This window comes from Gallinula chloropus (assembly GCF_964237585.1).
Source record: "Gallinula chloropus genome assembly, chromosome: 2".
NCBI lineage: Eukaryota > Metazoa > Chordata > Aves > Gruiformes > Rallidae > Gallinula > Gallinula chloropus.
In genome coordinates this window covers 130,100,501-130,172,589 of record NC_140086.1, presented here as the reverse complement: position 1 = coordinate 130,172,589, position 72,089 = coordinate 130,100,501, and the positions used below count along the sequence as shown (strand labels likewise).

The following is a 72,089-nucleotide window of genomic DNA, read 5'->3' as shown; positions in this document are numbered from 1 at the left end:
CACCAGAGAAAATTGATGCCAGATAACTGTTATGAAAGAAAAAAGCGATTCTTTCAGAAGGCAGCTACTCTGCTCTCTACGGACTCATCAGAGAAGGCCTGTCGCTGGAGGCTTAGCTCTGCATAGCATGTTGCTCTTGTTTTCTGGTTGTGTAACGGATGTGACTGCTGTCATCTGAATTGTTTACAGCATGAAACATATTCCTCTCTGTGCTCAGGTCTCTAGAGCCATCCTCCATGGGTGATGTACTTCTTGTCCAGTATATGTCATCATGAAAGATGAGGGATGAGTCACTTCCCTTGTGGGCAGCGCTGACTAACCGCCCCTCCCTCTTTCGAGAGCCCTGAGGTGGTGAAGCTACCCCACCTACCCCACTGCCAGTTGGGCACATGGGGAATCATTGCCTCAAATTGGCTCTCTGCTGACTATGTGATGTAAAAATGGTTTATTAAGTCATGTGATTATAAAGGAGGAAGGCTGTGGGAGTATTCAGTTTTCTACTGGTTTCCCAAAACTGTGTAGCTTCTGAAATGTAAAGCAGAGGAGATTCATACACAGGTTTTCAAAATTTGGCTTATAAGAGTTATTAGGATTAAGCTATAAAAGCTAGTACTTAAAGGCAGAAGTAATTAAATTCATGTATGCATAATTTCTGTGTACATGTCTTAAAGCAAGAGGCTTCTATGTAACTTTGTTAACGGCACTGTGTAGTAGACAGAATTAGGGCTGGACTTTTCTTTGTGTCTTGTCAAAGTTCTGGGAATAACATGAAATGCTTCATTCTGAAGTGTAGCTGAATCTAATCTACGTGACTGCCTTAAAGAAAAAGTACAGAGAGACTGTAGTCCAGATCAGACTCCTACCTTTGCAATAAAAATTCCCTTAAAACTGCATTTGAAACTCTGCAGTGGACCTACAATTGGGACAAAAAAACAATGTCATGGATATAAGTGTTGTACTGTTCTTTCCAGCTCCCGAGTCAGCCATGGTCTGGACCACAGGCAAATCTGGGACCCCTTCCCAAAACTTTGAGATGTGCTGGCTATCAAAATAACATGTTTTAAAATGGAAATACTCTAGTTCTGAGTAAATTTTTTTGTAATTATGGATCCAGAATCAAATTTTGGATTGAGGAAGAAACTAATATAGTGGTTTGTGTCTGTAGCTGGGATGCAGGAAAGCCAAATTTAAGGCCAGGACAGCCAAACAGGTTCTACAGAACAGTTTCAGTTGTTACTCCTGCATTTCTGCAAAGAATTGATGCTTCAAGAAGGGAATAACTGTGTGCCATTTGTGTGACTATTAGGGATACTGGGTTTAAATACTGAGGACAATGACCAAAGTAATAGTTTTCATCTTCCTGTCTCTTAGTACTTTGTAAGTAGCACTTGGATTTCAGGCTGGTCACTATCTTTACGTTTTGATCTTGAGAAACAGTGGTTATGAATAGGGGCAGGGATAGAAGCACAACTCTCCTGCCGAGAAAGAAATCTCTCCCTGCTCCTAACCCATGACAAAACTCCCATCCGCTTCAAAGGTGAAGGATTTCAAGCACAACAACCTGAATGGGTCTGAAATCCACTGCTGGGCAGTTTGGAAAGGTCGAGATTTGTTTTAAAGACTAGTAAGGGGGGGTGGGTGGAGAGAGTAATTCATGACTAGCATGAAGAAAAGAGAAGAGGAAGTTGACAACTAAGTTCACAGTTCGTTGCTAAATCTGTGTTTCTTCAGGAAGCTGACTTTTGTGAAAGCAAATGCAGTGGTTCCACTGGCTTATGTAGTTCTGATTAAAATGCGAATGAGATTGGTTCTCCTTGGGTTTGATGTTCCAGAAAGAAATATCTAAGATTTGGTTGTCACAAACAGTATCTTTAACGCTATTGTGGCCATTTGCTTAGCTAGTGTATTCTGCAGGGAGAAGGCAAAACTTCCCAGCAGTAGCACCTGACAAAGTTTTTAACTTAAACATCTCATAACTTCCCATCTTTATGTTTAAAAAAAAAACAAGAAAAGCTTTCAGCAAGTAGTGCTTAGAAATTTATTTTTAAATTAAGAACCTTTCCTTTATGAAAGGTTTTAAAATAAATGAGAAACGAAAGTGTAGAAATTTTGGCATTAATTTAGTGCTTGCTCAGTATGTGCGTAAGGAGTTTCATTTATAGCCTTGATATTTAAATGTAGTCTCTAAACTCCATTGACATTTCATCCCTGACTTCAGTGTTCAACAACAGAAAAATAACCCCCCAAAATGTCAGTTTTGCTCCTTTCTGCCATGCTGGAGCAAACCCAAACCCTATCAGGTTTATCAAGTGCTGGATGTTTAAGGGGTTTATGATTTAAGGGAGCATAACTTCCTTCATAAAACCACAAATGAGCTCATTAAATTAGTCTGCCTCATGAGGCTCTAGGGAGCACGTAAGCAGCGTAAAGCATGATGCCCTGTTCATGGACGATAAGGGAACTGATCTGAATGAGACCTCTTGGGAAGGGTTTTGTGGGGGGTGGGGAAGCACAGGGGAGGAGAAAGGCTGCCATGGGAGTAGAGCTCTGTGGCCTTGAAGCAGCTGGTGGTGCTCAGGTGGCAAGCTTGGATGGAGTGTGAGCTTCAAAGTGCTGGAGAAACTGTTTGTTACTCTATCAAGTGTCTAATAAATTAGATCTCAGGAGAGAGGTGGTGGTGTGAACAGATAAACAGCAGCCCTGTGATGCTCCTCCTACTTTCTCTAGCTTGTATTTTTCCCGCTCAGTTACACATCAATTGAGTAATCTTTGCAAAGTAACAGGTATGCTGAGACTGCCCTTGTCCTCTTCATGTTTTCACTGTCAAAACAAGCAGAACTGAACCCTAAAAGCAAACCTCAGATTTGTGCAAGAGCAGACTTGCATCATTATTTTGCTTATTGCTTCCCTTCCTGCCTATTTCTGTTATTTTTCAGGCTTTTTGTTTGTAAATTGCTTTGGCCCAGAGAGGATAAAATAGGATGTGGCACGGATGCGGTGGCACACCTTTAACTGTGTGTGCTAGGCCCTAAACCTGAGTTCATAGCAAGGACTCCTACTCCCTGAGTTCTGTAACTCAGAGGTTGCTCATAGATTTTGATGTTTCACAATAAAATGCTTTGAGCCTTACATGGGCCTGAAGTGACTGAACTCTGTGCACTGATGATGACATTCCTCCAAGAGGCTTACTTGGGATGCTGGTGTGAAGTTTTAATTAATCTGTCTATGTCTCAGATCTGATTCAGTAACAGTACTTTGATTTGAGCACATACTTAATTTTAAGTGTTATGACAAATAGTAATATAATTAAGTTCCTGTGTGCTGTCACAACTGGAACTCTTTACTGATGTAGTTTAAGAAACAACATGGAGAGAAATTAGGGAATGTTTATGTAGTGAAAGAGGAAGGATTTAAAATAAATGTGTGAACTGGAACCAGATTCGTAAATCAGTGTTATTCATTTGCATCACAGGAAAAAGAGCCCTGTCTTTTCAGAGTGTTACAGGTGCCTGTTTCTAGGAAATAATTTTTAATATGAGTTTATAGCCTGCAGATAAATTGATTTTAAATTTCATGTATTAGTAGCTATTAAACCATGGAAAGTAGGGTTTGTGTTCATAATAGGGTTTGGTTTTCCTCTTAAGAAAATACTGGGTATAGGGAATATAGAAATATGCCCAGGCCCTTCTCCACTTGCTCACACTCTGTTTCTATTTTCTGAGAGAAGGAAGAGAGATAGTAAGTGGTGTAAACTTCTGAGTTTCTTGAAGCTGCTCAGTATTCGTTTTCATCTGTCCGAGAAGTAATACTGCCCCGAACCATGACTTCTGTCTGTGGTGCTCTTTGACTGAGGCTCCAGCACTAATTTACGTCAATAGAAAAAGAACATATAAAGCTGACTTTGATTTAGATAGTCATGAGTTTGAGAAGCATGGCTTGGGTTAGCTTGGTCTTCTCGGATTTAAAGAAGCAGTTTGCAGTATGCAAGGAATAGCCAAGGTACTGTCATTACTGATTTGTCCTATTACTTCTCCCACTTTGTCTTGAGGTGTTAACACCCATTCTAAGCGATAAGGAAACCATACAACCCACCCAGGTTGTGTTTCCCAAGACGTGGAGCATCCTGTGGAAATCATAAAACACAAATTCTGAAAGGACTGGTGTCAAGAGGAACTCAGCTTGCCATCCCCACAGTTGCAGCAGACTGACTTGCATCAAATGAATGCTGAAAATAAGTAAGGAAGGACTGTTGTGTGACCTGTGCAACACAGGAGAAAAATAATAAAGGCAAAACCATAGAAGTTCCTTTAGGTGGCTTTTAGTCTCAGATGTTATCTGGTAGTAAATTGCATTAACGAGAAAGCAATTAAGCACTTCGTGTTCCAAATATTATATTTTTATTACTCCATTTTCCTCAACAGTACAATGCATGTTAAAGTATTTTCTGTGCAATAAATGTGTATTAAATGCTGTAATTGCTCTGTCATTTGAAACCATGGATTTCCAGGAATTTATATTTTGGGCTTATTAATTTCAAAGGCAAGACTTAAACTACCTGTAGAGTTACCAGAATCTTGAGTCTCATGAAGCTGTGCCTCCAGCGCACAAAATAGGGTTATTCTGTTGAATTAGCCTTTCAGTGTATTTCCTATGGATTGCACCTCCATGTTGCCTTGAGTGTTTAATGCAAACTGAAATCTTCCCATAAAAAGGCATCTTGTTGTTTTCAATTAGATCAGTACTAATCTCAAAGATGGCAACAAAAAGGAGCGTGGCAGCAATTATTGGGATGTGCATCTATTGCCCGTAGAAACTGCAAAAATATGAGCTATGTCCTAGAGAACTCACAGCTTAAGTAAACCAAGGCTTGATTTTAGCTTAGGACTGTGTACAGAAGTGATTGATAATTGGTTTTTGGAGAAGCAAAGATTTGTAAGCTGGTCAATAACGTGGGAAATCACCACACAATAATAGAGGTTGTAGTCAGGATCAGCTCCTTGCTGTACATCTTGGCAGTGATGAACCAGGGGGAATAGTGCAAGTAAGTATGGAGCTTAAACTGGGACAGAACAGAAGAATTAGTTTAAAGGAAAGGACTGAGGGGGAGAAATAGAGGGTGAAGGGGAGAATGTAAACTTTAATGTTCTTTTAATGTTTTATTAAAATGCTTTGCTGTGTATTGTTAGATCCGCTTTTTGTAAATGCTGGCAAAGTGTAAGAAAAATATTAAATAAAGTGTACTTTATTGATGTTAACTATCAGCATTCAAATACCAAACTACCACGAAACTTACTTATTAGAAAATTAAAGAGTAAAATGCAGACTTTTCACATCTGGAATAATTGTAAGGAACATTCAAAGGATCTGCTGCCAATAACTTCAGAGAGGGTGTTTGGCCATGGTTTTGATTAGCAAATACATCTGGGAGTGTGATCTGTGTCTTCAGAAACGGCCTTTTTTTATCTCTCTCTTCAGGATTTTTTTTCCTTATGATTTTCCTTTGATCAGAGAGAAATTCTGAATTTCAGTGCTGTTCATCCTTAAAAGCAAAGGGGAGTGAAGAGCTCTGTACTGTCATGGTACAGTTCTTGCTTTCAAATTCAGGGGCTTTCTTTTATATTTTGCAGACAAGATCCTAATTCCAGCAGAATGCTACAGGCCACGGAATTAGGTCAGTCATTAGGTCGTCATGTCAGGCTCCTGACACTGAATAGGTATTCTGCAGAACCTCTTCTGCATGGCCTTCATCCAGAACCCCAAACTGAGCTGAGCATCTGGAAAGCAAGAAAATACAGTATTTTATATATAAATAAGCAAGTAAGTGGTTTCTGATGTTATTCAAAACATCAAGGAGAACTTTCCTTTGGTTTGCCTTTCCCACACTCTGAAAAATGAGACACCAAAGAGTTTTTGTTGTCATCGTTGTTGCTGTTTTAGTGTTGTGAATAGCTTGGAACGGTTTCCTAAATAACCAGGCAGTGTGTAAGCTGCCAAAGAGAAAGAGTTAAAGAGTAGAGGATGGTGAACATCGCTGATGAAGGGCTAAGTAGCAGTCAGGAATTCTGTTGGGTTTTTTTTTTTTCTAGATTTCTTTTCATGTCATTTCTCAAACTGCAGAAAATGAACTTGAGAAGAAAGTTTGTATTAGTGACATTTGAAACTGCTACTGTTGTTTCATGGTAATAAACATAGCTTCTTACAAGTGAAACAGCTCTTTTGAGTTCAAGAAAGATATGCAAGGTTATTTTCTTTCTAGATATGAAACATTATTGGGAGCTGTTTAATCCTCTGCTTCTTCCGTGTTTGTTATTAGTGGTGTTATGATGTCAGGTAAGTCGGTGTTATGAAGTTCATTCCCTGCTGAAAGCTTCTGGAGCCTTCCCATGGGTTTCAGCTGGCACGGATCAACCTTTGTCTGCTGATACACTTGAGGTGTATTTATTCTTTAAATCTCTGAGTGCAATTGTATGTTGCCTGAGTTCTTTCTAGTCTTTTGACAGGTGACTGCAGTCTTTAATTGTATGCTTTCTCCTTTGGTAAATTCTAGCTTCAACGTCCTGTTGTTCAAAAAATAATTAAGATCACAAAACCCAAGAAAGTGGCTGTTATCCTGCTTCTCAGGACATTTTCAAGGAAGTGGAAGGTGTTACAGGTAGAGTGAATGGAATGTGTGGTTTTTTTCTGTGTTTATATGGGTGTATGTTACAGAATAATCTACAATTTGTCTTGATACAACAATCTAAGTCATGATGGTGAGATATGCCAGGTCTGCAGGAGCATGCACATGTTAAGTCAAGCACCCTTGTGTGCTGAGCTGGCTCATTATTTGTGGGGCTTTTCAAACCTTTTGTGGATACTTTTCCTGTTGTAAAAATAGGCAAGAGAAACAACAGTAGCAAAATCAATTAGTATGTGCGGAATTTTTAGCTTTGTTTTGATTCTTTAGCAGCAGCAAATCTGCAGATAGATAAATTCTACCCCTAAAAGAAATTAAATAAGGCATTTAGCAATAAAGACATATTTTGCTAATATACTACTTTGTATATAAAATTAAACTTTAATGGAATAGAATAAAATCCCAGCTTCTGCTGTAATGTTAGTCAATTTAGGAGACACCAGCTCTCCAAACAGCTTACACTCACAAGTGTTGCCTTTCCTATTTTACTCATGGTTAAATACCACTGTTAAAATTTTGAAATAAAACCTTAAAGTATTCGTACATTTGCTTTATTTATTATCTCAGCATTAAAATTCTGATTTCTTGATGGGGGAACAATAATTTTATATTATTGAATTGAAATATATTGAAGCAGTTTTTCTGTCCATATGTGACTAGATGAAAGGATTGAAACTTCTGTAGTTCACCGTGTGCCTTTCCTTAGCTAGTGGTCTACAGTGTCAGAGTGCAAAAATTTTCAGGTCTCTTACAAACTTTTGAGGTCAGCAATGTGTTGAGTACCTACTAGGCAAAGGAAAGACAATATTCACCAGGATCCTGCTAGCTGCAGAGGCAGGCATTGCACTACAACTTTCACTGTAATGAAAGATTTAAGCAGTAAAAGAATAGACTTTATCTATGTCAAAGAAAGACCAAACCTAACTGCTGGCATAAATCCTTCCTGTCATCCCAGCCCAGAGCATGCCTGTTGTGCCTTGTGCTGTGAAGGGCAAAATAGCATAAGCTTCTGCAGCCTGTGAAAAGATGTAATTCATCAGTGTTTGCAGAACAACCAGCTTGAAGCGAATGTGGAGTCCTCCTCCCCTTTAGCAGAAAGCACCAAGCCATTGAACATAATGCCAGAAGGTGCAGAGGAGCCCACGGCCCTTTCTAGAATGTCAAGATGCAGTTGTGTTTGGTGCCAGGTTAGGAGTATTCACTGATTGTTGTTTGGCCTCTTGTGATCAGATCTCACCTGTCCAACATCCTCCCTCTTCTGACTATTTTTCTTTCTTTCCAAGGTAGAATTTCACATTTCCATAATGTGGGAATCTACAGTGATTCCTGCTTCTCTTCTCTCTGGTTGGCAGCAGTGAGAGGAGCATCAGGCTGATTATAGAGAGCTGGTAAGCATCCTTAACTACCAGAAGTGGAATGGGAAACATCCCAGCCACTTGCAGAACCTCTGTGCGGTTTCATAGGCAATCTTTGGCTGTAACATGCCACTAAAGCCTACATATCTATCTCTTTTTAAAAAGTACAAGATAACTCTGCATTTGTAAATGAGACCAGGTTAATTTGGAAATCTATCCTGTCTTAAACTATAGCATTGTTCACTTTTATATTTTTCAGCACTTGTAGAAGCCCAAGATACTGATCTTTCTCTGAGACCACTGGAAAAATATGTTCAGAGGTTTTTTGGAGGTGGTATTCCCAAAGATCTGTAATCTAATCCCAATTTTCTCTCACATCATCTGCCTATACGAAGCTACTCTGGGTTCTTCAGCATGCCTGAACAAATAGTAGTTCTGCTGCAGGAATTTTGCAATCCGTTTGTTGATCAGACAGTTTCAGATAAGGATAGTAAACCACACAAGTACCTAATAAATAAATGTTAGTTGATACACAGTACATCAATAACAAAGATATCGATTTAATCTGCTACCTAATAAACACCATAATTACATTATAGATACATTCAACCAGTCCTAGATTCTTAAATTTGAAGTTGAACTGAATAATTAATCAGCTGTACCACACACCTAGTGTGTATTTAAAAATTAAATATGTTTCTTGTCTAGTAAGGAAAACTATTCCTCAGGATCCATATAATCTTTTCAGGTTGAGTTGTTACTCGTTTTTCTCTCCTTTTGGAATAAGTTTGCTACCTCTTTTCTTATCATGTTTATTGGTAGCTATTTCCTTCTGTGGATTGCAAAATGCTGGTCCGAGCTATGCATATCAACAAAACAAGGGGTTTGCAAACAAGCTGTGAATGAGTGGCCTTGATGCATGTTCTGTCCTCCTGTCACCACACAGCTTTCTCCATGCTCCCACTGAAACCTGCTGTTTTGGCAGGAGTATGAGAACTTCTGCATGTTGGCAAGTAAAGGCATTCTGTAGGGTTCACTCTTCTGGAGGCACCTCTGTGATCAAGAAGCAGGAGAATTCCCTTCAAAGCTGATCTATTGTACCTTCTAAATGGCCACCACAATTCTCCCTCACAAACAGCATGCAGCCAGCCTGCCTGACGTGGACAAATACGCAGCTTCCAAGGTGTCCTGTGACCAGGGAGTCAGAGAAGAGACCAGAGTGTCTTCTTGAGCAACAAAACTCCTAGGTTATGGTTACAGAAGTAGGAGGAAGCTTTGGAAAGGCTGTCACTGAACAGGAGATCGCTGAGGGCACCTGGAAGAGTAAATCTGCTTTAACATACTTACAAGAGTATTGAAGTGATGAGTGAGTGCAGAGTACTTCATTTATTTCCAGGGGAAAAAGCTGTGGTGGGAACATCTGAGCACTGGAGGAATCATCCCTGGCAGGGTGAGAACTGGATGCTCAGATTTGTGCTTAGATTTGCTTGTAAAGGGAACATTATCTGAAGAAGTAAATGCTTCCCATGTCACACAGCACTACGCTGTCAGATCTCCCATTTGTTTTTATTTGGTTGTATATCTGTTATATATCACAAGGCCCCATTCGCCACTTCGGCTTTGTACCACCTCCTTCCTCACATGTTTAAGCTGGTCATTAGCAGTCTAATTTGTAAAGTTTTTACTGAAATCAATCTGAATGCCTGGCAAATTGTTACTTTCTGTTAGAAGGCAAGTGCTGGTGAAGGACAGAGCCTGTGCATTCTGACCTCAGCCCAAAACAGTGGGTTTTAAAGTGGTGCCAAAAGATTTGGATGGTGCCATATGTAATTCTTAGTTTGCAACTCTGAGAGAAAGAGAGGGCAAGAATTACCTTAGAGGGGTGCAAATGTGAACTAGAAGAATAAAGTGGGGAGCAGAGAAGAAGTATGACCAGGAAAAGGTTTTTATTTCCCCCACTACTCCCCTGCCAACCTACTTGCAAGTTATACCAGTTTGGGTTAAACAGATGAGGTAAGAACAGCAAAAACCAATCTACAGTCCCATCCCCATTCCTTTTACCTCCCCAAAATCTTATTACATGCAGAAAGCATTATCCATGGATCCTGGTTCTCTTTCAGGTTATTCATGAGACTGTCCAGAATTGTACATGGGCGTTTCTGTGTCCTCAGCTTGATTTTTGGATCTGAAGGAAGCCTCCTCTTCTAATTTACGGAATGAAAAAAGCTATCAGGGCTTGTGCTGGCACTTCTGTATGTATTGGCACACCTGTGCTACACAAGGATTAGTGCCCAAAGACTATGGAGGTGTTATGGCAAGCAGGTGAATATGTTTCTGATGCCATTTTTACAGGGCTGAGGGGGGGGGTGGAACAACTTCTGCCCTGTTATTTCCTGAATGCTTGCTGTGCAGAAGACAATACATAAGGGCCAGTCTAACTGGTGGGATTTGTAACAGGTTTAATGTACTTTCATAACGCCTCAAAAGTGGGAGTTGTATTGCGAGATAACTGAAAAAACAGAATATAGATAACCATGAGAAAAGATAATACGTATGATTTTTTGTGTTCATATGTAAAGCAGAAAGTAACTTTATGACTGATGTAGTGACTGCATTTAAAAATGTTCCTTTAAAGTTTCTTTTTATTTATTTAGACCAGGTTGTATCTTTCACCAGAAAATCTTTTCAAAGCAGTGTGTGAAGATAGCTGCATTTATCTTAAAAAGCTTTAAGTAAACAGATTGCAGAGTTACTTTGCTTGGGGCAACAAATTTAAACCATAGGATTTCAGATCTGAGATGCTGTTTTCCAACAGCTTACTGAAGGTTGAAGTGTTAATTATCATCCATGTTTCTGAATAAATACAGTATCTGACAAATATGGAGTATTCTCAGTCATACAGACAGTAGGACTTGGGTTTCTAATAGCTAGAATGTACTGGAATTTCGGAGTGTTGAGTGCATTGCATGCATTATGAGGAGCTACTAGTAGTAGCAGTAAGAAAAATGACAAACGTGTTTCCTGAATCTGGCCCTTCTCAGGGTTATGAAAGTTGCTTGAATAAAGGGCTACTTTTCACCTGTGGCCCCTGGCTGGGATTTCCTCCTGAGCAGGGCACCCGCATCTAGGTTTTTTTCCAAAGAAAAAATGTTATAGCTAGAAAAAAATGTGGAGCCTTAGGCTAGTCCTTGGATGAGATGGAATACTCTCCTTTTAAATCTGTGCCAACAAGCAAGAATCAGAGGTCAGGAAAGGAGTGTAGAATATTTTTATAATATTGTGGCTAGGCTAGTTGTGTAGAGTGGGAGCAGTTACAGCTTCTGGTTCCTGCTCTGGGGCCTTTTTTTATGCTTTTGTGAGCCTGGAAGCAGTTGCAGTAGGAGTCTTGATTGACTGTCGATTAGGGTTCTGTACTGGGAAGTGGGACATTCCATTTTGGGATCTGAACTGGAAAATTATGGACTTTGGCTCTGCAATTATTTAGATAGTGTGCCTCTCCATCCCACCCCTTTAAAATACTATGAGAGAGTAAGAGATCCAGTGTTACAGTGACTGCCAAAGAAATCTCTGATAGGGGTTTGGAGTGAATTCATTGGCTCTTGGCTGCCTGTCGACAGACAGACAGGTCAGGGTGCTCTGGCTGGGGAACAATATCCTATGCCAGCAGCTTTGCAAGCGTGGCTGCTTGCACCTGTCAGGACCATCATGTACAGCCACAGCATGTGAACTGACTCTTGCTGACAGCTTTGTTTCTCGACAACTAGATGGTCCCACAGAGACCCCAGCCCTGTGCAAGCAGGTTCCTGCAGGGTGAGGTGGCAGCTAAGTCTTTGTAGGTCATGTCAGAAGGCCTAGAGGTCTGCAGTCCACCAAGAGTCTTCCTGGGGAACCTGTGATTGGTTTCCTCCTGAAGAGGTGTCACACGTTTCTAAGCACACAAGGAACCAGTTGCTTTCATCCCTCTGGGGCATAAAACAATTACTTCGTTTGAGTGAAATCAAAGACCGTAGAAATTAATTTGGCACATGTTACAAAGGAGGTTAAAGTGGGTTCAATTTCACTCCTCTGAGAAAGATTTATGTTTAATATTCATAGCAACATGTTGTGTTACAATAATAAATCATGTGTTTCTACATGAAAATACGTGTTTAGTAGTGCTTGCTCTTTTTTATCTAGGCTTTTTTTTTAAAAGCTTAATCTGATAAAATTAAAACGGAATTAAATTTGTACAGTCAGTGGGACAATTCCTTTCCACTTGTGTTTTAATCCCAGAAGTGATTTAACCAGGATAAAGCCTTCTTGGAATTACCTGTTACTCTTCCACTTTATTCCATATCAATTATTAAAGATGCCAAAGACTTTAACTTCTTATTCTAGCAGAAGGTGAAATGAGGCAAAAAAAAATCTTAAATATCAGGTTTGATTCTTAATTTTGCAGATGCATACCATTAATTAATTTTTATTAATTTTTATTCATCTGATCTAGAAATTTTTTGTTAACACGTTGGAATTTCAAAAGCTGGAAAATTTTAAATAATCAGGTCTGCAAAGTGAATGAAGAGTTTCTGGAAAGCTGTGAAGTTTTCAGAAAGTGAGCACATGACCCTTCGGATTACAATAATGTAGTAATATCTCACCCTGCACATAAGCATTTGTGCAGTTATTTCTATGCTTGCTTCAAAGTATCTGTGAACTTAGAGGTTGTGAAACTGGGAATTTTATAGTTTTATAGGAACATGAGACAGGCTTCCAACGCAGCTGTGTTCTTCTGTCTGTACCACTTCTTCTTAAACAATGAATGAATTTTATAAAGAAAAGATTTCTGGATGCTTTCTCCCGATTAGATGACTAAATCATTTAGAAGTGCCACACCTGGTAAAGTATTCACATAGCTCTCACCAAAGTATTTGAGTGAATAATTTTACATGAATAAAATAAATTTGGATAAATCTCCCACCAACATTGCCCCAAATTGAAAAAATAATAATAAAATGAAGTTATTTACTGATGTACAATATACAGAACTGACAGTTCTGTAAGCTTTTTTCCTGAGCATTAGGATGTAATTTGTATATAGTTCTGCTGTAAATAATAAATCAGTTGATTCTACTTGAAAAATAGAGAGGGATTTTAAAATAGTGGTATATAGCAATGTGTTACAATAATAGAGAAAATAATTCCTAACAACTATGTTCATTAACAGTCCCATTACTGTGTGTAAGGTATATCTAATAAACTAGAAAGATTTCTGTTACAGAAAGAAGTCTATTACTGTTCTTTTCATAGATGTTATTTTTTTCTTTTCGTTTTGTTGTCATTTCCAAGATTTTGGCATTAAGGCATAGCTGTAAGTACCTGTAAACTTGGAAATCCTGAAGGATTTAATCCACTTTTAAGATAAATTCAAATGAAAAAGTACCCTATCATGTTATGTAGTTGTTTTTGCTGACTGGTGGCCTGCTCTGTCTGGCAGATCAGAAGCCGGATTGTGAAGCGAGGAGGCTGGTGAAGGCAGGTGTGTGCCCTGGCCAGCACCAGGTGCAGATTTAGTGGGTGCCCTGGGATGACTCTCATCTTTGCCCACCTCATCCAAAAGCGGGATTCAGTCACCCCCAAATAATCTACATTAAAACCATACTTTCTCTAATTTGTTTGCTGACTGAGCTTAGTTTAAATAAAATTCTGATTTTTTTGTTTGTTACACACACACGTGTGTATATATATATATATGCATATAAATTTTTTTTTTTTACATTTACATCTGCCCATTCCTCCCTCCACAAATCCTCAGGTCAGCTGATTTCCCTGGCTGTGTCCCTGCCATTTATTTCCCTGTGCTCCTGACACTTCTATACCCACAAGCTGCACTGGGTTTGCAGGCGCTGCAGAGGTGGGTTCAGTGTCCCGGTGGATCTAAGCTTTGATGGCCTTTGGGACCTCAGACCTGCAGTGTGGTATTTTTGGGAGCACAGCAAGGGGAGAGAGAGAATGCACTACACGTGCAAGGAATGCGTATTTTGGGCATGGTAGTATTTTAACAGGTAAATTTTCTGAAAGAGATCCAAATCTTGAAGTTGTTGTTATTATTAAAATAATATGTATTAATAGTAATGTAATTGTTAGCAGAATATAGAAATTTATTGTTCTGTTAGATGTGGTAGGAAATATTCTCTATGTGTATACATTTTTTTCTTGCAAATATGTGGTTTAATCTAAGTAATTAAAAACCCATAGGAATGGTTGTAAAAGAGATTTGAACTAAATGAGTGGCATGAGTTTAATTCATGCAGAAGCCTTGCAAAGATGTTAACATCTTTGGGCTAAAATCCTGTCACTGCTTTAAAATCCACAGCAAAGCTTCCCATGTCTGAAGGTCAGGACTCGCTATACTGTACTTCTGCATTTCATCACTCCTGATAAAGTCTATTGTAGTTCCACTAAATTCCTGCTAATCCCTGTACAAAGCTACAAAGCAACCTCAGAAATGTGAAGTGAGTAGCAGTAGAGACCTACTGCTGGTTTGTTTTTCCTTTTCCTTCTGAGGCAGCAGGATGCTCTGAAGCATTCTTGTCTGCAGGAGATGTGGTTTCAAGACACCCTTTCACAGGTCTTTATGTAGTTTGTCTGGTTTTGCCTTTACCTCAATGAAGGATTCCCTGAATACTCAATACATAAATGTAAACAATGGTGAGCCACCTGAAGGCGGTTTTAAGCTACTAGGTGAAGTACAGCAATTATATATTTGGCCAGACATAGGTTGTGAGATGGTTTAAGCTGATCCATTTTTGAGGCAGTGAGTGTTTCTTAGTGAGTTGATTGACACACGGCAAAGGCAGCCTTTGTATCACTCTTCTGAGCGATCATTCCGTATTGTAAGGTTGTTGACTTTCCAGCTTATTGCAAGCAAGGCATAGTCAATGACTATTAGTTTTCAAGCCTGAGCCACTCTTACTCATATGTGTGTTCTTAGTGTTGAGAGAAGTGCAAGTGGAACACAAAACACTAATTACTCTGCTGGTTTTATTGTCATCGCTAAATTATTTTTTCCCCAGGTTCTTAAGAAATTATTTGACTTTGGGGTTTAGAATACTAATCATGAGCTTTATCAAACAATAGCTGTCATCCTAAAGCTAACTTGTTTGTCAGAAGCTTCAAGGTTCGTGCTGTGCAGTGTGTGATGTATGAACAGTGTCCAGATATTTCCATGAGCAAGTTTTGCGTGCTTCTGAGTAGGCCAGGTGCAGTATGTGCATGGTTAACACGTGGATGTGGTTACCCCAAGTCCAGAACAGAGCAATGCTCTGGTTTGTGGTGTGATGTCAGGGTCTGACCCTGAAGAACATCAAAGGATGCTTAGCTTTCAGGGCAGAGATACGGGCTTCTCAGACTGATTGTCTTAAGGAGATTAGTTTTTGTGTTACACGTAGATATTTTAATTGCGGATCACAGCCAGTCACAGAACTAAATAGGAATTTCTTTATTGGCTGTGAAGAAGTGCATGTAGTTTGCCATGTCTGGGGCATCTATGTGTGGTTTTCTACAATGTTGTTCCCGTTTGGTTGGGTTTTAAACACATTAGTTGGGTGGAGGATGTTGGAAAGGAAGAAGAGTCTTAAATAAGCAAGTTAATTTTATATGCCTTTCCAAAGAACCTGGACTTTATTTAACTGTCCCGCTTGGCTACTGGTACTTCTATTTTATTTTTGCCAAGTGGCAAAAGTTGCAGCAGGGAAAAAGTTTTGTCCAAGTTGTAAAGAATTTGTTCTCAGAGATAATCAATGTTTAACATATTTAACAAAGGAGCAAGCATAGCTTTACTTGTACATGCTACTGTTCGCATTGCTATCCGGACAGAGCAGAAGATGCTGGAGCTCCCTTTAGACACAGTGTGAACTTGTGGCAATATGCACCTGTATTTTCTGTACTGGTGTCTTTTTTTCCAAAAGCTCTCTTCGGTGAACATGTTTAATTACCTTGAATATGAGGAAAATGCAGTCACGTTATAGAAAATAACTCTTCTTCTGTTGCCTAATACATGTGGGTTCTTAAGATAATCTAATTAAATGTAACAATGATGCTGTTTTCTTATGAGTTGACTTCAAGTGTTTGAGTAGCTCAAGTTTGATGCTCACAGTGTCCTAATTAATGATTTTATGCAGAGGTAATTTCAGCTTGTAAAAACTTGTCAAGAAATTTTTTTGTTTAATGGGAAGGTTAACAGGATGAAATAGCATAAATGTAAGGAATAATATTGCTTGGCATAGATGGCTATCCCTCTTATCAAACTTTCTAAACAAAAGTGTCACTGCTACACACACGTATTGATCTTACCCTGTTACATGTGCATATAGATCTTACACTGTCATTTAAAAGTAATCCGTATTGCTAAGCAAAGGCTTCACTTGTTAGTTCAGTTTCTGTTAAAAACCAAACCAAAACAACAAAAAACCCCAAACCAAAACCCCAAAAGCATTACTGTTAGATAGCATTGATCATTGCTTAGAAGTTAAAATCAGAATCATTAAGGTTGGAAAAGACCTCCAAGATCATCTAGTCCAACTGTCCCCTTACCACCTATATTACTAACTAAACCACATCCCTAAGTACCTCATCCAACCTTTCCTTAAACACCCCAAGGGACAGTGAGTCCATCACCTCCCTGGGCTACTTATTCCAATGCCTAACCACTCTGAGAAATTTCTCCTAATTTCTAACCTGAACCTGGTGCAACTTGCAGCCTTTCCCTCTCATCCTATTGCTACTTATCTGCAAGAAGAGTCTGACCCCCAGCTCACCACAGCTTCCTCTTAGGCAGTTGTAGAGAGCAATAAGGTCTCCCCTGAGCCTCTTCTCCAGGTTAAACAGTCCCAGTTCCCTCAGCTGCTCCTCATAAGACCTGTGCTCCAGACCCTTCACCAACTTCACTGCTCTTCTCTGGATGTGCTCCAGGGCCTTGATGTCTTGCAGTGAGGGGCCCAAAACTAAACACAGTACTTCAGTTGAGACCTCACCCCTGCTGAGCACAGGGGGATGATCACCTCCCTGGTCCTGCTGTCCACACTATTCCTGATACAAGCCAGGGTGCCAATTGGCCTTGGCCACCTGGGCATTCTGCTGGCTCATGTTCAGGTGAGTGTCAACCAACACCCCCAGATCCTTTTCCTCTGTGCTGCTTTCCAGCCACCCTGCTTCAAGCCTGTAGCGTTGCCTGGGGTTGCAAAACCTGAACCTGAAATGCAAAAATCTCAGAAGCTTGTTCTGTGACAGAAGTGAGCTACTGAGTTTAGCACAGCCAGATGCTGCCCATTAGCTTTTCTTCCATTGGAAAGGTCTGCATTTTATGCTTTTCTTTCTTTTCACATTAGCAGAGTCTGAAGATGATTGTACTGGATTTAAAGGCAAAACCCCAGATCTTGCCTGACATCTTAACTCAGTTCCTTGTGGAGGATTTCATGACTGCTCAGATTTAGAATCGATGTTCAAGGTCAGTACCCATACACGTGAAACTGTATTAATTTAGTACTAGAAAAAGTTTTGTGTCCCCCGCCTTCTCATTAGCAGGGAAATATGAAGAACTGAAAAGTCCTTGACTTCTTGGCAGTAACTAAAAACATCAATGTATTAGCAGCACTGCTCTCACCCCAACTCCCAAACACCATTAAACCAGCTGTTAGGAAGAAAATTAACTCTATTCTGGCTGAAACCAGGGCACTAAGTGATGTAATGATATTAAAAATGAGGTATGTAAGAGGTTCAAATGGGTGATTGTCCTGAATGGCAGAAGGAGAAATTTCACATTTTAATCACCTTCCAGTGGAGTATTGTGCCCAGGTATAAGCATTACACTTCAGGAAAGATGATTTATTAAAGATTATTCAGGCTAAAGAAAAAGACAGAGAACAGACATAAATCTTCAAATACAGTAAAGACTTCTGCATACAAGAAGGAAATTGTCTCTTCTCTACATCCAGAACATAATGAACCTAATTTTGCATGCAGAAGGTTCAAGTCCAATGACCAGGAAAACCACTTTATACCAAGTGTTATGAATGCTAGAATAGATTGCTAGAGGAGGTGACAAGTTCTTATTGGAAAGTCTTTCAGGGAGGGCTAGAAAACCATCTCTGGGAAATGGCATAGGTATAGAAGACCTCATCCTGGGGCCAGGAACACAGGCTAATTGCTCTTGCAGTCTCTTAGACATACTTTTATTCTATGTCGTTGTACGCACCACATGCAAACTGTATCAAAGTATTGTGGCAAGTGTAAGGCAGCAATAATTAACACTTAACAACAAAATTTGAATAAATATGTCTTCCTTAGGTTGTCACTTATTGCATTCTTAGCAGTTAAATGAACATCTTGCATTTAATGCTGGAGTTTGTTGTTTCTCTCCAAATTTATTTCCTCTCTTAATTCAGATAGTACATACAGCATTATATCTACTCACTCAAAAGGCAGATGACTTAAATCATAGCAAGAACAATGGAAGATGTCCCCAAAGAAGTAACTTATGCTTTTTTTTTATTTTTTTACAGCAGAAGGCTTCCCCCCAAAAAATAATGCAATTAAGACTTCCAATTTGCGTGAGATGCTGGAGGAAGAGGGTAGGGACTTATAGGAGATAATGTATCTGGAAAAATGGGAGAAACCACACAGGTTAGAAAAGTGCAGGATAGAATTTAGAAAGTATCTAGAGAGTGGTGTATGTGCCTGGACCTCAAAATCCTACTTCCATACTTTTGATGATCTAAGGTGACCAGTCGTTCTTTAGCATTCTAAAATTCATCTGTTTAGCACAATTTAAGAGCGTATTTGGAAATATGTGGTTTGCTTATCAGCACATGGCACATACCAACAGTATAGCTCGGTACAGTCCCAACACTTGTACTTCAGAAACATTATGGATGAGATTTCAAGTACAGAGAAGAGTATTAGAGATCAAGAACTCCAATGCTTACTTTGCTGTTTGGTTTTGGGTTTCTTTATTTTCTTCCTTCTCCTTAATTATTTTCTTGTAATGTTTTTAACTACCTTCAGAAGCTTTCTGAAAAAAACCAAAACAACCTTCATCATGGAGATATTTAGACCAAATGACAATATTTTATTGGAAATGTTTTATGAAGAACTGGATAACTGCAGGCCTATCCACGATAAACACATTAAAAAGGTATGCTGCAATGCAAAAATAAAAGATCATGTGCTTATTGGTGCATAATGGCTTAATTTCTGTTATAATAAGCAGAAAAAGGGGAATGAAATAATTAAGAAAAATATGCCAGTTACTTCAGGAAACCAAGAACTGAAGGAACATGCCTGTACATTTTTCTCATCTCTGCCTCACTCATAAGTGTTCGTAGTCACTGCTCCAGTGTAAAGACTGTTAACTTTGTATAAGGCATTGCTAATAACGGAACAAGTGTGATCTGCATAACATGGTCTCTTCCTCAAGTAATTGTGACAGCCATGTTGTGCATATGTACAGTTAAAATTTTCTGGTATCCTATAGCAACTTCTTGTTTCTGCATTGAAATGCCCTTGGTAGTATGCTTAGAGTAAATTTTTAATGACTGCAAGAGATTTTGCTTGATGATTGTTTGGAGGAGCCAGTAAATAGCAAACCCAGGTATTTCTCTGCTTCAGGACAGCACTGACATATCTTACTTAAAACAGTATTATTGTTTGGGGGATGACAAGACTTGCAAAGATACTTATGTGGGACCTAGACATCCATGTTATTTGAAAATCACATCCCCATCTCTCCCTCCTGTCCTGACCCTTCAGCAAACATGTTTTTAGGTGGCAGCACAAAGGATGGAAAACTCCTGTAAGAGCATTAGAAACACCTGAATTAAATTATTGAGTAATAATTCCTACTGTTGACCAGTGACACATCTAGTAGAATGCCAGGAGGATGTATTCTCCTTCTTTTTCTGGATTTTTAATTGTTCCCAGTATTCTCGCTTCTTGCATCATGTATTTTTTTCTTCTCTGTTTGAATTTAGTAAAGCTTTGGATAGCTTAAAAACGGCCAGCATCCACAGAACCTCATCTAAAAATGAATAATGTGGTAAAGTAAAACTTCTCACCAGAATTCATGAAAAATTCATTATAAGAGATAAACTGATTAGCAGTGCGGGTTTTTTGTTTGTTTTTTCTTGCAGAGTCTCTAGAAAATCCGGAAGATGCTTTCATTTCTTAGAAGTATGTGGAGATGTTGAAATTCCTTCATCAGAATGAAGATCAGACCTACTGTGAATAGAAAGTTCAGGTGGCTGACATTTGTCAGTTTAATTCAGACCAACCACTGGTTAAGCACAGCCAGGAAAATAGCCTTCTGAGTGGGAATCTTTATCCTGAGGTATGTATGTGTAATTGTAATTAAGATGTTTCTCTTTCATGTTCATAAAATGTCAGTGATACTGATCACTGGGTATGAAAAAATCTTAAAATCTTAATTATTTTATTATCTCTGTTTTCCAGTTGGGAAATCTAGTTGCCCTATAGTTCCTCAGGGGAGAGTTCTTACTTTAAACTGTAAAGTTATTACAGTAGTAAAAAATGTCCCCAGAGAGACATGGAGGGATATAATAATGGCAGTTGGCTCTTACCATGTAAAATGCAGTGGTTCTCTAAGTTATCAAACTTTAAAAGCCCTTAAGCCCTTAAATTGCTGAATATTAATTACAAGATCTCCTGTATACTTTTGTGCACTCCAGTCAGCAAAAAGTTGTTCTAGTGCCTTCGTGTCTGAGATAGAGGACAAAGTAAAAGTCATTGTGTTAAGGCCTCTGAAAAGATAAATGGAAGATAAACTGTTTCTTTACTTCTTCTGGCTGGTGTCTTTATTGAGAAATTCTGCTTTAGCTGTGTATGAAAAAAGGAACAATTTTGCGAAAGCTCACGATAGTGGGGTGTGTTAGAAAAATGTGTTTTCTTTTTGTTTCTTTTTTCTTTTTCTCTCCCCATCCCTTGCAACTTGTGCGTGTGCATGAGTGTGTGTGCGTGGCTCTAGCTCTCCTGCCATGGAAGGGAAATACCACACCTTTGTCTAACAGAATCCCACCCCTAGCTTATGCCTCAGTTTGCAATGCTGGCTGTGGCTGAGCATTAGATACCTTTGGGCACTGCCAGTCTGGATCTTCCAGGTTGTGGATCCAGTCACCTTCCTGTAGCTTACCTTCTGCCCAGCAGCCTCTTTTGTTTTGAGACATTCAAAATCTGCACGGTTTCCCTTTTGGAGTCCATACATCTCCTCCAGACACCTCTTCCACCCAACAAAGTGTGTAATACCACATGTGGGACAGTGGAGTGATTTCATCACATGTGTGTCTTCCCTGCAAGCAGGTATCAGAAACGGAACTTGTGGCTCAGTTGTACAACAGACTAATGCAGACTCTTCTGGAGGCAGAATATTCTCCGATTGAAAAAAAGCTGAGGACTAGCCCTGACCAGCTAAAAGCAGCAGAGGAAATACCGATGTGGCAGGTGACCACCTGCTGGGACTGCATCAAGCAACTGAAAACATCACTGTATGTGGTTTGGAGCAGAGAGCTCAGCAATCAAAAGACAATGCTAGATCAATCCTGGGAATTATGGGCACTTGGATGGAACGTGCCTTCTTTTACAGGGAAGGTCAAAAAGAAGCTCTGTTATAGCTGAGTGACAAAGGAGAAAGACTTGGCTAAAATATATACAAAATGCTGCAAGAAGCTACCTCCCAGATCCATCACCTTGGTAATGTAATGTCCAAGTAAGCTGTATTTTGATGTCATGATATGAGTGTTAAATATTTGGCTATTAGTACTTATTCACTTGTATGTTTTTCTTTAATTATTTCTGTAATTAATTGCACAAACAGCATAAGCTTTTTAAGGCTGATGTTTGAGGACAAATAGGAAAAAGAGAAAAGTTTTGGGCAACATTTGAAAAGAACGTTAGTGCTTTTAAAAGTTGGTAGATTGGGAATGACTGGCAAACTGCAGCCATGATAGTGCTGCTGTCCCATAACTCTGACCAGTGATGTTCCTGTGATTCCCCACAGGTAATTTCTGCAGCTGGATAAATTGTCCAGAAACACTTTCATGCACTAGATACATCGTGAAAGAGTTTTGATTTGAAAGGTGAATATTCCTTCTTTATATGTGTAATTGAAAATATACATCAGATAATTTAATTCACCAGTTTTCTTATAAAGGCTAAATCAAATTGTAATCCCCTTAAATTTGAACTGCTGCATCACTTAACTAGAAGTGATGCGTTGTACAGTGACTGTGTAAAAGAACATTACTAGAATAAGACATGAATGAATAATTAGGGTGGCTTGTTGTGGGGTTTTTTTTGTCTCTGCCCCATTTTGCTAACTTTTTAAGGGACCTGCTCCTGTGTTTACTGCAACAAATATTCATGTCTGTTATAGACATTAATCTTAGTGTTACTATCATATAGTTTAGTTCAGTCTCAGACCTAAATTTATTTTTTTTATTGCCTTTATTTACATGATTGATTGATTGGTTAAAAAGATCAAAATAAAGGTCTCTTTTTAACATTTAGGTAACTATGCAAGGGTTGATACTGCAATGCAGAATAAACATGAGGAATTATTATTACAAATGTGGATATTCCATCAAGGTTGCTGTATTGTAAGATAGTTATCTGTAGTCTTTTCTGTTCAGAGATACGTTTACACTTGCACTAGTTTAGCTACTGTAAATGTAACTCCAAGGAGGTTTAGGAGTCTTGTACATTGACTAAAGAATGGTCAAGGAGGGATGTGATGCAAGAAATATGACAGAATGTGGTTTTGCCGAATACATCAATTGTACAAAATAATATTGGAACAAGGAGGTATACTGAATGATACACATTGATACAGCCATATATTAAAGTACTTTTCAATTGTTGTTTCTATGTTTTTACCTAGGAAACTTCAAAGCTCTTCAAAGCAGATTCCTCCTCCACCTCTTGAAAGATTTATACAGATTATATTGATGACATTGTGGTCGATGTTTTACGTAACACCATACTGCATTGCTTAGACTTCTTTTCGAAGAACACAGAAGAAAGTTTGAATCCAGCTCTCCTTACTCAAGCACAAATAATCCTTAATGGCACAGAGATTCAATTTAAACCTTATCTAGATAAAGAGGCTGGTGATGGTTTTTATGACCTAGTAGATGAACTCCTGGGTAATATTTTCTGAGTGAGTGCCCAGGTGAAAAGGGTAGCAGCACACCTGGGATCAAAACATTACCAGGTACAGCCTCTCCTCCTGTGTTTGGAAATAATGAATGCGATTAATTGTAAGCTGCCAGAAGTTTATTTTTAGTTGCAAACTCATCTACTAGCGTCAGTCTTCAAATCCTGAGCCTCATCTGTTCCCTCAGTTATGCAGTTTGTAGAGACATAGTCCCATCTATTTCCAAAGGCTTAACTCCTGCTTTCACCCACTTTTGCATCCATGAGCAGCAGAATGAAGTTGTCCATTTAACACAAAGCTAATTGAGATTAGCTGAGTATTTATCTCTTAGTTCCTTTGCTGGGAGCTTCCACCTTGGGTGCCATGTTGAAGCCTGTAAACCTGCACAGAGTGGAAGCTTAATCCCTTAGACAAGTAAGGGACCATCTACTAAACTGGTGGTCAGAATTATGTATCAACCATGACAAACCCAGCTTTGATTAACTCACAAGTGCATGTAGTCAGTTTGGGGGTTTTATGTTCATTTAAGGAAATGCAAACTCTAAGTAGGGACAGCTGAATGAATTGGTTTTTTGATTTGTTTTTTTTTTTGTTACTAGATCTCTACAGGAAAAGGGGAATTCCAGTCTTTCATCTCCATGTAAGACCTTTGGGTCTTTTCTGGCATTGCATATGCTCACTTCTTTTAAAGTCAGCATAACATACTCTTGAGTACAGTAGTCTGAAGTGGAAGATTCAGAGATCTTTTTAAAACATCATGGAGAGACTTTGCTAACATTTATACAGTTCTAACATAAGGACAGGTGGTTTAATGCATTAAGAGTTTAATTAACTGGGGTTTATGCAGGTTTTCTTTTTATGGTTCCAATATAGAGCCCTTTGTATGTCTTCTGTGTGCTTTCAGAGGAGAAGTAAACACACCTTTTATACCTGTTTACAATAATTGCTGTCAGGTTTTCTTATATTGAATCTTATATATAGATTTCACTGCCAGGTTTAGGTAAGCTCAGCATACCCTGTGGTTGCACTTTATTGAGTATTCTTGTCATCTTCAGGGTAAATCAAGAGATTGAGATACTGGAAAAAGAAATGTTACTAATGCAGAAATTTGCAGAACTGTTTCAGGTAGCTATTCCAGACAAGAAGAATGTGAAACAATGTCAAAAAGAAGCGTGGTTGCTTGAGACAGTTTGGTATATTAGTGTTTATATCAATGTACGTTTAAAAAAAAAAAGTTAGAATATATTCTGAATGCTGTACGTTTAATTTGATCCTAGAATTTTTCATAATTTCCATTAAAAAAATAAAATCACTAATATTTTAATTTTCCTTTAGTTTTTTATATTAGAGTTGCTATATTTTAGAATACCCAGAGTTAAAACAGAGTTAACCAATTTCAAGATAATCCCAAAGCTAAACAGACATTGTAGATTTGGTTTGAGCTTTCTTAATACCAATAACATTCTTTATTAATTAAATTAATTGAGTAAAAATTCAGAAAGCCAGAAAATCCTACTCCAGAACCAAGTTTTATACCTTAGAAAGCTAGGAGCAAAACTCCAGAACAGTCAGTGCTCAGACCTGTGTGGGAAATCAGCCGTGTACAGTTCTGTGCACAGCAAGTTGTTTTTCACAAAGTAATTGTTTACCTTGCATTTGTGTTGCCAGGAGGGGGTGCAGGGCACCTTCTGCCACAGCTCCCAGGTGCATCTTGATATTGTCAGTCTGGGTGGGGACGTGTTTAACAGCTCAAGGAGGGTATGTACATATACCTATTGGATACTGACCTATTGAAACTCCTTAAATGCTTGGCTTTTGGGCTGAATTTTGAAATGACAGACTATGTTGTGTGCTTTCTAGGTGGTGGTGGTGGTGGTGTAGGGCTGGAAAAAATTAGGTCTGGGAGCTATTGGCGTGTCCTGCATCCATTTATCTATGATGTAGTGGAAGCTTGTCTTTCCCAAATGTTGTTGACGCTTTTATCTGTACATTCTGTTTCAGAGCAGCATTGATGATGGGGCTAAAACCCAGTGGAGACAGTTTAATGTGGAACAGATGGATATGGAGCTTAGAAGGTTTGCCAAGGCAGGTTCCATGGCTGTCTCTTTCTGTAATTTATCTATCTCAGTGCCACCCTTTTCTCAATCTTCCCACCACCCACTTTGATGTTTCAGTGGAGGTGTTGCTCACATCCAAAACATGTTTAGTTGGGGGGGCTTTCCTTTAAAACTTTATTCTTCTGGATGAGTTTCCAGTCCCTGCAGAGGTACATGGTCCAACCATACTGTCATTTCTCTAAATTGAGGCAGAATGTGAAAGAATAAATGAAGGTGGGGTTTTACGACAGGTTATTTTTAGAAGCAGGTGGAATTGGCAGAGGTTCATCTGCTCTGCTCTTACAGAGTCCCAGAACACTGCAGCAAAGATACTAATTTTTAAAGAGAGGACTTTGCTTGAAGTATTCACAATGTTTTGTTGATAATAGCCTTGCAGGACACAGTTCCAATGGGACAAGGAAAGTATGAAGCAAAAAATAGCAACAAAGGCCCCAGACTATTTGCAGAACACTACAGGAACAGCTGTGATTCATATACAGAATAGTAGTTGAGTATAAAAAGAAGAAAGCCTGGAACCTGATGGGTATAAAGTTTCTTCTTTACATGTTTATTTCATTCATGAATTCATAGATTTTATTGTATGCCCAACTAGTATAGCTTTAAGTGAAGAATGAGACTTACAGCAGATGGTACTACCTTGTCAGACCTCCTGGGATTTCAGCTTCATAAAGTAGAAGATGAAGTCCGAAGTGTAGTTGACAACACTGTGAAAAATTTGGGTACTGAAAAGGTGAGAAGTGCCTGTTTTTTCCTTCTGCCTTTGTAGAACAGCATGTAACAAGCTACTTGTTTGATTTAAGTTTTGTTTCAAGAAATTGATAGAAATTAATATTTTCATGTAACTTACCTAGGGAGCAAAATTCACAGCCTTGTGAAACTAACTTCTTGTCTGTGGTGTAGTTTACCATCACTGTGAATTAAATATAATCTAAGTTCTCAACTCAAAATATGAAATGTGATGTGCATAGACAGATGTAACTACTACTCTTCATCCCAGATTTTGGCAAAAATCAACCAAAAATGGACTGCATAGAATTTTTTTATGAAGATGATCACAGAAACAAAGAACAGTTGCCTGAAACTTTAGGTAACAATGAAGCAAGATTTTCATTAGTAGAAATACTACTAGTGTATCGATGTTATTCACTCTCTTGATACACTTTGTTAGTTAAAACTTTTTTTTTTCCCTGAATCTTTATTAGAGTTACGTTTTCTCCAGATGTTGCTCCTGGGAAATTATATGCATGCAATGCAACTGTATGCCTGTAACTGTATCTAACTATCTATTTTTAAAAATCCTGTATTCATGTGGGAGCTAACAAAATCACAGCTTTCTAAGGTTAGGTTTTCTTCATTTTTAAAAAATATATTTAATAATATGCTGGCCATAGAAGCGTTTAAATAAGTTGCCTGTTGTGATAATAACAAGTTACAGGAGAATTTGTTAAACTTTTATTAGCCCCGTTTCCTCTATTTATTATTTTATTATTTTTAGTGCAGTTTTTCAAATTTTTTTGTTTTTCTAGGTTCAGCTGCAAATGATTCTGAAAAGTAAATATGTGGCATATGTCTCTGAACAAGTGAAAGGTTGGCCAAATGAATTATACCTGACAGATTTTGTCATTTCCACTTGGATGGAAGTTCAAGGCATGTGGCCTCCTCTAGAAAATACTTTCACTGGTTCTGGAGGTATCTGAAGATGCATACAGATTCAATGAAATCAACAGAGACTTCAAACTTAGTAGAGTTAGTGTTCTATGTCCATTTATAGCTATATTTGAATTATTTAGAGTGGGTAATTAAATATGTATTTTTAAAATATTAACATATTGACAGTTTAGTTTGAGAATTTCTATGACAGGCTTATTTCTAACCCACTGAATTGGCATTATTACGAGAGTCTTAGGCTTACTTGGGAGAATATCAGAAGTGGATTTTAATAAAATCAAAGTAATTATTTGCTTTGTTTTCTTAGTGCATGGACTGGCAGCTGTTGGTTCCTACATTGTCACAAATCTAGATTTGTAACAAAGTTATGCAGGTCATTCCTTCACATGACTTTAACATCTTCTTTTATTTGCACTTTGTTAACTTTTTAATCTCCTGGAGTCACACGGAGCTACGAAACTTCCAAGTTATTCATTCTGCCAAGATCTGTGTTATTTGGGACAGTGATAGCTCAAATACAAGTTTATGGCCTGCTATTCATTAATGGCTAAAGGTAATTACCTAAACATTTGGATGTACCAAAATACTGTTTTAATTGTTCCTTCTGATGAATAAAGGTCACTGAACTCTTGCTCAGTGAAGAGAATAACTTGCATGTTATCAATATATCAGTATCAATATACATATCAATGTAACTCAATCCACATATGACAGGGAAAGTTTTCATTATGTACAGTTTGGAAGAGCTAAGAAGTGATAAAACTCTATAGGGAGGTTCTGTGTTTAAAATTTCCAATAAAATTCTAATTGTTTAAATCTGCAGTTTAAGCGCTGTGGGCAGCAGAATGTCTAACTGTATGCCAAAACAAGATATAATCTATATTCACACCTTCTTACAAGTTGACAAACTGGTTTAGAACAATGAAATTATTCATGGCATTTAACATGCGTGAGTTTCTTCACGGTGCCTGTTGAAAAAGGCATTGGGCTTGCACACATAAGCAGAATTATTGTACAAGCTAATGCTTCTGTTATGATCTGTCATTTTTATTTTGTTAGAAGAGATCTAACAGTATAATCAGTGGTATTTGCTTTCCTCCAGTGCAGTTCTCTCTGTTCATTTTACATTTCCTTCACGTTCAGTCTAAACACTGTCAAAATAAGGGACTGTGGATTTCTTTTTTTCTTTTGTCGTTCAAGAAACAGAACCTAAACCAAGCTGATGAGGTGCCTCCTTCCAGCTGTTTCCCCCAGTGCTTTCCTTGTCCCAGTATAGTAAACACTACTGCAGTAACTTTCTTGTACGTCTGTACAGGAGTTGCTGACTGACACGGCAAATACAAAGAATGTGATGGGAACTACAACCAAACCAGGCATATGAAAAGTTGGAAGCTTTGCAGCACAGGTGAAATTTCCAGTATCATTATGAATTGTGGAACAGTCAGGAAATGAGAGTTGCTGAATCATGTTTACTTTGTGAACAGGTGTGAGATGATCTGATGGCAATTTTTTTTTTAGTTGGCATACTGGATTTGTTTTGCTTTTTATATAATCACTTACATTTGAAGCATCAGTACCTTTTTTTATGGATTGCATCAAGTAAAATTTTGCCAAATGTGTTAAAAATATGTTCAGCTTGGATCAAATTCATTTTCTCCTCATCCACAAACTGGGAGCTGGGAGTTTTTCTTTTGCACTTACAGCAGGAGATAACGGACTGTGTACAGCAAAGGTCATCCTTCAACACACTTGAACGTATGTGTTGCACTTCCCACTGACATTCACTCTTCTGACCTGTAGAGACAGTTTTCAGAGTCATAGCTTGTTTCTCCTTGCAGGTATATGGTGTTATAGAAGTTAAAGAAGCAAAACCTAAATTTGCTTTTTGAGAGGTCACTTTTGTAATGAGATACTAAGCCAATAGCTAACGTGCATCAGGCACAGTTAATAAATGTGCTTTTTCCTTCCCAGACAGGTATGCAATTGAGTATTTGGATTCTTAATACTTTTTCTGTCAATACCAACACGTGTTTTCATGTTTGTTATCCTTCATACATAAAAAAAGGGTGCCTCTTAAGAGAAGTGGTTACTTTGCTCCTCCATTAGACTGATTTCTTAGCCTCTCCCCTCTCCCCTCTCCCCTCTTTTCCTTTTTCTTCTTCTTTTTCTTTTCTTTTTTAAACTTCTCTGCAATTAACTGCTCTATCAAGTAAGAAATTTTGTTCTTGCCCCTCACTTTTTAAGACTGGACTCTAAAAGCTTGAAGAAGAGATTCTGCTCAGCCAATCTTACCCTTTCAGGGAGTTTTCTGGCACCATTCATATCTCTTGGGTTCCTTGGTCTGAATGAGTAAAAAGAGCATGATCTGTTTCAACTGTTGTAATTTCTGGAAAGGAAACCTGTAAGGTTTGCCATTTTGTCTGATCCTTACAGTTGTATTTATCGTTGTTGTTATTTTAAATCAGAAGTGGATTGTGGTATCCTGGTTTACTCTTTGGTTTGATTTCTCCATCTACTGGGAAGGGATTCTTGGGTTTAGTTTGATTAAAGATACGGAATGGTAAAATCTCTGTTCTTTTCAGACTTTCTCGTGAAAAACCTCTGGCTGGATATTTAGAAACCCAGTGTGTATGTGTATCTTTTCCTCATTTTTGTCTTGGTTCTTCAGTAGATTCCCTAGATGTCCTTACAAAAGGAACATGCCTAAAACGGGTGAACCTCTGTACATACTATTCTACTTTTTGTCTACTATTTTGTCTATAGAAAAGAAAGTTTTCCAGCTAACCATGTGAGGACATAGTATTGTAGAACTGCACCTTTTTTCCTGTGTTTCTTCTCCCATAGGAGCATTATTTGTAAAGAAAGCAGTAAACATTTTCCCTCCAGCGAGGACAAGTACTAGGTGTTCAGCAAGGAGAAATTAAACTATGGTGCTGAGAAGTGTTAGAAATCCCGTGCTGTCTCTTGCTGGAAATCTAACTATGTGCAATTTCCATTGATTTGGATATTTGGATTGTAGGTTTACAGAAATTGGAGATGGAAAAGGTCAATGAGATTACCAAATCTATTCCACTTCTGGAGCTGATTGATCAAATTTCAGACATGTTATGCAGAGTGATGATAAGTAAGACTGAAAGATCTATGGTCTCTGTTAGGCTGTTTCTGACTGAGCCACTGACCATGGAACAAGGGGTGTTTTTGTAGCTGTCCTTCTGTTTTCCTCCCTTGAACAATAATCTGCTAGGTTTTGTGACACTTTGAGACCAATTTGTATAAAAGCACAGGCGCTTTGATGTATTTCAGAAGCTTCACAATATGTTATCTACATGCCAGATGATACTCCTGGCCTCAGTGACTACCCAGCGAAGGCCATTAATTCTCTGAGAGTTAGAGTTATTGGTGTGTCTTCAGCAAAGCTTTTTTAGATATGATATGACATGTAACACAAAAACTGATACTTCCCCAGAGGATGAAGAGCTTGTGAGGCTTGAACACTGAGCCCTTTCAAGCACAATGATCTGTGCCAAGGCCTCACCACCCTCACAGGGAAGAATTTATTCCTAATACCTAATCTAAATTTACCCACCTTCAGCATAAACCCATTATCCTTTTTGCTATCACTCCACACCCTTGCAAACAGTCCCTCTCCAGCTCTCCTGTAGGCCCCCTTAAAGTACTTGAAGGCTGCTATAAGGTCTCCCTGGAACCTTGGCTTTTCCAGATAAAACAAGCCCCAGTCTCTTAGTCTGTCTTTGTATGGGAGGTTCTCCAGCACTCTGATCATCTTCATGGCCTTCTCTGGATTTGCACCAGTAGCTCAATATGTGAAAATTCCCGTCCAGATTTTGCCCTCTTTGGGATGTAGATTAAATAGACACTTTCAGTGCCATGAAATTCTGCTTTTTAAAATGTAAATTTAGTGGAAAAAAACCAACAAAACCAAACACAAAATTTAAAAACCACAAAACACAACAAAACCCTTACAACTATTTTTTCCAACTTTCAAAACATTTTTTCACCACAAAGTGAATTTAAAATAATTGTCAAGCTGCCCCTTGTATCTGAGTCTTTTGATGTTTTGGTTTGGGATTATTTTGTTGGTAGTGGTTTGGAGGGTTTATTTGTAATTTTTTTTTTTTTAAAGAAATGTAGACTGTTAAGTATCTAGGAGCATTGAAAAAGAAAAAAAAATGTACTAAATGCCATGGAACTGATGAAGCCTATGGTTGAATGTTGCAGTTCTCATACTTCTTTTCTTCTGTCCTTTTATTTCATCTTCCATTGTACTTTCAGGTTTCCTCCTCTCTTATCCTTTAGCACACACCTCTCCAGACCTCCAGCTCTCTCCCATGTCCCCTATCAGATGAACAAGGTTTTTTAACTGGTTTTGAGCCTCATATTTGCTAATTGGCCAGCCAGTATGTGTTCTAACGGGGTAGTGGTAGGTCAGAAAGAACAGATCAGCAGCTTCTGAGACAATAACTTATTGTTCTCAGAACAGTGCTGAATGGATAAGCATTCACATTGCATAAAATCAATGTCGCATGTGGTTCTAATGATTGATTGTCTCAGTAGGGAGGCCCCAGACTGAATGGGCAAATATATGCAGCTTGCCTCTTAGCGATAGTTTCTCCAAGATACTGCTACGTTTGAGTGCGTAGAGACATAGGAAAGACTGTGTTGTCTGTGTCGTCTGTTCTGTGGACACAAAGTAAATCTTCAGACTTTCATATCTGAAGCTCTAAGACAGTATGTCTGTGTAGAACAAAAGGATGTCTTGGATCTCAGTAACTGGGAAAGGCTCCTTTGAACGAATTCCTACTGAAGAGGCAGTAGGAGAAAGAAAATGGAAGGAAAAAAACCCAGCTCTTGGTTCAGGTTTATAAAGAATTTTGATGTAAAGCAAATCCTTCATAAAAAGTAATGAGAGGAGCTTGCTATATTATTAGCATAAAATGTACTATTTATGTTAAATAGTGGTTTAACATAAATAAACCACTATTGATGGGGGGGGGGGGGGGGGCGTGTCTTCAAAAGGTAGAGTCTTGGTTGCAGTACTTTGAGGAAGCTGTACACAAATGAGTGTGTCCCTGCATCATGGAGGTGATACCAGTCTATGTGGGGAAGAGAAGCAGAGAGGATGGTGGGTTTTTGACTACCTAGCCCAGGTTGCACTTACTGGATCACAAATCTGTTGGGTTTCAAATGTAGAAATGACATTTGGAAGGCTGGGAGAGGGCTTGGTGTCAGGCCTGGAGGGCTGCCACAAGAAGGAGGTATGGATATCTTTTTGTTTAATTCAATGAAAAGAAGTTCAATGTGGAAATAGTCTCACAAAGAAATGAGTAGCATATTTAATCATTTCAATCGTGTAGTAAATAAGCTGCTATTAGCCTTTTTCTTCCATTTTGTTTTTCTCGTGGACATTGTTATCACATCCTAATTAATGGGTTTCCCACGCAATTATTCCAGAGTGAGATGAAAGATACTGACAAATGTCAACTACAACAGTGTTGCAAGAATCATAGAATGGTCTGGGTTGGAAGGAACCCCAAGGATCATATAGTTCCAACCCCCCTGCCACAGGTAGGGTCACCAACCTCCAGGTCTGGATCTATAAAGTTGCCCAGGGACCCATACAACCTGGCCTAGAACACTTCCAGGGATGGGGCATCCACCACTTCTCTAGGCAGCCTGTTTCAGCACCTCACCACTCTCTCTGTAAAAAACTTCATCCTAGTATCTAATCTAAACCTTCCCTCCTTTAGCTTTAGTCCATTCCCCCTTGTCCTGCCATTATATACCCTTTTTAAAAGTGGATTCCCCTACAGAGTATGCAACCAATATGCATACAAATATTGAACCCAAATATTTGTGTGAGGAAGCCAAAACTGTCAGTTTCAGTGTTGTCAAACCAAGCAGTTTACTTCTAATATTGTTAGCTGTATTCTGTAGACAGATCACCCTTGTTTACCTCCAGTTTCTGTTGAATGTTTTTGTCCTGGTGTAAGTATTCTTTCTCTTTGTGAAAACTTCAAGTAGTTTTGGTTTATTTTTCCAACCTAGAAAACTTGCTGAAGGGAAATAGGAAATAGGAAAGAGACTTTAAAGGGGGATGGTGATCCGATAGGGGTGTCTGAAATTATCCTTGTAATACAGAAGGTGGATTAAGTTTAATCTTTGATCACTGTTTCTCATAATACAAGAGCTGATAGCCACTATCTCAAGCTATTACATAGCAGACTTTAAAAATGAAAACAAAATACTTTCACACCGTTTAAAATACAGAGCTTTTGGCTACAAAATTATGAGCATATGAAAAAGGACAAATAAAGAGTTAGCCAAATTTCATGGCTATTAAATGTGATGATAAGTGGTGTAATTTAGTTTTGTTGGGTTGGTTGGGTTTTAGGGGAGGAGAGCTGTTGATTTATTAAATTCTGGCTGTGGCAAACTGTGGCATATTCTCATGTTGTCCAACTCCTGCGACAATTTTTTTACTTTCACACACACCAATTCTTATAAACAAGAAGTTGTACTGTCTTAATATACAATAATGATTCTTTAATTATCCTATTGTGATAGAAGAACTATTTCACAAAATAATAGTTTTGGGGGTTTTTTTAACTGAAAAACTGTATTCTGACATGTTCCTTCCCTTCCTGGAGTCATTATTCATTCTTTACTGAGAGGTTGGTCGGGCGCTGGAACAGGCTCCCCAGGGAAGCGGTCACAGCACTGAGCTTGACTGGGTTCAAGAAGTGTCTGGACAACGCATTCAGTCCCATGCCCTGACTTGTCTGGCCCTGTGAAGAGCCAGGAGTTGGACTTGATAATCCTTGTGGGTTCCTTCCAACTCAGGAGACTATAATCCTATGAATGTAAGTGTTACCTGAAAAAAAAGTCATGTGTCAACTTTTACCCTACTTCTGGGAACCCTTCAAACTTCTAGTAGGTTTTCTGTGAGCAGCAAAATATTTCCTTTAAATCTCAGATCACAAAACTGAGTGCAGAAAATCCATGGACATTGTGAGGATTTTTCTCAAATGTCTTTATTCATTCTGCTTTCAGTTGTTCACAGTGTGTTCTGCTCTCCTTTTAGAGGCATGGGTGTGCATCTCTAGAGCAAGGCACCCCTCTCCTGTGGTGACTCTTTAGAAGTGCAAGCAATTAGTTTTGAATGTTTATTTAAATTGAAGTGCTTTCTCTCTAGATAACATTGTTCAGGTAAAATTAAGGTGGCTGGCACAGGTTGCTGGTTTAAATGTACAAAATGTTTCACTAGATGGGGATTGAAATGGGAAAAACCTCTTATTTTCCTCCTGACGTCCCAAACCTCAGCAATAAAATGGGTTTCTAGGATGGCTTTAAGACAGAAAGAAGCAAGGCTTTAATGAAACTCATTCTGGTCAAAGTAGTGTCTGCTTCTGGGCAAAGTCCACGTTGTTTGTAAGGAGAGGTCTTGGCTTAATAAGTAGCAATGCGTTCTGCTGTAATAGCTGTATTAAAAAGATCTTATATTACACTTGCATCTGTACAAAAGCACAAATGCCTCGAGGTGTGTCTAATCCTTTATAATTGGTTGTAGTAGTTGTTACTCATAAGTGGCAAGGAATGAGGTGTGAGACCTACTGATGACAGATGTAGCTTTGTGATGGGTCTCATTCCTTTCATCTGAATCTCCCTGCCTGGCATAGCATCTGTGGCTTTTTAGGTCACCAGTATCCAGGCTTTTGCTTGGGTGTCACAGCTAGGCTATAGATGGGATGATGCCCAGGAACACTCTTTTGGCAGCATGTGTGATGCTCAGTTTCAGTGCTTTTATGAGTACTTGGGAAATACCCCTCGGCTAGTTATTACACCTTTGGCTGGCAGGTAATGGCTGTTACTAATAACAGCTTTATGCTTTATCTGTTTCAGTGACTAAAAAGTAAAATGTTCTTAGAAGTTCTGTGTTCTTTCATACCTCATATGTCTTTTATAAGGTTATTAAGACACAATGTTTTTGAGCATGTGTGTGCATGTGGGCATGCATACTTAAGTAATGGTATGATATTAATGACCATTACTTTTTAAATAGCTGAAATATTTCTTGTGTATTTTAATGTATATATTCAATATCTAACCTGAAAAAGACTATGCCTCTATACCAAGGTTAATGAGGAGTGTTCAGCAAAAGAATTTTGTTTTTTAATGTGTTAAAGTCCAATCTACTACTTTTTTCACACTGTTTACAACAAAGCTTTTTTTCTGGAAACATTTTGGCTCCAAAATGGAAAAATGTAAAAATGGGTGACGCAGAAAGATGCACCCAGCAATCCTGGCTGGCTTAGGGCTTATGACCTGCAGTTGAGTTGGTGAATTCAGGGGCTCAAGTCTTTAAAATTGCAGCCTCCTGATTCCCATCCTGTGTGACCACTGACAGGATATTCCTTCTTGTTAATGAATGTTGAAGTCACCATGACTTTACATGGACAAGAAAGAGGTATGTTTGTGGTTTAGGATATTAAATTATAATGAGAAAGTGGACTCAGATTAAATCACCCACGAAACATAATATTTGAGGGGAAAAAAAAACCAAACCAACAAACCCAAACCCCCCCACCAAATCTCCTGACATTGTAGATGTTCCTCACAATTCTAACAATCACATACCTTATGTTCAGGTGTTACATTACTCTAACCCAGTCTCTCCACCTAACAATGAGAGGTGCTCCTGCAGTACCAGGTTAAACAGAGACTACCAAAGATCTGGTCTGTGCCTTTGGCATGATGGTATATGTCTTCAACTTTTCCGAGCAGAGGTGAGATGTTCTGTTAAGTGGTACAGAAACTGTTTAGCTTCTTTTTCCTATGAAGTACAATGGAAATAGTTGCTTTCAAGAGAAAGATCTTTAATTTTTTTTCTTTTGATTTTTGTCTACAGAGTTTATCTATAAACTGTGCAGATGAGAGCTTGGGGGTGCTTCGATAAATTAAATTGCATCTTGGTAGAAGTTCTGTCAATGGCGGCAGTACAAGTTAAGACTATCCATGATGCCATTAAGAACAAGAAAAAGAAGTGACTATTTTTGTAGTGCTTCTTTATTGTCCTTTGTAGTCCAGAAATACTGTAAATTCTTCTCCTGGAGTTCCTCTGAAATGCAGTTTCTTTGCAAATACAGTGAGGAGTAAATGTGAGCGAACTCCTGGCCCTACAGGAATCCAGTTAAAACTTTGCTGTTGAAACTCTGATCAGGTTCAGCCGTGTTCACCCATCATATGGGTGAGAAATTTGGTGGAATTCAACCTTGCAAGCAATCTCAGGGGTTTCAGGATTTCTTGGTGAGTTTGAGACATGCCTTGTGTTTCCACTGTGCCACATTATCCCTCCTCTGCTTCCTTTCCTCAGTGCTGCCTCCTGGCCTTTTCAAACCCATCACATCCCTATTGGTCTCATTTATTCTGCATGTTTTAAAAGATAATTCCACCTGTAGACATACTTGAGATACGTACTCTTTTTTGGTCCTTATTTCTCCTCACAAATTGAGTGGTGGTCAGAGGAGCTACAGATTACTGCAAACTGATGACTACCAGGGAGATGTCTCTCTGTTTCTTCAGCTCTAATAAACTATCCTACATATTTGCTTTTGGCCATTATGCCAGATCAGGTCTGGGCCCAGAAACACCTTTGTCACCTGCCCCTTGATGGATGGCTTTGTATGTTGTAGTTGTTTATCTAATCCAGCTGTGAAACTTCTATAAGAATTATCTTTGCTATAACAGATTTTTATTCCTTGATGAAAACCTTACAATGAAGTCATCAGTTGGGATATTTAGTACCATGTAGCCAGGATATGCAGATCAAACAGAACTACCTGAAAGCCTCAACACTTCGTTCAGGCAAGTATGCTATAGTGTACTTTGATGGTATACAGGTGTATCAAGTCTACAGCATACGTATCTCCCCTAATGCTACCAGCCTTGGTTTGCAAGGAAGTGCAATTTGTGTTTGATTCAGAATTTCTGTGAAGAAGGAAAAAAAAAAAATCAGTGTTCATGTTGTGCCTGCCTGTACAGCATAATGATGAGGGAAATTAAATGTCTACCTTGCCTTTTTTTTTTTTTTTTAATCTACTTAAAATGTTAACCTGTGAACACACGGAATCCACTTAACTATGCACAAGAATACTTGCTGTTTTGTGGTAAATAGGAATCCTCACAGCTCGCTTAACCTAGTCAAATGGCCATTTGAGTGTCTCGCTATCGCATTCTTCCATGGGTGTAAGCATGCATGCCTTCATCAATGTTTCACAGCTATCAGGTGGAAATGAAGTCCCTAGAAAGATATTGCATATGTGATTGTTGAGAAGCTGTGAAAAGTATAGGGCACAGCAAAAAAAATCGTATGCTTTTGGACACTGTAGGAAGCCCATTATCTTTTTCTTCAAGTACAAATTTATGCTTTATATATTAACAATAATGTTTCAAGGAAGAAAGTTTTGAATTTAAAAGATATGACTGCATTTTGTGTGTTGCACTCAGTGAATTTGTATTGAAATGGTGTTTCTGAGAGTGCATTAGTTCCACAAGTGGTTGCTCTGGCATAATGGGTAGGAAAATGATGCCAATTTATTCTGACAAAGTGTTGGATCTGCACTTTGAACTGCATGGTAATGGTCTTTGACTTAAAAAAAGAATTGTCATTTGAAATCCTCGCTCTTACATTAACACTTTTCACTGATTTAATCAAGACTTGGGAAAAAAAGAAATAAATTCTGTGATTTCATTACAAACCCTATTGAAGTTCAGTGGGGCAAGCTGCAAGGCAGTGCCAGGCTGTCTGGGGAGGCGCAAGTATAGACGTGCTATCTGGGATCTGCTTCTCTGAGCAGTAAATCCCTTTTGATTTTTGAAAGACAGAAACTTAGGGCAGAACTGGGCATCGCTGTTGCTTCTGTGAGCAAGTTGAAACACAGCTACTACCTTCTTGATGTACTTTTAATACAGAAGATTTTGCTGTGTTTTATTACTCCTGCTGTAGCCGTGGAGTTCCCGACACCATACTCCTCCATGCTCTCACTGCAGGAAGACAGTCTGTTACGGTTAGAAAGCTGTTTGCTCAGGCACATCTCATCTTCTTGCCAACCAAACTTCCTGCTTCAAATGCAGGACCAGGCGGCATCAGCAATTAGCTTTCTTGTTCTTTGAGCCTAAATTACAATCATTTGTAAGAAGCAGTTAGTAACGTCTGGGAGGACGTTAGGATTTGAAATCACATGCCTCTGCAATGGCTGTGCCGAGTAAGACCCTGTAGCTGGGTCTTAGCAAACCTTGGAGGGAGACCCCAAAAGATGCAACCCCCTTCCCCACAAGTGTACTTTGTTTTAGTATTTCACAACTTAGCTGCTGCTTTACCAAGGCCTCTCAGTAATTGCTACCTAAGATTCCTTCAAGGCAAAGCAGGAATGGTATGCACCGAGGGAATGATGTAGGGCAGACCCTCAATTCATAAGGGAGGACATGGTGATGGGGTCCCCATCTGCCCTTTCTGCATTCAGTCAGTCATCTGCCATGGCAGCCACATCTTCCACAGTCAGCTAGATGTGCTACTTGACAAGAGACTAGGAGGTATCACTCCTTGCTGCTACCAGATGTTTCACCTCTCAGTGACCAACCAGAGGGTGGAAAACACATGGGATTAATTTTATCATTTATTATTTTTGTGTCTCTCTATTTTGGTAGAAAACAGTAAGGGCTATGAAATTATTATTAATTAGCAGTATCTCTACTACGATACAAATTACTATTTTATTTGATATGCTTTCTATTATGGTTTTCTTTGGTTTTGTTAGCTTAAAAATAATACTTCAAAGTGTACTCACTGAACAGAGCTGATGTGTTATCTTTTCTTGGTTGTCACATAAAATAAAAAGCCCTGGGAATTGAAGTATGGACTGTTGCATTAGGGACCCTGGAATTCAGAGCTGTAGCTGATGCCTGCAGTAGCTCTTATCCATTGTACAAGGTGCAGGAAAGTCAGGCAGCATCTAGTAAAGCATTAACTCCTCATAATTGCCATCTAATAATATCTCGCAAGGGAGAGAAGATATATTAAACACTACCAGCCTGATATTTCCTGTGCAAGTTATTATTCTGTTTGCAAGAAGGGTATTAGTTATGGTAGATGTGGAAGAGCATCTAATTTTTTATAATTGACTGCAATGCATATAGCAGCTCTTGTTTGGGCTTATGAAGAAATTCTTAGGGAATAGTTGATTTTTTATTTTTTTTTTTTTAACAGCAGGGTGTTTACTATTTTTGTAGAGTACATATCATTGATTTTTGGGAGGCTGTGGAGTCTCCATATTTGGAGATATCCAAGAATGTCTGGACACCTATCTGTGCAGTATGAGCTAGGGAGCCTGTTTTGGCAGGGGGTTTGGACCCGATGATCTCTTGAAGTCCTTTTCAACCCCTATGATTCTATGATTCTATGATTTTGGTCAGAAACTTACTGCTGGAATGAAACTACTGCTCTTAATTTTGTCATATTTAAATATGAGTGAGGAACAAAAGAAATGTTTGTAAAAGTGCTTGGAAAGACAAATTTGCTGGTTTGTAGCTGACCTGAACAAAAAATTCAAGATCTGTTCTCTACGGCTATGTAATTTTTTAATGAGGAAATTTTTAGCCTTTGAATTATTGTTTTGTGTTACTTTTATAAGTGGACATTTTCTTTCTATTTATATATATATATAAATTAAAATGGCTGTGGGTTTTTTTTTTAGGTTTAAACTAAAGTTTACAGTTTAAAAAATTAGCAAACAGTGAGACCTCCAAAGGCAACCATATCTTTGTACAAAAGCATTTAAAGCCCTAAAAAAAATAATCAAAGTCCTTTAAAAAAAATATGACATTTTTAGCGATGGCACAGGGTTGCACTTGACTTCCAGAGCCTGTATAGCTGCTGGTGACATCCTCCAGTTGTTAGTGGCAAGTGACACCACTGCACGCTCTGCCTGCTCTGAGTTTCGGTAGTACCTGTCTCGCAAGGCCTGCGTTTCTCAGCTGCCTCCTTTGTGTACAGCAGCATTACTGAACACTAACAATCAACAGTGCCTAATTAGCTCTTTTTACTTTGAAGTAAGGTCCTTGTTAGCTTTGACTGACACTCTTAATTGTGACTCTCTGAAGCTCTGTTTTTAAAAATGTTTGTACACATCACGCATTTGATTCAAGTGACTTATTCTTACCACATTTAAATAACTAATCTGTGTATTTGGATTATGGGGTTTGTTTTCTTCCTTAGACCCTGGGCCATGGTTGTCCCTGATATTGAACTGATCTGTGGAATTACGTTGGTTGCTGAAGGGTTTGTTGATGCATGCCTGGTAGCCAGGAAGCGGATTACCTTGTATACTCTCTGCTTTCTAAACTGAGGGTCTCTTTGGGCTTCTGGGTTTGGTACATGTTAATTAATGCATACTGACTTGGGAACTGAGGCTGGCCATTGTATCATAATAGGTATTTTTTCGCTTGTACAGCCTAATCTTTTATTTTGAAGACAATTTAAATCACCTGTCCATCCTTATTAAATCATCAGGTACAGATTTAGAAGACGGTGCTTTTTCCTCTGATCTTGGGACATCTGTCGTGTTAGTTTTGCATTAAATAACTGTATATCACTGTTTCATGCCTCAGATGGATAAACTACATCGTGTTCTATCTGTATTAGAAATATAATTATCAGCTGGAGAAGAGAAAAACCTTCAAGAAGAGTAAGAATTATTATGAATAACAAATAATGTATTCTATCTGAATGGCTGTTAAAGGTTTCTCCAGCGAATACAGTGGAGGGTTGTTTGAAAAATGGAAATAAAACATTGCTAAAATATGTAATTATTAGTCTAGAAAGAATTCATAGTAAGACTAGTTATCATAAAAACTTACAACTTATGAGACTTGGAAGGTTTATAATTTCTTCCCTGTATGCATGCTGTTTACTCTTTTCCAACTGCATAATTCTTCACAAGACAGTCGTAATATTCTGTTTTATTAGTGGAAAAAGAACTGGGAGAACTCTTCAACCTTAACCCATAAACTTAAGCCCTCTAGCAAGCAGGGCTATTATGAAAGCAAAAGCAGTTTTATTTTCATGCCTGCATAATTTTGAAATTATCTCCAAATGTCCTGAAGTTTTACTGACACATTCTTGCAAAGTTTCTAGAGATAATTAATTCGAACATTGTGTTAAAGTCTTTGTACACTGGACAATCCACACAGCAGGCTGCTGTAAAGATGCCTAGCATCCTCTTTAACAGCCCATCAGACAAAAAACAACAAAAACTTCTTTGGGGAAAAAATATAATCTTACCTGAATCTAAGCAGAAGCTTATTAAGCCCAGTATGTCCCTAAATTTTTCTGTTTTCACAACCATGACCATGTTTAACTTCTTTGCCTAAATATAACACTTCTGAAATGTAGCAATTCATTTCCTTCATTTCCTCAACATCTTTAGTACTTTAGGAAATTTTTTTTTTCCTGACAATGAACTGTTCTGAAGTTGAGAACTGCTTCTTATTCTTCCTTAATTGAGATATATTTTGTGCATTTGCTTCACAGTTATGGAGTGCCACTATCATGGAAGCTGATAGTGATATCTTTTAAAAATTGTATATTGTTAACTTGTGGGTTTGCTACTGGTTTTGTTCCCTGTCCCCTATTTTGTTTTGCTTTTGGGGTTTTCTTGTGTGTTTTTTTTCTTTTCGTGTTTTTTCTTTTGGTTTAGATAGTAATGCCAGCTAGGCTGTATTCTGCCATCTCACTGGCAGGGCATAGGGGAAGATATAGGCTTTTCCTTTACCCTTCACTTACCAAATGTTTCAAGGCTTTTCCTCTGGGCTGGGTAGCTATCTGTTTTTTTCTAGGCTTTTCTTCTGGGCTGGGTAGCTATCTGTTTCTCTTCTCCTTTAATTTTTGTGTTGGAGCTGCTTGCAAAACATGTTGATAGTCTGTTCTATCTTTTCTTTTGGAAACAGAAAAGTATGGTTAGCATCAGGCCAAATTAGTAGAAATTTGGCAGCAACTTTATGCTTGCCTTGTTTCATCATGGAGACACAGTTGCAATGAATACAATCATTCTCAGTGGTGCAGATTTTGCCTTTTAAAAGTGGGGAGCAATGCAGTGGAATACTAAGGATTGGTAATACACCTTCTTTTGTTTGTTTGTTTTTTCTTCACTAGATTTCCAACACTGGCCAAAAAACACTGCAAGACTATAAGGGAATGAAAAGGTATCATTTTACTCTGTTTAACTGATCATTTTCTTCTTAAACACTCTCACTTAGTTTGATTTCCTGTGCTAAGATGACTAGTTAGAATGTTTTCACAGAACCATTATGACTGGAGACTTAATGCTATCAAGTCAGTTGTGTTAGTTGCAGGCTCGCTGAAACCAGGAGACAAGAACAGACCTGAGGATCAGGTAAAATCTTCACCTAAAAGCCTCAAAGTGTTTTGCTTTTGGATAAAAGCAGAATGCTAACAAGAGAAGGATTTCATGCTCTCGCAATATGTGGTTTGCCATCCTTTTCCAGGTGCTCATGCAAGCCTTAAGAGACTTCAATTTGCCTAAGATAGTGACAGATGATATCCCAATTTTCATGGGTTGGATCAGTGACCTGTTTCAAGCTCTGGATGTTCTGAGGTAGAGGAACCTGCAATTTGAACAGATGGTTAAACAATCTACCCTGAAGCTTCTCTTGCAGCCTGAAGAGAGCTTTATTCTGAGTGAAAGAATTCATTGCTTTTAATTACTCCCCTTAAGAGTTTCAATAAAAATAATTGCAAATGTGTTGTATTAGACTAGAAGGTTATTTCTGAGTATTGATAAGGTATCCTCAGGGTCTCGGTATTTCAAAGGCATTTTGTTGTGGCAGTAACATACCTCAGTATCATAAATATGCCCACAAGGAAACACGTGTCCTGTTCAAAAAAGCTGTCAACACTGACAAACATGTTTGTTTGTGTACAGTGCCCAGAATTTGTACTTGGTAGCATATTAGTTGTTGCTGATTATTTATAGAGAGGAAAGACGAGTAAGGGAGCAAAATCATATAAATAAGAAGGTGTGGAATGTGCATGGCTACACGTGGCTTTTCTGTGTTCTGGTATTTCTCTGTGATACAATTCATGTAGTGCTGTAAACATTAAAAATGTATGTACACCTATGTACGTATACTCATCAGAATTACTGGTCTATAATCTAAATTGAAATGTTATTTTTAGTTTGAATTACAGGTAGGGTGAAAAGGTGAAACTTAGAAACACTGGGTATTATACAGACCAACTAAAAAAGTGTGCTTCTTTGGACTGCTAAGACAGTATAGTCCCATCTTCCTTCAAGGAACATCAACATCCGCCGTATGGAATAGCACACTCCTTTCCTGTATTAGGCTTTATTGGAAACTGGAATAACCAAGCTGGTTAAATGTGACTGATCTCAGGATTTGTGATGGATTTTTCTGCTGTAGTCTATCTTGTTCCATTATCCAGATAGAAGAGTGAAAGACAACAGGCTATACCTTAGGGTATTACGAACTTTGCAATCAGCTTAGAACGCGTTTTGTAGAGTATTTTGATTCCTGCTAGCTGTGTCAATCAGAGGACAAGCACTGAAGAGCATGGACTTGTTCCTATTGGATTTTAGAAAATCAATGTAGGTGTGCTTTACTAAGACAGAAATCCATAAATAGCCAAGCTGGTTTCATTCTGCAGTTTACAGAAGTATTTCTTTGGACGAAACACGTTACTTCATGGGACTGATTTTGTATTTTACTGAGTTATAGCTGCACAACTGTTCTAAGTGTGGAATCCACTCTGCTAAATTGATGTCGAAATTCTGGTAACTGTTCCGTATCCCTGGATTGGCACAGTCCTACTGGACTGTGTGGCTGTAGAGCAAAGTAAGAGTTGTTTTCACGTGTTGAGCTAACCTCATTAATTTAAGCCAATTCTCTTCCTGTTTTCTGGGAGATAAATGATGTTGCTCGATGCAGCAACAGCTCAGCTGGGGCAAGTCTGCTGAGAAGGTTTAAGTCCATTTATCCTGTTACAGAGAATGTGAAGGGGGAGATAATTTTTGTGACTAATTGTGTGTCTGTCTCTTTAAAAGACCACAGAGGAGGGAAGGTGTTGACCGCATATCCCTTCTGCGTGGTGTGTTGTTTAGCTAGTGGAGCTACTAGTGGCACGTCACTGTATTTGTCGCCAGAAATGTGGGGACTGGAAAGACTACAGCACGTTTTCTATATTACATTGTAAAGAAATGACCGTGGCTCTTGCAGAAAACATTCAGTTTGTTGTCTCTGCCTTAGGCTGCAGTGTAATAACGCATGGTTCAGGCCATCCAGTCAGCCACAGGATGTGCAGTGGTGAAGCTTAAATGTTACAAGCTAATTCTACATTTTGTGTGTTGTTCGCATGTCCCAAAGGAAAATTAATCGTGACACCATGTAATAAGCATTCAATTTGACAGATAGACTAAGTAATACTTTATTCTGTAAGGAGAAGCAGGATGGTTTAATTAGGCTTCTAGACAGAAATAGTGGAATATATTGCCAAAACATTAGACAAGTACTTGTAATAGATAATGGTTGTCCATTTCTGATACTAAATGCTGGCAGCTGTGTGGATTTTCTTCCCCATCAACTGCCATTTCAGAATGGGATTCTCCTTTCCTATCCTTAGGTTTAATGGAAGTTTGAGGCTAAACTAGCCCAGAGGCCATGATTAAATCAAGGAGAACGTGTCATTGAGTGCAGGGATTTGCAGTCAGATACACAGTTCAAGAATCATGGAATGGTTTGTGTTGGAAGGGATATCAAAGACCATCTAATTCCAACCCCCAGGCCATGGGCAGCAACACCCTCCACTAGACCAGGTTCCCCTAAGCCCCATCCAACCTGGCCTTCAACACTGCCAGGGAGGGGACAGCCACATTTTCTCTGGACAATCTGTGCCAGAGCCTCACCACCCTCTCAGGGAATAATTTCTTCCAAATATCTAATCTAAATCTACCCTCCTTTAGTTTAAACCCATTACCCTTTGTTCTGTCACTCCATGCCCTTGTGAACAGTCCCTCTCTAGCTCTCCCGTAGGCCCCCTTAAAGTACTTGAAGGCTGCTATAAGGTCTTCCTGGAGCCTTCTCTACTCCAGGTAAAACAAGCACAAGTCTCTCAGACTGTCTACATAGGAGAGGTGCTCCAGAAGTCTGATTACCTTTGTGGCCCTCCTCTCGACTTGCTCCAACAGCTCCATGGCCACCTCATAGCTGGGGACCTTAGAGCTGGATGGAATACTCAATGTAGGTCTCAGCAGAGCAGAGGGGGAGAATCACCTCCCTCAACTTGCTCCTAATGCATGCCAGGATATGTTTGGCTTTCTGGGCTGCAAGCACACATTGCGAGGTCATGTTGAGCTTATTGTCCACCAATACCCCAAAGTCTGTCTCCTCAGAGCTGCTTTCGATCCATTCTCAGCCCAGCTCATAGTTCAGCTTGGGATTGCCCCCACTGATGTGCAGGATCTTGCATTTAGCCTTTTTGAACTTCATGATGGTTGCACAAGGAAGAAAGTCAAAGGTTCCTACTGTATCAAGATTGTATTATTAATATACAGCCCGTGCCTTCTCTTCAGGTGCTGAAAATTCTTTGTCGCAAGTACATGAACGTGAAATAAAAGCTTGTTTGGAATGACCTTAACACAAAAGCTTTGACAGTTAAAGAACTGTTTGGCTTTATACAGCATACAGTCCAAGAATGGAAAGATGGCAAGCAGCACATATGTTCTTATTACTCAGATCAGTTTCTGGTGGCATCATCTCCCATCAGAAATTGTTAGTGCTTGAAATTGGAGAAGGTGTTAGAAACCAAATTCTTGTGGTTTTCTTTGTTTTGATGCAGTAAGATGTGGGTGCATAACTGGTGGTTATGGGAAGACTGGAGGCAGGGCAGAATGCTAGTAGACAGAAAAGTACTAGCCTGAATGATACTGATTCAGCTGCTTTAAAGGGAGAGTTATTTTGTCCCCAGACTCGCAAAATCTCCCATATCATTAAGACTAACAACACACTGTCCTGTAATGAAAACAGAATTAGGTCATTATTACATAAAATGAAGTAATTTTGCTGTGTCAAGTGTTCACTGAAAATATTTTTTGATTTTTACTTTGAATAAGCATCTAATAAGCAACCAAAGTAAGAAAGCATGGTTGTGATCCTACAATAGCTTCTTGTTTCAGTGATGCATTAAATCTTCTGAAGTTCTAATTGCTGTGCAATGCTGTTATTTTAGCACTGAAGTGATGGGATTCTATCGAAATATAATTTGCAGGTCTCCTGTCATGTTTTCTGAGCAAGCAAGCTAAAGTTACCTATGAGGGGCCAAAATTGTTACTTTTAGATGGAGACATAGATCCTATCTGGGTTGAGTTGCTCAACGCTGTTATGGATGATAAACAAGGTAAGCAACTGAGAAGCTAATACAGTGGCTTCTCTACTTTTTTTTCACATTTTCTTTTATTTTTCTAGAGTTCTGGAGGTAGTATTTCAGTGTGTGTTCCTTTTTTCTTCCATTCTTATAATTTCTTTGGCTTTCACTATGGCTAATTAGCATTTTAACGTCTGAGTAACACATTGTGTATTGCCTGTTTTGTACAACAAAAAGGCTTAAAGTAGCCTGGGTGTACTGTAAGGGTGATTGTGCCTCCTAGTGTATGAATCGATGTAATTCAAGATGTCAATCATAGGATTATTGAAACTGGTGTTTAGAAAGCCCCTTAGCAAAATATATTTAAGATTCCATGAGTGAAGTCTTTGCATTACTGTGGTAAGGAAGGCTGATGTTAGGAAACAATTCAGTTCAAGAACTAGCAGTAGTACCCAGACTTCTTATTCCCTTCTTATTAATTATACAGCTAAACCAATTATGTTGGCTGTCCAAAATGCTGTATGTAATGAAATCTAAATCTAAAATCTGAATGTAACCTTAGGAAGGTGACTATAAATCAGCACATTTTCTTAATCTTGCCTGTCTGAAGAGCTTTAACAGTCTCCATTCACTCGGCAAAGTGTCTGTCTGGAACTAGCCACACGGCCTACCTTTAGCTAATGAACAGAAAGTGGATTTTCCAAGGGACACTTCAGAGCTCCTAAATTTAGGCTCCTGCTCTGAATAATTTTCTGTTTATTTCTATTGGCACTGAGAGAGACATTGCTTCCTCCTGCTTTTAGCAGCTTTCAGGAGAACACACATTTGTGAAGCAGGCTAGTAACCTCTTGAATGAATTAAAGCATGCAAGAATTAACTCATGAAAGATCAAGTAAAACCTTTTTAATCTGCCCTCCTCTGCTTCTGAAGTAAAAATCTATAGCCATGTTGAAATAGACTTCGGCTATATTCAAGAAACAGTGTGTGTGCTTGGTGTTGCAGATAATCCTTGTTCCTTAGAGGGGCTATAATCACAGAATCAGTAGGTTGGAAAAGACCTTTAAGAGCATCGAATCTAACCAGACCTGTCCTCTACTAAACCATATCCCTTAGCACCTCATCTACCCATGTTAAATACATCCAGGGTCAGTGATTCAACCCCCTCCCTGAGCAGCCTGTTCCAATGCCCAATAACCCTTTCGGTGAAGAATTTTTTTCTAATGTCTAATCTAAACCTGCCCTGGCACAGCTTGAATCCATTCCCCCTCATCCTGTCACCTGTTCCTTGGGTGAATTCTCTACAACCTCCTTTCAGGTAACTGAAGACAGTGATAAGGTCTCTCCTCAGCCTCCTCCAGGCTAAACAACCCCAGTTCCCTCAGGCTCTCCTCATAAGGTTTGCTCTCCAGCCCCTTCAGCAGCCTGGTTGCCCTTCTCTGGACAGAGTGCAGGACCTCAATGTTGTTCTTATAGTGAGGGGCCCAAAACTGAACACAGTACTCAAGGCACGGCTTCACCAATGCCAAGTACAGGGGTACAATCACTTCCACAAATATATGCTTTCCCTATATATATGTGTCTTACCTTGATTTTGCTGAAAAGTTTACTGGTTATTTCTAGGTTCTGACCCTTACAAGCAAAGAACATGTGCCTATGGCTCCATCAGAGCAGCTGCTATTTGAGGTATGCCATTTCAGAGCTGCTACCCCAGTGATGGTATCCAGAGCTGGTGTTCTCTGTCTGAGAACCTCTCCTACCAAAACATGTCCACGCAAACCCAGTACAAATAATGAACTAACTAACGGCTTTTTGTAATGCAAATCTGGCCGTAGTAAGAAGTGAATAACTTGTTTACTGTTTGCTGACAGGTTTTTAATAGCTGTCACCATATTTGATAGTATTAAGAACTGGTTCACATCAGTTTGTGTTTTTGTTTCTCTTACTCCTTTGGATCACAATAATGCTCTTTTAACTTGTTTTATAGCTATGATTCGTGCAAATTAACTATGAGAACAATGTTTTCTAAAGAATATAGGGTTCCATGTATAAAAGTGAATTCAGTTGACTAAGACACAGTGCATTAACTTGAAGCAGACCAATGTGATCATCTTCTCCTTTTGGTGATCATAATCTCCTTTTGCAGTTGTTGAGCTGGTCCAAAACAACTTAAAAATTAAAGGAAGTGCATCTTTTTTTCAGATGGTGGTTTTATTTTCAAGCAGCATTACTGCTGTTTCATGTGAAAATTCAGTTTTGCAAAGTTACAATATGTCATCAACGTTTCAGTCAGTTCTAACTGTCGGTACTAAGGTTGTATGCCATCCAGACGAGAAGCCTTCAGTGCATGTATTTGTCAGAGAAATGTTGTCAGTAGGAGTATTTAATTAAACAGCATGAGCCTGTACAGGTTGCTACCTAGGGGGATGAGGATCAGAGGACTGGTGAGGACGCGGAGAGGCAACACGATCTCTCACTGCGAACAGACACATGTAGAGATAAAAACAGTAGGCAACAAACTGTCCAAACAGAATAGCTATGAGTGAGTAAATAATCAATTTAGACTGTGTTTGACTAATACCATGTGAACATAAGCAGGGGATAAAGTTGCCTAACCTTTTGGAATATGAACAGTTAAGTGTGTTGTTGCTAACCTGAAGCATGTGTTACAGTTAGCATCATGATAAGGAATTTTAGACTTGGTTGTGATAGGAGCTACAGATGAGAAGGGTTACTTTTTTGTCTTTGATTACATATATCCAGACTTTTCAGACAGACTGGCTTATATGTAATACTGTAGATATCTGCAATGCAAATTATGTTGAACTTGTGTTGCATAATTCTTGGCCTTGTGTACAACTTGCACACTGTTATTCTAGGTAGTCTGTTCTGAAGAAACATTAGACAAATACAGAATCCTTGCTGTCCCACCTCCTTTTAGGTGACCCATCCCTCTGAAAGCAGGAGCAAAGTATCACCCAGATCCTTTCTTTCTGCCCTCCCTGGAATAAAAAAATGCAGTCAAGGAAAAGGAGAATAGCCATATGCCAGTGTACTCAGCTGTCATAAGAGCTCTTAGAAATAAAGCACCATGATGATCTTTCCATGAACAAATAAAAATGTCGTAAGGCTGGTGACATTTTAGTCTTACAGCCATTTCAATAGTATTTGTGTTGCACTAAAGGCAGTCACAAACAGTTCTCCAAAGTCAAAAGTTTGTATTTCAAAGCTAGAGAGAAGAAATATGGCACTTTTTTCCCCCAGCTTCTTACTGATCAAAAAAGATTCATTGTTTTCCAACTTGTTTTTCAGGTATGTTGCCAGCTGGATAGAAACAAGTAGATACCAATCCAAAAGGGCTAACTCAACTGTTCTCTTTGATAAATACATGCCTGCCTCTCTACTTAAAAGAACTCAGAGAAAAATTTAAAACTGGTACTCACATTCCTAAAAATAGTATGGTTTGTGTATGCATTGGAATTAAAACTACTTATATTTTAAGAAACAGTATTTCTGAAACATCCACTGAGCATGTGGTCCTATGCCGGAGTGAAAACGCTTAAAATTACTGTTTATCTGAAAGGTATGTGCAGTGAAAATGTGACAGTCATGTATATCAAATCTGAACCCTCATTTTGGAGACCTACAGGGATTCAGCAGTGTCATATTGCAGTGGCACACTGTAACAAGAACTGTAGTATGTTCATGGTGCTGCGTGTAACAACCTGAATTCTCAGTTCTTGTCTTGCTTCTGTTAGTAATGTCTTGGGTAGCTTAGGGCTAGCCATTTCATCTCTCTGTACAAGAATTCTGCCTCTCTCTAATTAAATGGTCTCTAAATTCATTAGCATTAGTTACTCCCATGGTCCAATAATGAGGCCCTACATTGCTAAATGTTATTAAAGAACACAGCTAAACCATTTCATATATAAACAATCTGATACTACACAATCCTTCTGTTGGCATTTTAAACTTACTTAATATGCCTTGTCATTCTAGACTCTTCAAAGTGTCTACCTGCTTGTAACAGTTAATGTAAGAGAAGAAAACTAATTGAGTATAAGTGTTAAGAAACTACTGTAACGTTCATGCTCAAACCGTGTCATCTTCTCCATATACCTTGCTTTAAGTAGAGTAGAATGAAGGTATTTTGGTACATTTTATCAGAAGATCTCTTCATGCCTTTGACCTCTGAAAGGAGCTCTTAGACAATAAGGAAGCATAGCAAGGAGTTGTAGTCTCACTGCTTAAATACCTTCTTGAGGTCACTGTCACCTCTGAATGGAATAAGACTTTCAGGTCACACACTTCACATTTATTTATTGCAGACACTCTGCCGGATTGTTTGCCAACCCCTGAAAATATGCCAATGGATTTCCCTGGAGAGGTCTATGAGATGTCTTTTGTCTGTGCTTGTGTTTGGGCGTGTGGTAGGGCACGCTCTCAAGATCAAGTTAAGGAAAGTGACGCAGCATCTCCCCATGTTTGAAAAATACACATCACACACCCCTACCTACACACTTAAACAGATATAAATAATGTGTCCATTATATATTATATATATGCAGGATTCTACCTATTAATACAGACTTGCTGGCCCGCAGTACTGTTTACTTTAGCTATCAGAGCTCATCTGTAACTGACCTATCTTCACCAGAGGATGTTAACTTCCTTCAGTGCAAGGCTGTGTCCAGTCATTTACCCAGGGTAGAGGAGCTGCGTTTACTTAGGGAAGTGTTAACCAGTTGTACTTTATCTATGCTAAGGTCCCTGGCTAAGTAACAAAAAGGTAACATGAGGGTCATGCCTACCAGAATTAAAGTATCTAGTGAAGAGTTGGCAGATGTATGTTTAATCTCACCTGTTTGATTTATACTGAGAAACATAGATGTTAAGCAAGCATTGTAACACATCCCCCATCGTGAGATTTTGTTGTTGTGATGCTACAAAAGGATTGAAGAAAGTTCTAAAACTCTTTTTAGTGGGGTTTTTTTTTTTTTTTGGCATACCTTAATTTCTTGAGAAATATCTAGTCATACTTCCCTGCTAAAGAGTAAAAAAAAAAAATACATTTGTTATCTTTACTGATGCTTAAATTAGATTAACCCCTCTTGAAAGACCAAATTTATATGAGCTCCATAGTTAAAGGAGCACCTTGCATAAGCTGAAGAATCAGGAGCAACACATTATTGCTTCAAGGGAGTGGAATGATCTTTTTGGTCACAGTAACATTTTCCTCTCCTTTAAAAAGACTTGCTTTTCTGTGGACATGCTCAAGAAGGTCTTGTCTGAATCACGTCACCTCTGTGGGCTCACAGCTATATAAATCTAAACTAAATTTAGAAGTTTTAGGAAATAGAATACTTGGGCTGGATGGGTGGTTAGCCTTGGCAAACAGCCAAACACCCATCCAGCCGCTCACTTGCTCACTCCTCAGCAGGGTAGGAGAAAAAAATAGATTGAAAAAGCTAGTGGGTTGGGATGAAGACAGGGAGATTGTTAAAACAGAATTGATTTGGGGAAAAGTCATTTTTTTCCCAATTAAAATGGGAATGGGAGAAACAAAGGCAAGTGCTAAAACAAAATGTTTCTTCCTGCTTTCCCCCAAGCTCAGCCTCACTCCTTCACTCCTGTCTCTTCTACCCCCCACACTACAAGCCGCATAGGTGGATGGATGGGATATGGTCAGCACATAGTTGTTTGTTTCTGCCCATTCCTTCTCTCTCATGCTTTACCCCTGCTCCAGCATGGGCTCTCCATGGCCTCAGTCCTTCAGGGCACATTCACCAGCTCCAGTTTATACCTTTTTACCACAGTAGGAGAAATTCAGGCTCCAAGTCTATTTAATCACTGAAAATAATGCCTGCAGCAACTGTATGCCACAAATTGAAGCCTTGACACCTTCCTGGTGCCAGCTTTATGCACAGGTATCCGCTTGCCAGCAGAATTCCCTCCATACTAACAGACGTCTCTGGATGTCTAGGGGAAGCAAAGCCTTTCTACTCTGATCTTGATCAACTTACAAGCAGTTATATTTGTGGAATACAAATCGTAGAAATTATGATAATATGATATATACCTGTCAGTGGAGAAATAGCAAGCATGAGCTATTAATTATAGATGCTTCAGTTTGAGGGTTTCATTGGTTTTGTTCTTTTTCCAGTGTGATTTGCACAAAATAGTCTCAAATGCTTCAGGCTGTTTTGATTGCATTAATCTTAGATCTTTTTTCTTTTTAAACACTTAGATGATTGGAAATTTTCTTGGGGAGTTCAGAAGTTTGTGGGCATAGAAACAGGGACCTGATGATCAAAAGACATTATCCATTATGAGCTATCCTGTAACAAGTTCTCTTTAAGGGTTAATACATGATAGGAAAATACAGAGCTTGGAAAAGAACACTTTATCAGGCAATGGAGGTTTCAGGTACTCGCAGCAAGTCAAGCTAATCAGTTGCCAACTATTTGCCCAAACAGTTTTAAGTACGCTGAAAGCCAGGCCAAAAAAGTAAATGGAAATGCTGTATGAAAAATCAAACCAACTCCCTGTTGCACCAGCCTTGTGTTCCTCTACTGGTTTTTGGGAGACTGGCATTGTGCACAGGTTGAGGTGGAACTGATAGATTTCAGCTAGAAATCGAATTCAAAATTTCCCCACTAGAATAAATTTATTTTGAAAATCCAAGTAGGAATGCTGTGTAAAAAGTAATTGTGTGGAACGTTTTGTTCTAATAATTATATTTGAGAACACAAGAACAGTGTATCCCATTTCGTTGCTTGTTAGAATTCAGTCCTCACCAGAGAGAGAGGCAGAAATTACTGTTTGCTTTTAAAACTAAGCTGTGTTGCCCAAGTGTTTGATGTTTTTTTTTCCTTTTCAATTTCAGGCAATCTTTGTTCACACATCTGAAGCTGCACGTCTCGAACATTTTATTGATTTACTCTTAACAAAAGGCTTGTTGGAAAGGCCAGAGTAGAGGAAGCAGTGTTTGTAGATGACACACTCTGAAGACTCCTGGTTAACATCTTGTTCACAACTAGTGCAGAACATCAGCAGCATTTCAGAGGAAGTTCCATGCATATGTAAGAAACTTCCCTCAATAGCAAAGGTGAAAAATACTGTGTGGTTATTGCAGTCTCATAGAGCTGTTGGCTACTGTCACTGCCCATGGCAGGGTGGCTGAAACTGGATGATTTTATGGTCCCTTCCAACCCTAACCATTCTATGATTCTACTGCTATTACCTGGGTCTTGGCAAGCTCATTGTTTCGCTAAATGGCAAAGTTAGTGAAGTTGGGGTAGGCAAGAGGAAGGGAAGGGTGAATTGGCACCGACACTGTGCTCCCACAAGTTGCCCTGTTTGTGTAGACGAGAGAAAATTTGGCTTTACCAGTGTTAAGAAGAAGCCTTTGGTTGGCTTTGGCTAGCCTGGGTGTCTCTGCATTGTAGCTGCAGATGTACCAAAAAGGACAGTCAGGAGCTGGGCTTGCTTCTGCTATGTACCCCACAGTCACTGCAGAGGGGTGATCCCTGTCTGGAGAGGTTTGGAGTCTCCATAGGCAGGATGGCTGCAGAGCAAAGGAATTGTTAATGTAATACACAAGCAGAGGGGGCTGTATGTTGGTCAAAAATGTTACGCTGGTGGTAGGTCTTAGAACAAGAGGAGTCATACTGTCAAAGTAAAATAGGCTCTTAAAAGCTTTGTGTCTCTTCTGCTTTTCACGAACGACACAACCAAGGAGCCCAGCTGTCAGTGGATATGCCCTCTTTGCCTTCTTTTTTCATCTTTACAGTAATCTGAAGTGATACAACTACACAGGAAAAAAATGACATGCCCTATTCACTGTACAGCTCTTTGCAGCTGTAAAAAGCACTAGAGAAAGAAGTTAATACAGCATATCCTCTCATATGTCTGGGAGAAGATACAGAAAATGATTTTTCACTTCAAAAAACTTTCCAAAATGTAAAGGAGTCTTTAGATAAAATCTTTAGAAATATTTCCGTTTTCTTGATGCTTCATTTAACAGCTTCTGCAATAATTTGTTTTTAATTTTTAGCTAGTCTACATTGCTGCTAATGGATCCGATTGTCACCAGGCTTAAAAGCAAGTATAAAGCCACAAATCTCTCTTAAATAACGTTTTACTCAGTTTTTTCTTTCCCGTCTCCTGTTCATTTCTTCTGTATATTCAGGTCAGATAAGCAAATATTGCTTTCAGTTTACTTTGTAACTTGGTTTATTCTTTGAAGCATTTCCAAAATCACGTTAACTTGGAATCCTGCGTTAACAGAATTTAATCACCTCTTTGCCCCTCGAAATGAATGTGGAGATTTTGAGAAAGGAAGTCTGCTGCATGTCAGAGCAAGATCATGAACTGACATAAACTCTTATAGCTCCTTTAATGGGAAATCAGCCTGAAAAAGTGGATATTCCTCTGTTCCAGGAGGGACTTTTTTTTTTTAGCTAATGATTACCATTCTGGTAGCAACCATGACCAAGGCACTAGAGCACAAAGGCATAATGTTTTCCACTGCAAACAGAAGCTGATGAAAAGAGCTCTCGGGCAGCAAAGGTGGTGCATTCTTTTTACAGGAAACTTCTTAAATAAACCAAAAAGATTCAGCATCACAGGGGCTTTTTCTCAGAGTGTATCACACTCACCAACTACAGCATAAGATTGGGGAGTTTATGAACCTTTATGGATTTACTATGAAATGTTAGTAGTATTCCTTCAGTTTTTAAGTCAAGTCAATATGAAGAGGTGAACGAAGAAGTGCTTTTCTTTGCTAGCATGTCCTTCAGCTAATCAAAGGAGGTGAAGAACCATGTGACAATTCAGAAGCAGATTTAGTGTGCTGGCTTTCCATTGTGTTTGCAACATTTTTTAGTGTGCTGTGATGGAATGATTTTGTTCTTCATATGTAGCTCAAAATGACTGCCTCTTACCTTAGTTTTGTGTTTGTGTGTACCAATTCATCTTCCTATAAAATGCACTCAAGTGATACAGTGAAACACATTCCTTACATGCTTTAGGCTACCACTCCAAGCAATTGTTTGGAATGGTCAAATTGTTGGATTTCTTTTTTTTTTTAATGGAAAGAGGTATCCCATCCAATTGCATAAATGAGCAATTTAAATGAAGTCTCAGAAGACCTTGAACTTGAAGTACAGTTATTCCCCACATTGCCGTGTTCTTTCCATAGTTTAGAGGTTGAAAGATTTTTCTTAAAGATCATATCACTTTTAGTCTGCAGTATTTTCTGCCAGCTCCTATCTTATCTGTACCCATGTAACTTTTTTTGAGGTATCTGTTAGAGTGGGTGAGATTAGCATGTAGTGTTGGGTTTTATTTAGCATTCCCCCAAGGCATCTGACTCACTCGCTCTGCCTCTAGAACAGCAGAACATTTCAAAATGTTGCTTGATGGAGGCAGGTTCTGATGCAAACTAATAGTGGTACATTAACTCGGGTCTTCAGTACTATGGAAGTCTAGATCAGTGCCACAGAGAAGAAATTTGCATAAATATTTATGTTGAGTGGAATTTTGTACAATATATTTCCTTATGATGCTGCAAAAATATAGTATTTTTAAAAATATAATAGGAGTGATAGGTTATTATTGTGGGCACTGTTTAAAATTTAGATGAGGTTAAGGATCAAGGAGTATTCCTAATTCTTAGTTTAAAAGTAAGTTATATATCTACCTCGGCTAAAAGATGATGAAAATAATCTTTTATATAAGATTTTTAAGGTAATTAAGATACTTGAAACCTTTTATATGCACACAGTTTCTGCAAAACTTTTTTTCCCCCTTTATAGTAGAAAATCAGGGTAAGTGTAGCTACAGCTTTTTTTTCCCCAAAACTTTATGATCAAACAGTTGCAAAGATATTGAGGTTCTACATTTCTATCTTGTCCTCCAGAACACATTCACTTTTCATCTGCTTGCTTGCTTTTCTGCAGTCAGTAACTATAGCTGACTGTAACCAGACGGAAAGGTCCTTGGAAGCATTTGAGACCTTTCTTCAATCGGCCAGACAAAATTCACTGTTGAGGTTTGCAGATAATTTATTTCACTATTTCAAGAATCTCAGATTATTCCTCCTCCTGTCCTAATGGAAACTCTTTGCAGTGATGTATTTATTCATACTGCTTTGTCTAAGAAACCAAGAACTCTGCTGTAAGTCAAGAACTGCGGCAGGGCCGTGACATGCAGCATTCAGCCATCACTATGCAAGTGAAGTTTCCATTTCCTACAAGCTCTTATGAACATACCCAGTTTTTTAAGAAATCAGGACAAGTTCAAAACCATATTCACACATTTTATGTTTTTTAAAAAAATTCTAATTCAGAGGGTTTTAACATACAGCCTAGTACAATGGAACAAAAGAAAGAAGTCTTAGTCTGCAACTTTTCCTATTCTGTGTCTCATAGTTGGAGCTGATAATTTTGTATTATTTTTTTCCTTCCTCACCCTCCTTTCTTTTTGAAAAATATTCAAGTCAGAAATACAGGCTTAGTTGTCTCAAAACCAATAGCAGAGCAGTCCAAATTCATGACACCATTGACTAGACAAAATAATCTGGACTTAGTTGCACCAAATTTTTGAAAAATCTTTTTCCTCTTGTCCAGCAGTATTGAGTGAGAAATCTCATGCCTATATAAACAGAAATAAATTCTTTCCCATGCTGCAAGGGTTGTAACCATTGTTTTCCCTAAATGTGTCATTAACCACCTTTGCTTCAAGTCCCTGCTCTGAATGAAATTGTTAGTTTCCAGTCATGCTTTAATAAATTCCTAATGATTTTTCATGGTTCTTATTTCTTATAGTTATTTCTGTGACATAGCTATCTGCGAAATTTCTGGTAGTTCTTGTTTTCCTGTGCAAAATGAAAACTGTGCAATTAGAAATCAAGCTTCCTTAGATGATGAATCCTTTCTTGTGTCTCTGTGTAATACTTTACTAAGTGGGAAAAGTTGAGGGTCACATCATACAAAAATTTACTATTTTATTAATGCTTAATACAAGTGGTTTTCTTTTTCATTTTCAATATGACTTTGTTATTCTTTCTCCTACACCTCTAAGGGAAGCAGTGCTGTTGGATAAAAATTTTATAACCTCAAACATATATGTCAAGATTTTACAGTTCTGATGAATACGTAAGGGTATTTGAATTAATTTTTTCACTGTTGTAGTAATTTTGTTATTTAATGGTCTGCGTACAGCCTCATGTAAGCACCTCATGTTGGGGAATAGGCTGAAATTTAATACAATCAGCTTAATATGCCTTAGTATGGGGGATGCCACACTAGTTACCTGATAAAATGGTACTTTTCATTCATATTTTTATGTCTTACATATGGTAAAGTCCTTGTTTAATCCTTTCCAAGAGAAGGAGAAAATAATCTACTTCAATAACATTGCTGAGTGTCAGAATACCCAGGGCTTTCACATTTAAAGCATTTCAGTTCCAGAGAATGCAGATGGATATACAGTGAGATATTTCAAAAGCTGTGAAGTAGTCAACTGTCTAAATCAACAAGTCTCTTCTGGAATTCAGAGTGCTAGTGTGATTTTTTTTTTTTCAAAGGCACTCTGAGTTTCACTGATTACCAAGGACCTCAATAGCTCAAAAACACCTTGTAGGTGGCAAAATGCTTCATAAATTTTGGGCAGCGTGATTTTGAATTCTTGATTTGTTTAAGCTTCAGCATTGCTTAGTATGGTAATCCTTTTTATGTTGTGTTACACTTCAGAAATGCTTGGAAAAAGCTGGTCGTAACTGTGGTCTGGTAGAAAATAAGAAACTTACCTGTTTTATTGATGATTTGAATATGCCTGAAGTGGGTGGATATGGAACAGTTCAACCTCATGCACTGATTTGGCAGCATATAGGTTGTGGACACAGGTGAGTGGTTACTTCTTTCTTCACATTACACTGTAACTTTGATATTGTGGTATGCAATAGGATCTCTGAACCACATAGAAACAGAAAGCTTCAATTGCTTAAACAGAAAAGCATACTGTCCCTGGACATTATAAACAGTTTTAAATAAGGGAAGCATAAAGTGAAGGGACTACAGAGAGTCTCAGGACAGAATCCTTCAACTGCTCCTGATGGAGCTGCTGGGTATTGACCCCCATCAATTGACCTGCTGAGAACAGAGATGTATGAGAAACAGAAAATTATTCCCTAAATTGTTCAACTTATACTACCACTTATGTTTTAATCACCCACTAAAGACAGCAGGCAAAATCCACAGAAACTTTATGGTACAGGTTCAAATGAATGATCTTTCTGTGCCATGAGAAGAATAACACAAAAGATGACCAGTGAAGGATAATTTAGTTGGCTTGGGGCAATTAAGGTAATTGTCATCTTAATTTCTAAAGGACAGTTTAATTTTTGGCAGTTAAAATACATTAATACATCTTTTATCATAGTCTGTGGAAGTAGAAAGTCTTCAGTTTAAAATCAACTGATTAGTGTTTGATTTTTGTCCTGTCACAGGAGGATCTACATTTTCTGTAAATATTTAGTTATTATGAATGCCTGTTAGATTCTTGTTTATATGCAAGCATGTGACTTTATATAGCAGGAAGAAAACGTGACATACAAAAAAACCCCATTGCGAATGATATGGTGGTTAAACAAGAAAAGTAAACAAACATTTTAAAAAATAAAAATTAAACAAACATCTATCTGTATGCAACACTTTTTGTTGCATCAAGGGTTTTTCTTTCCACTGGCATGCATGCTGTGGTCATATTATAATTGTGACCAAGGTGAGGCAATAGCACCTGTGCTGTTCTTACACCTTTTAATGCAGATTCAATTGAATTGTGTAAGCTTTTCAGTAGGTAATACTTCATCTTGGGTGTCAGCTGATTATCTTGTTAAGGGATGAGATGTAAAGAGAAAAAAGGAAGTGACTGCTCAAATCTGAAGCATCTCTAGCTCAGCGAAATTAATCAGGTCTAATTCAGTGACATGCAAAGCTAACGTCTCAATGCCCTTCTGTTTTCTTCCCAAAGCTATAAGCTATTTTAGCCTGGAATCTCTTTGTTTTCTCACATAAAATATCAAACTTAAAAGTTCATACTGATCTAAAACTGTTGATGCTTCTTTCTCTTAAATTGTTTCTTTTGAAATGAAGCAAAACCTCTATTTCACAAAATAAATCAAATTATGGAAAAAGTTGACAGTGCCATTCAAGAATTTTGTTCATAACTATTTGAGAATTCTAAAATAGAGTAAAATTTGCTGTGAAAGCATGAGGAAAAAAGCAAATCCATTTTATTATGAAGTTCTGGGGAGTATTTTGTGACTTAGAGAGGGAATGCCTGCCTCATTATTTATTAAATTTTCTTTTACTATGCTTTTTTAAAGATGGTGGCTGCTTAGTCTAGTTCAGTTTATGCACTAACTTCTGAAGAAACAAGACTCTCTCTCTTCAGATTTGGGCAATCAGGACTTGAATTGCTACCTACTGAATGCCTCTATTTTATTTGTTTCAAGTGGCCTCTTTAATTCACATGGAGCTATGTCACCTAGAGAGGCAGGAACAGTATCTACTGGATGACAGCAGAAAAAGGACCAATCTTTCTTTAAGCCTGCCACCTCCTACTCTGTGATGTTTTCTCTTAGGTGAGCTTGATGACAGTTGTTTTACGTAGCTCTCAAAGCCATTACTTCAGACACACCAAGATGATCTTTGCTGTTTTTTTCTTATTTTTGTCTGCTCTCATCTATCATGGGGGCGTGAATTCTCAAACTGTTTTGAACTTCCTTTGACCACATTGTACTCATCCAAGTTGGTCTGGAGCCAATTTGATTAAAAAAATCTTTTTTTATCATCATCAGAATGTTTTTCAATAATGTTGAACAAAGTATTGTGTATTAGAAATTGTGGGATTTCTCTTAATTTTAAAATATCCATCCTTATTTGTTATTTTTATGGCAATTTGTATTCCACATTTCCCATAGGGAAAAAATGCTGATTCTTCCACTGAGGTTAAGCTAGGAAAAAAATGTACAGTATTTTGTCACTGCTGTTAATCAAGCTACATTTTCTTTGTCAGGTGTAATATGCAGAAACTATGAAAGAAATTCATAATTGTCAGTATATCGCCTGTATGAATCCAGCTGCTGGCAGCTTCGCTATCAACCCTAGGCTCCAGGTATAGTTTCAAGTGTTACAGCAAGCCTGTGTTTAATACATGAGGTAATTACTATATACTTTTCGCTGCAATAGGTGCGAGACAAAAAGGGGATAGAAGAAAACAGTGTCTGAAACTTAGTACAGATTCAAAATCTGGCTGTTCCTAAAGCTGAACAGAAAGACAAAACCCATGTTTTTGTGATACTGAGATTCCCCTGAATTTCACAGCAGTTGCAGTCTCATGGGGTCCTTCACCTGGCAGATGTGGCATATGGCAGATATAGTTTCTTCTGGACTTGGCTTGTGTTGATGCCAATACTAAGGATGAATTAACCAGTGAGGACCACAATACTGTTTCTACTTCCCCTTCAAAATTTCTTCGCTTGAAAGCATACTCATTTTGCAGCAGAGCAACAGAAACATTAATTAACATGAACATATTGAAAATACGTATATTATTATTAAATAATAATAATAAAAATAAGTAGTTTCCTTAACAGTTGGGGAGCAGGGGAAAGAAAAAGGGAACGTTTGAATTTCCTTGACAAAAAAATGCACCTTGGAAGCAACAGCTTTTTTTCACTAGTCCTTTTTCTCCCCTTCTTTTTCTAATTTCTATTTCCAGCAAAAGCAAATAGTGAGAAGTAGCAGCATAAGGATACGAAGGAAGACACCAACATGGAAAATATAAAATATTTCCGAGTGTTTGAATCTAGATTGAACAGTGGCTTCCTGTTCCTTATTTGCAAATAGTTTGGACATGAACAATTAAGGATGCATACAGTTTTTCTGGTGGTTGTTTGGAGCCTGGCTTTTTGGAGGTACCGTGCAAACACTTTGAGCCCAGACTTACACAGGTGGGAACCGCTAGAGGAATATACCTTGGATATACCTGCATACCTAGAATGAAATGCGCACTTCTACAAACCAAGCCTTATTTGAGGATACCACGCAGCACGTGTAAGTGGAATATTTATAAAGGAAGATAGTAATCTGTAATGATGGGTCTTTTTGAGAGAAACTTCTACTTCAATGTTTTCATGAAGCTGTTGCTTTTTCCTGTGCAGAGGTGGTTGAAGTTCAGATTCATCATGCTCTTAGCGGAAGGCTTATGCAAGGACACCATGCAGCAATAGCCCTGCTAAATAATGTACTTTATTGGTGCCATTATGGAAGAGTAGGTTGTGGTTCAGTGTTAAACCCAACCTCCTTTTTGTTTAAACAGAGATTAATCCCTTTTTTGCGCTGCACAGAAATTAACACCTCTTATCAGCCAAGGTTGCAAAAATAATCTATAATGCTGTAGATAGTCTGCTTTATCTTTTAATTAGTTAATGATGTAATAGGCCTATATAAGAAAAGTAATATTTATCTTTTGTTTCCAAGAAAGGGAAAACACTTCTAAAATTAGATTGATTCAAAATAAGAACAAGTAATACCCTAAGCATATTCCAAATGATTCCACTGCATGGCAGACATAAAGCTGCCTAGCCTTGTAGATTTTTAAATCTAAACCAGCCCAGACTTCTAATTGTAATCATTAATTATTTTTTTAATTTTATTTAACCATAGATTTTTTTTTCCTCTATATTATTGCCTTATTTCAGTTTAATGTAATTTGGTTTTCTCACGCCAGACAGTATCTTAGTATCCATCATGGCCCAAAATCTCTTTGAGCTTCTGAAATCTGATTAACACCATTTGCTTTGTTTTCCTGTGTGGAAGAAAACCAGCTGGTTTTCAGAAGATGAAGTAAAGATTTTGCTAAATAACTGAGGTGCGGACTTCATTGTTGTTCCTTGTCATTACTGGTAATCTTTCTTCAACACATGTTGTCGTTCTGGCCATGTATAATACTAAGTGATTTCCAGAAAGAGACAGAGGCCTATGCTGGCAAAGCTTCGTTTTGTTGAAGCATTTTCTATTATTCGCAGTGTCAAATCATTTAACATGGAACCTTTTCTTCTCATTGAGTTGGACTAGGATTTCAGTGTCATCGTTTTTTTCACCCTGCACATATTCATGTGGGAGCTATATAAGAGAAGGCACTCTTGACAAAGCAGTCTATTGTAGAATTTTCTCTCCAAGAGGATTATAAAAGAGCTTGAATTACAAAGATAATCATATGGATCTTTCATAGGGACTGTAGATTTTGTTCTGCTGATTTAGAGGTTGATGTGATAATCATCAGAACTGCAGACAGAAGCCTTCTCAGGTATCACTAGTTTTGCTTGAAAATCTTGGTAAGCCATTATCTTCTCTCTGAAGTCTAGTGACCGAGAGTAGTATCCCAGTTTGGCAAACAAAGTGGCAGGGTATCTCAGCCTTACAATTTGGCAGTCCCAGAAAACTATGTGTGAAATTAAATCCTGTACATTTTTTCCACACCTTTTATGGGGTTTTTTTATGGGTCGATTGTAAAATCATGAATAAGGCTGACAAAGCTTTACGGTGAGGTCAAAGAGAATTGGCTTCCAGCAATGTTTTGGTTGAACCAGTTTCTACCTTATTAGATGCAACTAGATTGGACACATTATCCCTTTATTTAAGAAGGTTCTCATCAATGTTTTTTCAGTGGTGATTTTTTCAGTAGCATGAGATGTAAAGAGAATGAAGGGGTTGCTTTTCAGTTGGGTTTTTGGGGTTTTTTTATTGATACATGTAAGACAAATGAAACAAAAACTGCAATGTGCTGTCTCTGACCTCCAGTCTACTGTTACTGAGCTGTAATCTCTCAGCATCTGCATCAGATTTTTGAAAAAGAAATTTTGAAAATATTTTAGATGCTTAAATAAATTAATAAAAGATCAGTTTCAGGAGATTTCATTTAATATCTCAAACATTTTTTTTTTTTTAGAATTACCTTAGTATTTACATTTGAAAATTCTGCTAACTAAATCTCACATCTGACTCATTTATCCTATAGTATTCCATGATCAGCAAATAAAAACATGTCTTAAGTAGTCTAGGTTAGGTATTCCAAAATTAAATTAAAATTTGATGCATATTTATCATGAAGCGATACATCACCCTTCAGCCTTTGAGGTATAGACTGCCAGACATGAAATTTTCACGTGCTACTAAGGCCCAGTCAACCTCCCTTCACGTTAACTAGGTCTTTATTCTGAGTCTAGTCAGAATCCATTGCAGTCTTGGAATGCTTTAGAGCATCTTAGTGTAAAGAATGAGCAACCAAACAGCTCTGGTCGTTGTAGAGGTCAGTGCAGACCTTCAATATTTGACAAAGGAGAAACAGCTTTTCTTTCCACTTGCTCAAATATAGGAAAGAAACAAAATGTTGGGGTGAGGATAATGTATCTTTAAGTGTCAGGCTCAAATTACCACAAAAATAGACCAAAGAAAAGAGAAAGGTGGGGTTGAGAGAAAGCTCGTTGCAATAAAAATATATTGAGAAACTTGGCTAATGAGGTTGTTGAAGTCTATGTTAGTCTGTGTTATGTTATTGGTTTTTGGTCATCAGGTGCCAGATCAGTCATGTCCTAGAAACCCCCAGGGGTAATGCACTTCTGATTGGGGTAGGTGGTAGTGGTAAAAAAAGCTTGTTGAGGCTGGCAGCATACATCTGTTCCCTGGAGGTTTTCCAAATCACACTGTAGAAAGATTAGATCCAGGACCTGAGGGTAAATTAGTAGATATTATTTGAGCCTATTGAGTTCACTACTTCGAGTATGCCTTGTTTTGTTGTTACATGGGCTTGATAACATCGCAGGCAAAGTAGTGTAATTTACAGTAACAACCCCTATGGTTCCTGTGGTTTCCAGGTGTACCTCTTGTTTTCTTCGTCTCTGAAAAGTGGGGGGCAAAATGTCATTTAGGTGTCTTTATATGCTTCACAGAACTTTGGTACTTTCTCCAGTTTTTCCAAAGCAGTTACCTGACACGCTACAAAGATGTAGTTGGAGTTCTGATATTAAGTTAGATGTTTGTTACAAATTTCTGCATGTTGTTGCATGTATTTAGAGGAATAAAATTAATGTAGTTCAATACCAGGCAAAATTTTGTCCATGTTGCATGTGAAACATTTAATCACTTAAAGTGGTTGCATGCAAAGATAAGGAATATAGTTGAGTGAGGTGATCCATTGGCTTACAGACTTCAGGACCTTACAAGGCTGAGCCCTATTTACGTGAGCAAATCAAGAAGGAGGGAACATTTTCTTCCTCTTCACTCCATACAGACAACAAGCAATGCTTCTGAATCTCAGACAAGGCTGATCGAGAATCTGATTATGTCCAGATTTGGCTTCTGTTACCCTTGGGCCATGGCCAAAACAGCAGTGTGTGCAGCCCAGAGCATCAATTTTCAGAGGGAGGTACGTTGATTTTCTGAACATGAAGTGCTGCATGTTCTTGAATGTCTTACATGGTGTCTAACTTCTTGTGCCCTCCTTCCCTGGGCAAATGAGGTGCAGTGTAAGATGTTGGTTCAAGTGGTCATTTCCCCCATGCTGCTTCCCAGGAGGGAACTTTCTAAGTCTCTGCTAACAAGCCTGAGGATTTGCTTTCTGCTAGGTGGTGTGGCAACTTGTTTATATCAGCCAATGCTATCCTTAGTCTTTATTTCAATTGTGGCCACACTTGAATGCAGCTGATTGTTGTTTTATTTCTGGAACCCAATGCCAAAAACATTCCATGCCTGTACCACTGCTAGCGCAATGGTCTGGTGGTCCCAAGCCATGGCTTTCTTTAGGCTGCCCATGTGTGACACCAGAAGTAACAGTGCACTATGTATTTTTATTTTTTTTTTTAAGATGAGAAATCTCTCATTAATAAATACACTTAAAGTCTGCAGAAAAATCAGTTTAAAATATATTTGACTCTTCAGAACATTTCTCAGATGTTATTGGTAAGGCTAGGGCTGTTCCTGATGCAGACTTTCATGGCTGCAATAGCCCTTTTTTAAGTACCTTCATGCTGGGATTTCCTTGATTAGTAGTCTGTTTTGATCTTCACCAGTAGGTCATGTCAAAACCTCAGAGTTTGATATGAAAAGCAGAGGCAAACTGCTTTTCCCTTTGGATGTTCAGCAGCAAATTAGCCATATGTAAATAAACTGAAAAAGTAGGAAGTCAGCAATGCGTTGCCATCCACTAATATGCATTTCACACTTTTTCTCTATCAACGTTTTAACAGAATATGAGTGATTGCCTCCCTTCCTTACAGGTAGGTCTCGCCAGTTTGTGCATTGAGACTGGTGCCAAGAACACGCGCAGGGTGTTTTTGCTGACAGATGCACAGGTTCCAGATGAACGCTTTTGTGTGCTGATTAATGACTTGTTGGCATCAGGTGATTAGACCAACACATTTCTTGAAAGATCTTTTCCAATGACAAATGATCTGTGGATTCATTGAACTTTAAAGAGATTATTTCTCTTTCAGATATTTGTAGGGGAAGCAAGGGAAACCAGGTCAACACATCTAACTTGAGCTATGAGTCTAACTTGTTTGAGAGAGCATTGTCCGCTCAGCAGATGAATTGCTAAGGCTTATTGTGCATATATGCATTGATTTGGGGCAATGATAGGAATCTCTCTTTGACTTCATGCAATGTTCACTTTGATATGATTTCATGACTTGAAGCAATGTCTTCATGACTGCACAAGTGTAACAGACAGCAATGCAGTTTAATCCATATTTTGAAAGGAAGTGAATCTGGATTCTGTATGTGAGAATCTGGAGGTAGGATGGAAGAAAAATATAGGAAGGTGCTGTACAATTGGAGACCATCTTGAAATTTTTTTTAATTATTATTTTTGCAACCAGACTGGAACACAGTTTTCTAACAGCCTGTGAAAAAAGGAACCACTATTCTGAGGGATACATAATTTGTGAGTGAACTTCCTATCAGGGCAAATACTTTTGTCTTTTTAAATCAATGTTGTTTCCTCCCCAAATAAAAGTAATTGTTCTTTTTAGATGAAAAGGTGTGGGGATCAAAAGGAAACTGTTTTGTTACTTGATTTATCTATTATCATAGTAGTTATGCACCTAAACCCCTAGTTATGCACCTAAACCCCATTGTGCTAAATGCCACTTTCAAGATTATTTCTCAGGTTGTGTTGTGTAAGGCATCTCCTAACTACCCCTTTGTCTTATCACAGAAGAGGTACCAGATCTGTTTAGCAATGAAGATGTGGAAGACATAGTTACAGGAGTTCAGAAATAAGTCCAAGCCCTGGGTCTAATGGACACTACAGAAAGACATTGGAGGTTCCTCTTGAAGATGGCCTATCTCAGAGGAAAAAGGTAGTACCAAGCTGGTTAAAGTTACAGCAAAATTAAGTTGTCTTCTAAACCACAGGTGTTGGCTTACTTCTCTGGAAAAATGTACTCTCTGACATATGATGTGGAATTTGCGTCTCTCACATTACCCATGTAATAGTCTTCTCTTTGTGGATGCTTGGTGTGTAAAGTTTTACTCCTAGGCCTGGCTACTGACTTCCTGTCTGTTCATGGGGAAGCCATATAGCTGCTCTGTATCTTAGTTTCATGGTCTTATGTGTTGAATATAACAATGCATTTCGGAGAGAAGCGAGATGCTGATGAGGAGTTTGTGGTGCAGATAGTGCAATTGTAAATAAGTTCCCAAATTACACATTCAGTAATTCTGTATGTGTATTCAACTCTTAAACATTTGTACCAATGACTAAAATTTCACAGTAAATGTTAATTCCTTCTACTTTTCCTATGCCGTTTAAAAATGAGAAAATAACAATATGCATGTACCTGTTTTCAGGTCCAAAGCTCTTTAATAATACGCATTAATATGATACCGCAGTGGCAGCAAGTATGCCTCTTAGAACTTCACTTTCCATGGTGCTGAGGTAGAATGTAGTTCACTCCTGAAAGCTGTAAACCAGAAGCTGGGAACACTGGTTTTGGAGTGGAATCTTTAGGAGTCTTTGGTTTATGCAAGCTGCAATTTTATATGTAATCTGAAACATGTATGTAGCTACTAAGGTAATTAAAAGTCTGAAAACCATTTACCCTTTAGAAAGAGAATGTTTTAAAAGGAATATATGCCCCATAATTCATGTATTAGACTGATCTGTTTGGGGATGAGAAGAGCTTTTTCACAGCAGATTATTCTACTTTTGTAGAAAGTAGTCTTTTGTGCAGGTTTTTCTGCTGCTTAAGTATTTTACCACTACTGATCTAAAGACCATTCCTATTTGATTATGAGATTTTTTGAAGTTCCTATACTTTATACATACTGCTTTGTCATTTTTTCCTCATATTCTCTTTTTCATACTCCACGTTAGTTCTGCTGATGCTCTCTCCTATCTCTAATTTTGTTGCCATCCTTCTGTCCCTCCCATAGATTTCTCCTGTAACTCAAAGGGCAGTGGAGACACATTCTGGTTTGGTTTTTTTTCATTTTTCCAGACTGCTGTGACGTGGTCAGTAGTGGTGCTTACCTTATATATATATATATGTATGTATATATATATTTATAGTCAGTGCTATTTGTCTCTGTTTCATGGCTATTGCATTTGTGTACGTGTTTTAAGAAAGGACGGGAAAAAACATGACTTGTAATGTCTCTCTTCACTTGCTTCATACCCATTTCTTTCCCTTTGTGTTTTCCATATTCCCCCCAACAATTTCTTCTTTATTTTTTTTCATTTTCCAGGGCGTTTAGAAAGCCAGCTTTCAAACGCCTTTTACCTTGCAACTATTTCACCAGTCCCCTACTGTGCAAATTAGCACTTCTGGAGGCAAAACCAGGAGATATCTATTCATGTTGCAGGGAAGCAAAGTACAGACATTATAGTACTGAAGGAGACATAAATTTCATGAGTTAACACACTGGCAGATATCTGTATGGACTTTTAGTTAATGTTGGGTGACCTGTCACCTCTTCGTCTCCCTAGATTTGAAGAGTAATGACTAATAAAATGTGAAAGAGAACAAAAAGGAAAATTTAGACAGTTTCAGAATGTTAAAGCTTAGTCTCTTTCCAATTCCATTTTAAAAACCCAAAACCCTACTATGTTAAGCCACATTTCCCTTACGCTCACCAATCTTACACCCTGCAATTCTGTTTATGATGAGGAATCTGTAGCTCAGGAACCCAAACTACACAGTGCAATTCTTTGATTCACTATAGCTCTTTGGTGTGGTGTTGGTTTTGCTTTGGTTTTAGTCAGGGACTTGCAATTAATTCTGCTGTTAACATACTGAGAACATGGGCTGTTTGTAGGGTTGAATTTATGTCAGTGTAAATTCGAAGGACATCAGTTAAAGACAATGGATTGTACCATTTTAAAATAATGGGCCCGCAAATGCAGTGTGTTTCAGGACATACATGCACCTGTGGATTTCAAAAGCTTTTGAGATGAATGATGAAATAAATTCAAAAGGAAGGATGCCACTCAAGCAAACAAAGCTGATGGCCACACATTGCAAATGGTAACATGCTGACAGTGCTAAGGTATGGCATTGTATAGGCTGAGCACTTTCCAAGGCTCACAGAGGTTCACTGGAGCTATAAAAGTTTTTCAGTGTCCCACATGTCTGTGCATTAATCACAAATACTCTGCTCATTAACAAAATGTTTAATGAAAGCAAACATCAGAAGAAGCAACTATTTCTCAAAAGCATAGATATGAGGCATCACCAGTCAGCCCTGCTGTCTCATGAGTTCCATCTGATTTTATTTCATTCTTTGGGTCGTGGCAACATTTCAACATTTTCCCAAAAAAGGGAACACTGTGCCTAGAGGTCTGCAAAGGTAATGAGGGGACTTGACCATCTCTCGTATAAGGAAAGGCTGAGAGAGATGGGTCTGTTTAGTCTGGAGAAGAAAAGACTGAGAGGGCAATCTAATCAATACTTATAAATATCTTTACCTATAAAGATGGATGTCTAGAGAATGGGACCAGACCCTTCTCCTGGTGCCAAGTGACAGGACAAGTAGCAATGGACACAAACTGGAACACAGGAAGTTCCACCTCAAGATAAGGAAAAACTTCTTCACTGTGAGGGTGACTGAGCACAGGGACAGGCTGCCCAGAGAGGTTGTGAAGTCTCCTTCTCTGGAGATACTCAAAACCTGCCTGAACGCAATCCTGTGCAGCCTGCTCTAGGTGGTCCTGCTTTAGCAGGGGTATTGGACTAGGGGATCTCCAGAGGTCCCTTCCAACCCCTACCAATCTGTGATTCTGTAAATGCCTTGTAATCCATATCCCACGCATACTCTTAAATGTACTCTTTGTAGTAAACATACTCTTGACAGCATTTCATCTTTGCCTGTTTTCAGTGTTCCACATTTCCTACTAGCTCATCTCAGTTTCCCCCGTGCTCTTAAGCTTTACTATGTATTCTAAAGTCATAGAACATATACAACTTCCAAAACAAATCTGTTACTTAGTCCTTATGCAGCCAGTTCTCTTCATGATCTGTGGATCTCCACTACAAATATTTGCTCCCACTACTTGAACAAGTTTTCTCATTGTGTATTTTCCTCATGTTTCAATTACATTCCCACAGTGGGCATTGTATTAAGTATTAAGAACTAAGTCTGTCAATTTTAGGGGAACATTAGTTCTCTGGTTTCCTTCAGGTGGACAGACTTCACTGGACTCCTTTAGTCATCACATCCTGATAATGGTCTCCTCCTTGGATAGTTCTGTCAGTATTTAGTTGGCTACACATTTTCTAAGGAACTCAGCACTAAAGCAGTTTCATACTTCAGCCAGAATTAATGTCAAACACAGGCAGGGCAGGTGCTCAGCATCGCCACAGGCAATCTTGTCCATATTATTACCATTACTTTGCTTTTATATAATGTCCAAGTCTTCTTCCATCAGCACATGTTAGCATTTTCCTTGTGGTCTGTTTCACCACAGACAGAGAGTCTCTTTTATCTGTGAATCCAAAAGGAACTTGTGCAGCCCATCACAGCTCAGCTTTTGGCCAGTTCTCTTGGTTTTTCCTTTAAGAGCATGAATACTCATGCCTATCAGCCTGACTGCTTTAATCTCAGCCAGACAGCCATGTTTTTAGGGTTTCTGGTTCTATGTTAAACTAATACTAACCCCAGATGCGATTATATTTATCTGACTCAATTGGAAATAAGGGTTGAATTGATCATACTGCCTATCACTTGATCAATCTCATGTTTCAACTCATTTCTGAACTCACCCACCAGTTGCCACCAAGGAGGCAGGTGAATCAGGGACAGACAGACGCAGTTACTTCCCTCCCACTGAATGAAGGCTCAATTATGTTATTAGACAGCCAAGAAGCTATCAAGGATTTCTACATTCTGTAGCAGTGCAGTTGGCAAGCTTTTAGAGAGTTTCTGTTTCTCTCTGAAAAGCTCTGGGCTTTTCTCATTTGGATGCCAGCCATCTCTTCTTGAGTACTTAACTGATTTTTTAAGGATACATCTATATTAGTAAATTTCTGAGTTGTATTTTGTCATCCTGAGGACAAATGGCAAGGCATGGCTGCCATCCATGCAACACAGCTTTTCTCTTGCTCTGCCAAAATGATGATAGCAGTGTAGAGCTGGTCAAGAATGATTCCTGGGCTGTGTACCTCCTTAATCCTGTTGCAGCAGTGCTTAATTTCACATGGAAAAGCCATGCAAGTGAGTGTGCTAACACTTAAGTAGGATGGGCCTTGTCAGACTGGTCATCAAGCATGCACCAAGGTGCTCTTTAGTTAAGCAGTATTAAAGTACACTGTTGCCTGTCCTGCTCTGTTTGAAGCACTCATCAATCTTGAGAGGTTGCATATCCAAGATGATAAGCAGGAGGAGGTTGAACCAACAAATGTGTAAAAAAAAAACCCAACCCCACCTCTGTAGTGGGTGTAACGTTAGAGTGTGAGGCTCAAGTGGGACATTGGAGAAAAGAGGGGGTTTGTGTTCTTTGGAGTGGGGAATGGTACATGGAGGTTGGTACTAATTTCACATGGTACCAGTTCTTTTGTCCATACTGATTGTCTTCATTATTCAGTTGTGCAAATTTAAATCTTAAAAATTTCAGGTGAAAGACTTTCACATAGTCCCTCTCAATCTGAATTTCTTTTAAAGATAAGGATGGGTCTAACTTTGAGAGTGTACCTGTTTTTCTATCACAATATGAAATACCCTCACTGTAATCTTTGTATCCTGGTTGTCTTGCAAGAAATCAAGCATTTCTTACATGGAACAGTTCCTATTATTCCTTTTTTAACTGTTTATCAAACTAGACTGAAATTTATGGCCTGGGCAGGAGAGAAATGTTTTCAAAATTTGACCTCCTTGCTTAAGCAAAGATTGGTTAAAATGTAGTCTAGTCAGTAATAATCACTCATTTTTCCTCATGGCTCTCTTGTTATCAGATCACATGACATCTTCATTAATCTGTGCACAAAGCAAGCAGTACACAAGTTCCTTTATAATATTGGGAATTAACTATCAGGAATGCAAAT

The 72,089-nt window shown here is 38.5% G+C and overlaps 1 pseudogene across 1 annotated transcript; it reads left to right on the top strand.

The window, feature by feature from the left end:
- The first annotated feature begins 19,105 nt into the window (after positions 1–19,105).
- Positions 19,106–48,170, top strand: LOC311189093 (dynein axonemal heavy chain 11-like; annotated as a pseudogene). Its single transcript has 17 exons — positions 19,106–19,201; positions 21,379–21,563; positions 24,286–24,445; positions 25,232–25,340; positions 25,992–26,077; positions 26,874–27,036; positions 30,035–30,139; positions 34,229–34,242; positions 34,730–34,890; positions 35,682–35,819; positions 35,942–36,076; positions 36,781–36,897; positions 40,307–40,428; positions 42,373–42,482; positions 42,595–42,704; positions 46,391–46,519; positions 48,107–48,170. The product of its transcript is annotated as a dynein axonemal heavy chain 11-like (transcript).
- Positions 48,171–72,089: the final 23,919 nt, after the last annotated feature.